Source organism: Triticum urartu, chromosome 2A (assembly GCF_056163025.1).
Source record: "Triticum urartu cultivar PI428250 chromosome 2A, HENAU_Tu73, whole genome shotgun sequence".
Lineage (NCBI taxonomy): Eukaryota > Viridiplantae > Streptophyta > Magnoliopsida > Poales > Poaceae > Triticum > Triticum urartu.
In genome coordinates, this window is record NC_141874.1 from 720,962,628 (window position 1) to 721,034,716 (window position 72,089).

Sequence of the window (72,089 nt, forward strand, 5' to 3'; positions counted from 1 at the left end):
ATTACATCGCGATTACATTGCATACAATAAAACGACAACCATAAGGCTCCTGCCAGTTACCGATAACTCGGTTACAAAACATGATCATCTCATACAATAAAATTCAGCATCATGTCTTGACCATATCACATCACAACATGCCCTGCAAAAACAAGTTAGACGTCTTCTACTTTGTTGTTGCAAGTTTTTACGTGGCTGCTACGGGCTTAAGCAAGAACCAATCTCATCTACGCATCAAAACCACAACGATAGTTTGTCAAATAGACTCTGTTTTAACCTTCACAAGGACCAGGCGTAGCCATACTTGGTTCAACTAAAGTTGGAGAGACAGTCGCCCGCAAGCCACCTATGTGCAAAGCACGTCGGGGGAACCGGTCTCGCGTAAGCGTACGCGTAATGTTGGTCCGGGTCGTCTCGTCCAACAATGCCGCCGAACCAAAGTATGACATGCTGGTAGGCAGTATGACTTATATCGCCCACAACTCACTTGTGTTCTACTCGTGCATATAACATCAACATAAATAACCTAGGCTCGGATACCACTGTTGGGTTTCGTAGTAATTTAAAAAAATTTCCTACGCACACGCAAGATCATGTGATGCATAGCAACGAGGGGAGAGTGTGATCTACATACCTAGTAGATCGACAACGGAAGCGTTTGGTTGATGTAGTCGTACGTCTTCACGATCCGACCGATCAAGCACTGAAACTACGGCACCTCCGAGTTCGAGCACACGTTCAGCTCGATGACGATCCCCGGACTCCGATCCAGCAAAGTGTCGGGGAAGAGTTCCGTCAGCACGACGGCGTGGTGACGATCTTGATGTACCACACCAGCAGGGCTTCGCCTAAACTCCGCTACAATATTATCGAGGACTATGGTGGCTGGGGGCACCGCACACGGCTAAGGAATAGATCACGTGGATCAACTTGTGTGTTTCTGGGGTGCCTCTGCCTCAGTATATAAAGGACTAGAGGGGGGAGGCTGGCCGGCCATAGGAGGCGCGCCAGGAGAGTCCTACTCCCTCTGGGAGTAGGATTCCCCCCCAATCCTAGTTGGAATAGGACTCCTTGGGGGGGAAAGTGAGAGAGGGGGCCGGCCACCTCTCCTAGTCCTAATAGGACTAGGGGAAGGGGGGAGGCGCGCGGCCACCTTGGGCTGCCCCTTTCTCCTTTCCACTAAGGCCCATCAAGGCCCATATGGTTCTCGGGGGGTTTCGGTAACCTCCCGGTACTCCGGTAAAATCCCGATTTCACCCGGAACACTTCCGATGTCCAAATATAGGCTTCCAATATATCAATCTTTATGTCTCGACCATTTCGAGACTCCTCGTCATGTCCGTGATCACATCCGGGACTCCAAACAACCTTCGGTACATCAAAATGCATAAACTCATAATATAACTGTCATCGCAACCTTAAGCGTGCGGACCCTACGGGTTCGAGAACAATGTAGACATGACCGAGACACGTCTCCGGTCAATAACCAATAGCGGGACCTGGATGCCCATATTGGCTCCTACATATTCTACGAAGATCTTTATCGGTCAGACCGCATAACAACATACGTTGTTTCCTTTGTCATCGGTATGTTACTTGCTCGAGATTCGATCGTCGGTATTCCAATACCTAGTTCAATCTTGTTACCGACAAGTCTCTTTACTCGTTCTGTAATACATCATCCCGCAACTAACTCATTTAGTTGCAATGCTTGCAAGGCTTAAGTGATGTGCATTACCGAGAGGGCCTAGAGATACCTCTCCGACAATCGGAGTGACAAATCCTAATCTCGAAATACGCCAACCCAACATCTACCTTTGGAGACACCTGTAATGCTCCTTTATAATCACCCAGTTACGTTGTGACGTTTGGTAGCACCCAAAGTGTTCCTCCGGCAAACGGGAGTTGCATAATCTCATAGTCATAGGAACATGTATAAGTCATGAAGAAAACAATAGCAACATACTAAACGATCGGGTGCTAAGCTAATGGAATGGGTCATGTCAATCAGATCATTCAATTAATGATGTGACCTCGTTAATCAAATAACAACACTTTGTTCATGGTTAGGAAACATAACCATCTTTGATTAACGAGCTAGTCAAGTAGAGGCATACTAGTGACACTAAGTTTGTCTATGTATTCACACATGTATTATGTTTCCAATTAATACAATTCTAGCATGAATAATAAACATTTATCATGATATAAGGAAATAAATAATAACTTTATTATTGCCTCTAGGGCATATTTCCTTCACAAAGAGCATCATGATTTGTGCGTTCGTTTATTGTATTGTTGAACTATTTGTTGTGTTTAATTGCACTATTTATTGTATTGAACGATAAAAACTGTTTGTTTGAGTTGTAATAAGCGAAATTGAACTATTTATTTTTGTTTGTTTTGATCTTTTTGCTTCTGTTTTCGAATGCATATATTATTTGTACGAGTCGCGCGCACTGCATTTTGGCGCGCTGCTGAAGTGGCGCGCGGCGCTGCATTTTAGCGCGGCTGCTGGAGTCGGCGCTGCGCGCCGCGTCAAACTAGACGATGCGCGCACGGCATATCTGTTTTTTGCGCGCGGCGTGACCGGCGCCTGTTGAAGATGCTCTAAGTGTGCTTCCAATCACTGTGAGCTTGAATGCGCTAGCATCACCCCGTCAAGCACTGGCTGCCTCGTCGATCGGTGGTCGAGCATCCTCTTGGACTGCGGCCTAGTCACTTCAGGAACGGCCTCATCATCCACACTTGTGTCGCATGTGGCTGGAAAGTACCGCAAGGCTATTCCTTTATGAGCAATAGTTGTAAAAGTACGGATTTGTTTCACGCTTTTACCCCTCCCTTTCTTTCTTTTCCAGTCATAGAAGCATCTACAGCTCGACTTGTCAAATCTAGCTTCTCAAACGTCCACCGACATCCGCGGGCATTGATTGAGCACCCCTCAAATATTGTGTCGCACATTCATATAGCGCAAATTTTGATTATTAAATTCATGTAATCCATGCACGTCGATTATACGATACAAATTGTTTGAATGTCAAAATTCGAAACAAAGCAAAAAAATCATAGTTCAACAAATCGGACATGGCAAAATAAAACTAATGTCCGAGCGTGACGGATGGCATCGGATCACTGGCTCGGCCCTTCTCCGAGCGGAATGCATCCTGCTCGTCCTACTCCGCCTGCATCCGGGCTGCCTCCTCCGACTGCATCCGAGCCGCAGCTGCCCTCGCCGCCTCGTACTTCCTACGGTCGTTGATCTCCATCTTCTTGTCCACAAGCCACTTCTTCGAATGCTCATCATACAGGGTCTCGTCCGCTAACATGATCCTCGCATCTTCCGCGTCCCGTGCGAGGTGCAACCTCTCCTTCTGAAGCTCTATGTCGCCAAATGTCTTGGCCTTCTCGAGCTCCCATTTGATCGCCGCTTGTTGCTTCTCCAACTCGATCTTCTCCCTCTCAATTTCGAGCTTTTTCTCCGCCCTCTTCCGGTCCCACTCCATCCTTTTCTTTTGCGCATCCAACATGAGCTTGTACCTCTCCTCCTTCTTGTTCTCTCTCACCGAAAAAATGCCCGTCCATGTTGACGACATTTTGGTAGCCACGGCATCACGGGCAGCATGTGCCTTCTCTCACTTGTTTCCCATGACTTGGTGGTTGTCCTTTGGCTCTGTGGCTTTTCCATTCTCCACGACAACGTTGTCCTCTTCATCGTCCAACCCAATTAATTGGTTAGAGCTTGAGCCATCATTCCTCTTCTTGCCAGACTTGAGGTCGGCCACAACTTGGTTCCACTTTGGCTTGCCATTTAATATGACCCAACAATGGCTAAATGCAAATGGGTTCTTCTCCACCTCGTGATACAAAGTGGCCGCCATCGCCGTCTAGTGAATAATATATCTATGAGGACGAGAATGCAAACATAAGAGGCATATGCATTGAACGATAAGATGAGGCAATCGAGCTTACGTGAGTTGCGACTCGCATCCCACTTTGAGGGCGTTTGGTCACTTGTGAGTAGTAGCCGACATACTTGTTCACTTCCCGTTGAATGATCCCCAACGATGTTAGAGAGATACCACATTGCGAGTGGTCACGATAGGATGCGGCTCTACATACTCCTTTTGCTCGTGGTACTCCTTCCAAATCTTCGTCAAATAGGTGTTCCCCTTTTGCTCGGTGCAGCATATTGGATCCATCGTTGTGGCCAACCAAGTTTTGACCAACAACATGTCCTCAAATCTTGAGAATGTCGGCCCTCTTGCTTTCGGCGTCTTGGTCCTCTTCTTCTTCTTCTTCTTTCTCGGATTGGGATCGGATGTTGTCCCAACTTCAAATGTGGTGGTGGCCTCCAATTCATACTCCATTTCGATCGGTCTTCATTGTCATTGATCATGTTCGACAAGAACGCCTCCCACATGATTCAAATTTGCAAGCATTCATCATGAGCAAATGAACTAGTGGTCTATGTTTCGTGGTCTATACTAAAATGTGATCGGACAAGAGTAAAGAAAACGTACTGACTCTTGTTTGGTCATTTCGTCAAACATGTTGAGGGCAGCCCGGGCACTGCCGTAGCCCGTGCTCATCCGCACCTGAACGAGCTGCGACGAGTCACACACGTTGACCACCGGCATCTGCGTGGGCGGAAAGCTCTTCGAAATGGCCCAGCTGGCGCTCAGATCATCCTGTGTCCCAAAGGGGGCAGATAGCGTAATCCGGGTAGGTGCTCGAAGGGAAGGGGTGCGAGGATCCGGGCGCGCCGGAGAAGACAGCTGGTCCACCATGTCCGAACCTCCCTGCGACGCCGCCGCCTCCCTCTCTCGCTGTCGGCGTCGCCGCAACTTGCGGGCAACGTTCTTTGCCTTGCAATTCGCCACCGACAACACCACGCCTCCCACAGACAAGGAGGACCGCGTCTCCATCACGGCGGTGTGGGTCGAGCTGGACGGCATCTCCGGCGGTGGATCGGGACCGGAGATGAGGATTGGGAGCAAGGGTGGAGGCCGGCGAGGGTCCGGGCACAGGAATGATTGGAGGGCGGTGGGAGGAGGAGGAAGGATTTGATGAATTTGATGCAATTTGGGGTGAGGTCGGGCTGTCAGGTTCGACGTGGCGGGCGTGCCCGAGAGCCCCTATATTCATCTCATATTTGGACTGGATACCAGGGATGCTGGTCAGTTCAGACGTTTGAGCACTGTTTGAGAGGCTTGTCTGAATCAAAAAATCGTGACCGGACGGCCTGCCCAGATGTATGAAGCGGGTTTGAGAGGTTCGATTGTAGATGCTCTAAGCCATCCACAACTACAGGTCCGTTAAATCCGTACGTAATTCTTCGTAGCTCTAGGGTTACTCCTTTATGAGTCCATGTCTATTAGTGTCATGTCGTCTTCCATCGCTAGCGAGGAGGCGTGGAAATAAGTAGGCTTGTTGCGAGAGTAATGACCCTCTCTTGTTGTATTTGTCACTTCAACTGACTGGTTCCTATCTAAAGAGAAAAGGCACGCTTTCTCGCGCCTTCCTGAAAAAATGATAACGGAACTATTTGATGGGCCTCCCACACGTTAGTGGTGATACAAATAGCATCGATGGACACACTCACGCTATTTATGGTGGGAAGTATCATTAGTATTATGCATATGATACTTATGTATAATACTACCTTTATAATGCATAGTATCATAAAGTACTATCATAGATGATTTTATTTATGATCATGCATGACACAAAGTAGTGTAACATTTATTATATTACGGTATCTACTTATGTTACTCTAATCTTCTCTTTCTTCTTTAATTCTCTGCCATGTCATCATGTTTGTTATTTCTGAGTGCATGACACCGGCTATGATATCTGCCAATCTCATGGACCAGTGGATGATTGAGCATGCATTGGGGGAAAAAAATTCTAGGTGACCGGGCGACTGCTGATCAACACACCACATCCTCTGCTCGCACCTACTGCCTGCTAGCACCACCAAGCCTAGCGCTCTGCTCTCAAATCAATAGTACACCAATTTTATTTCTTCGTCTGTGGGAGCTAACTATGACCAATAGTTATATACATAGTGTCATATACTTCTTTACATTGTGATTGTTGAGAAGTTTGTTCCTCAAAGTGTGCGAGACGCTTGCGTAGTCTGTGCTTTTCGTACCATGCATATACATAGTGTCATAACTGAACGGCCCCTGCATCGCCTAACCTAGGCGACATGGGCGGCGATCGATCCACCACGCCTTCAACCCCGTCACCGGTTCCTCCCCCCCTTGTCGCTGCCGGAGGCCAGCGCCAGACAAAGTCTGTGCGGTGGCGGCGGCGGCGGGGCCTCTCTCTGTTCTGGCGGCAAGACAGCGGTTGGTGGATCCTTATGCAGATTGGATCAGCCAGAGGCGGAGCCCCGACGGTGGCCGTCGGATCCGTGGATGGCGGCGCGTGCAGCGGCGGGAGCGGAGCCTCGGCAATGGCTATTGGATCTGCGGATGACGGCGGTTGCGGCATGCTATTGCTCGGTCAAAAGACCCGGTGACAACAGCCATAGCAGATGGGTCCAGCCTGGGCGGTTTGCATGTCCAAAACGTGCTCAGATGGATGGATCCAAGCCATGATGTTTGCATGTCCAAAACATGCTCAGATGGATGCAATCCAGGTTACTGGTCACTGCTTCCTTGTGTTTATGTGGACGTGATCCAGCAGCCTGCTCTCGGCTATTACATCTGCCGGTGCCTCGCATAAGGACGTACTTAGCCGCAGAGACGAGCACCAGAACGCGCCAGCCCCTCGCTTGGATCCGGCCTGACCATGCCAGCGTCGGCCGATCCGTCACCGAACTGCGGATTTTGGTGGCCATCATAGGTTCTTCGCAGACCGACGACGGTAATATGCCTTTCGTGCTTCAGTTCGGGCAATGACACCCCGACTAGGTGGGACGGTGGTGGTGTCGATCATTGTGGCGACCACCCCGACATGCGGCAGTAGACTTGTTGTGAAGCGCAGTGATCACCGAAAGGTCTTTCTAAGGGTGCTCTCTCAAGATCCGGTGGTTTACTTCGGCGGGGAGATAAAAACTATGGACGGCGCCTTGACGCAAAGGGATTGGTTGTGTAGCACCTGAGCACATCGCATGCAGCTGCTGGGATCATGGAAAAGTGGTTGTGACAACACATATGATGTCGATAGTGGTGCTGCTTGAGCACCTGGTCTCGAGCTCCGGGGTGAAAGCCTAGGTCTGACCCGAGTTGGTTATACCTGGCAATGGCGATGCTTTTACATCGTTACCTTCTTGAAGGCATTGCTCAGATATGCTCGTTCAGGTTATTTAGGGTCAAAACCTAGATTCTGACCTTGGATGGTTGGATCCAGTGACGGCGGCGCTTGAGCGCCAGTCCCTTCCTGAAGGCGTTGCTGTTGAAGAATCTTGTCGGTCGCTGCGTTCGTTGTGGTGGCGACAACCACACCTCGCGGGGCTGCACGCGGCCGCGCAGCTCGTCTCCGGAGTCACAGCCCCCGCGCCCGCCGCCGGGACTGCGTCCGACCCCGGTTTCGTCCTCCGCTCGCGGAAGCCCCCCCGCGCCTCCCCCGCCACCGCCGCAACCCGTGGTGCTGCCGCCTCCGCCGCCTGCCCCCCTCCCCCGCCGGTGCGGTCCGCGTTGGGCGGTCTTGGTGCCAGGTTGCCGGCGCGGAGTCCGGTGCGAGCACCAATGCGAGTGCGGTGGCCCCCAGTTCTCCGTGCCGGTGGAGCCGCGCGCTCTGGTGGGCGGGGCCGGGCCGGAGCCAGATGGATGCAATCCAGGTTACTGGTCACTGCTTCCTTGTGTTGTATGTGGACGTGATCCAGCAGCCTGCTCTCGGCTATTACATCTGCCGGTGCCTCGCATAAGGACGTACTTAGCCGCAGAGACGAGCACCAGGACGCGCCAGCCCCTCGCTTGGATCCGGCCTGACCATGCCAGCGTCGGCCGATCCGTCACCGAACTGCGGATTTTGGTGGCCATCATAGGTTCTTCGCAGACCGACAACGGTAATATGCCTTTCGTGCTTCAGTTCGGGCAATGACACCCCGACTAGGTGGGACGGTGGTGGTGTCGATCATTGTGGCGACCACCCCGACATGCGGCAGTAGACTTGTTGTGAAGCGCAGTGATCACCGAAAGGTCTTTCTAAGGGTGCTCTCTCAAGATCCGGTGGTTTACTTCGGCGGGGAGATAAAAACTATGGACGGCGCCTTGACGCAAAGGGATTGGTTGTGTAGCACCTGAGCACATCGCATGCAGCTGCTGGGATCGTGGAAAAGTGGTTGTGACAACACATATGATGTCGATAGTGGTGCTGCTTGAGCACCTGGTCTCGAGCTCCGGGGTGAAAGCCTAGGTCTGACCCGAGTTGGTTATACCTGGCAATGGCGATGCTTTTACATCGTTACCTTCTTGAAGGCATTGCTCAGATATGCTCGTTCAGGTTATTTAGGGTCAAAACCTAGATTCTGACCTTGGATGGTTGGATCCAGTGACGGCGGCGCTTGAGCGCCAGTCCCTTCCTGAAGGCGTTGCTGTTGAAGAATATCGTCGGTCGTGTGATGTCATGAGATGGTTGGTGCGGATACAGTCACCGATTTAGTTTGCTGATCACCGATCTGATGATTTGTGTTTTTTATCGCCTATGCATAGCTTTGGTCTTATTTGACTTTGCTATTTATTGGCGTGTTTTTTATATGTGTGCGTTGATGTTGGCTGTGTGCATCTTAGTTATGCAAAGACCGGGTGTGCGCTCATTATATTTGTATTCTCTTGATGCTCCATTTTAAGCCAATAAAATTTACCCTTTGTCAAAAAAAACTTTTTTTTATAAAAAGACAAGCAAATTCTAGGAGGCCCCGAATGCTTGAAGTTGCTTGTCTCTTTATTCCTTCTAAGCGAACCTCTAGAGACTCCAGTACAAGCAGCATCTAGTTTTGCTCACGGCGTGGCATAGACAAGTGTCCTTTTACATTTGAAGAATGGTCCTGTAATAGATGGTTGGTTTTAATATATGGGTTTTGGCATTTTCGCAAGAAAGGGTTTAATTTAAGTCTTGCAGATGCAATTACTCCCAAATACACGTCATATTTATTTCTTTTGTTTGTTTTATCCTATCGAACTCACCTCCATGTATTAGATACATTCATACATGACAAAAGGTACTTACTCAAGCATATACAATCAATAATCACCAACGCCACATACAAACTTATATGGGACACCCACTACGCAGCACCCATGCTACAGGCATCTCATAGCTATTTAAGGAATCTTTATTTATGATAGTTAAGAACAATAATCCTCTAGTGCTGCAGATATAGTCCCGCTGCTTCCATGATGGCTTGTTCCAATTTGTCACAAAACGATGGGCACTCCATGTTTAGTGCTCCTTGACTTCTCTGTCTCAACAAAAATGGTGAGATGAAATGGTTAGGCCCCTGATAGCAAAAGCAACTATTTCTGATACATGTAAGTGTAGATTTTAACACAGAAGCAACACACACAAGGACGTAGATTCATTTAAAATAGTACTCCCTCTGTTCCTAAATATAGGGTGTATAGGTTTTGGCACGGAAATTAAAAAACGCACGCGGAGGGAAAATTTCACAAGTACTGGGCGAGATTTCACTTGACTAATTGACATGAGAAAATAGAGGAGCTTGTCTGATATAAAGAAATGTAATCAAATCCCTAAAAAAATTATCCAAATAAGTGATGCAACGCAATACACCTTATATTTTGGATTTTTTTCTCAAAAATCTATACACCTTATATCAAGGAACGGAGGGAGTAGAATAATTCAAAAATTTTGGTTTTTTTGTGGTGAAAGATGCTTGAGAGCGTGATGTCCGTGCCAAATTCCAGAGCATTTGGACATCTGGGTAGCTCTCAACAAAAAAAGATAAATTTGGGGTCTATAAAAAAATTTACTATTTGTGCACTGCTCGGACCTGATTTTTATTACTCGGATGTCTGAATGCTCTCATACTTGACACGAACATCACGCACTCAAGTATCTTTCACCATAATTTTGTTTAAATTTTATAGTATCTGTTTTGAATTTACTATTTATAGGGTGTAGATGAGCTCGGGAGCCGAATTGGATATTCCCACAAACCAGTCAAATATTTCCTGATTATTTAAATCATGTGTGCGTGAAGAAGTCATGCATGTTTCACATATCAGGACAGTACATTAATAAAAACTCTATTGGCATGTTTTTTTATTTTGAGTTTGAATTGGCTTGCTATTCAGTACTGCACAATAGTTACACCTATTAACATATATTTATTTGCTAAAGGCGATAAAGATATTGTTATTTCTGAGTTGGCCAGTATACATCATCTCGAAAATAGTTAAAGAAAAGGTATCACGGCAGACTGAAAGTACTAGAAAACGAGCATGATACTATACCTCTAGAGAACCTAAAGGGCCTCACGTATCACCTCTACAACATATGGGTGATTTACGGAGTCTCTCAAAAAAGCCTCTCTTCATGACTTATGTTTTGGAAATCTACCAAAATGCATAAAACATGCTCCTAAATTCTAAATTTCATTTTATCTAAAATAAGTCCACATTTCATGGTGTTAATAATTTGGTTTCCAAGTAGTACGTAACTTCTAAAGTGATGCAAAACGTATCTTTACGATTTGGTATGACACTTTTAAGAGAAATAAATAATAACTATGTGTCATGTGTGGTGATCTATGATATGGTTATTCTTTACTTTCAACTTTGTAAAACCCATATACCGATTTTAAAAATTAATAAGGCTTCTTCAATCGTATGTTTGAAAGATGAAAGTGTAAACCCACAATGTATTTGTCAAATATCCCATGCATTTACAATATTGGTTGCACTGTTCTTGAAATAATAAATAAATATGGATTTGGTTTCTGTTTCGAAAGAAAACTGTGTGGGCTTCCTTACGTTGGTCCCTCTGATAAATGAAAATGGGATCAACCTGAAGTTGCACTAGTAGATAAAGGACATAATGTGAGACACATTAGTCCCGGTTCGATTTTGGCCCGGTACTAATGGTACCATTAGTGCCGGTTCAAATGGCTATGCATTAATGCCGGTTCATGTTGAACCTTTAGTATCGGTTCGTGCCATGAACCGGTCCTAAAGGGGTGGTGGCAGGCTGGCGTCAGGTCGGGGCCCCACGATCACCTTTAGTGCCGGTTCGTGGCACCAACCGGTACTAAAGGGCTAACCTTTAGTACCGGTTCATGCCACGAACCGGGACTAAAGGGGTCTGACCTTTAGTCCCGGTTGGAGACACAAACCGGGACTATAGGGCAATTTTCAAACTCTACCCCCTCCCCCTGTGTATCGCCATTTCAGTTTTGAAAATAACAAAAGAAAATGATAAAAAATTCAAAAAATAAAATTCTTCAAGATCTAGTTATATTACTACATCTACTAGTTAGGAAAATTAAAAAACTTAAATTTGGACATGTTTTGCAAAAAGTGTTATGAAAAAGTAAAACGGCCATAACTTTTGCATACGATGTCGGAAAACACGTATAATATATCAAAATGTTCAGCACGAAAATCCGCATCCGATTTTGACAGCCTACAACCTGTTTGCAATTTTTTAGAATACTCAAATTCCAAAAGAAAAAAAAGATATGCTCAAATTTTAGTTTTTTTTGGTTAAATCTGGTCAAACTATGGTCAAACTACTTATTCAAGAAGTATTAATGTTACTACATAATTATTCAAGAATATTAGTGTTACTAAATAATTATTTCAATTTTTTGATTTTTTTTCAAATCTGGTTAAACTATGGTCAAACTGGGGTCAAACTTATTCAAAAAATATTAGTGTTACTACATAATTACTGTTTTTTAGAATAATAGTTTCAAACTCAAACGGTGAAAATGTGTGACCTAATGCTCAAGCTAATCTGCTGAGGGTTAATAGGATTGACATCTTACATTTGTTAGGAAAACAACAAGTGTAGACTTGGAAAGTAGGGGAATAGAACTACGAAGTTAAGCGTGCTCAGACTGGGGGAGTGAGTGGATGGGTGACCGGCCAGAAAGTTAGACAATTTGAAATGAGTGATCCACACTTGATAAGTTAAGATGGGTGATTAGAGACTAAATCATCAAATAATTCAGAAAATTGGAAATAAAAAAAATCAAATTTTTTTCCAAAATTTTTAGAATTTTTTTTCCAAAAAAAACACCTTTAGTACCGGTTGGTAACACCAACTGGTACTAAAGGTCCCCCATACCATGGCGCGAGCTCACGCCACGTGGTGGGCCTTTAGTGCCGGTTGGTGCCTAGCCGGTACTAAAGGGGGGGCCTTTAGTTTCCACTCTTTAGTGCCGGTTGTAGAACCGGCACCAAAGGCCCTTACGAACCGGTGATAAAACTCCGTTTTCTACTAGTGTTGGACAATAAAAATTATCCAACTTTTACTTAGTCTTGGTCGGCAAAAAGCCTAACAGTGGCATCCATAACTATTATTGTAGAAATCCATCATGAATATCTAGACACTGCCAAGACGGTTTTTGTAAAATAAGAAACAATTAAGGTTGTTTTCTACACAAAACCAACTCAAAACTGGGTTGTCCCTTGAGACATAATAGTCTCAATCTAGTCTTTCTGGCACCACTTTGTCAATCCTTGTCGTCGACCCTGTGAAGAGGCCCCTACTGTGGCCGCCACAGTCGCCCTAAGGGAGCGAGGTGGTGCAACCAATTATACCAGGTCTGGTGGGTATGCGGCGGCTCTTTCGAAGAAGATTCTATAATGCATATGCACACTGATTTTGCAACTATGGCTATTAATTTTGCAATGCCTGTGTGCGCTTCTTAAGTGTAGCGAATGTTATTTTGTGCAAACAAGGATACATACACACCTCATTGCTATTGTGCCCTTTTGGTGTACAACACAAATCATTTTATGTAAAGAGTATTTTGTGTGGTGCAACTAAAATGCCACATCGGCGACATGTCTCTATTTTAGTTGCTCTACACACAAAAATCGGACAAAAACGCATTCTCACGCCAGTTCGAGTAAGACTACCTTTGTGTCATCTGCATCATCTGTAAGTTTGCCATTTATTTGAAATGCTTTACATTTAGTAAGTTGTTATTCGGTTAGAAATCTATGTGTTCTGCCTGTATGACTCATTGACCTGTAAGAATTCCCATATCTTATCTCTGAAGCTCAATTCCAATGACAGTGCTGACAGTCACATTGGAACGTGAAATCTGAGTATTATTGAGAAGGCATCAGGGTTAGCACATAACAGATGGTTGAGCATATATAGCTCTACACAGTTGGCGAATCTCCTAGGTAGGCTTAAACAGGCTTGAGCCTGCCCTCCAGCGATGCCAAATTTTTTTAGTACTAGTTTGAAACTTCAAGGCCCAGCCCAGCCACTCAATAGCCCTTTCCAGCCCATCAATTTCCAGAGCAGAGAACCATCTCGTGCAGTTGCTCGCTCGCCTGGATTTACACTGCCCTAGCTCCTAGCCTCCGGCGGTCGCCGGACCCCTCCTTCGCGCTGCCGCCGGTCGCCGGACCTCTCCTTCGCGCCGCCGCCGCCAGCCCACCTCCCCAAATCGGCGCCCGGACTGCTCTCCCCTAATCTGGTCATTTTCCCCTCCCCAAAACGGCGCCAGACTGCATCTCCATCTGACCCGTGCCCTCCCTAGTGTGGCCGTGGATTAGAGGAGGAGGGGGGGGGGGGGGGGGGGGGGGGGGGCTTAGTTCATTGTTGGGCGCCTAGGCCATCCGAGCTGCTGCGCCATCGGGCTGTTGCTCGCTGCTCTACTCGACAGCTCCTGAACCTGAAGGTTGTATTCTGTACTGTAGTCTGTAGTTCTATACTCTGTAGTTATTTGTAGCTAGCTATTTGGTTTCCTATTTGGCTACTAATTCATGCTAATGAACTAATGGTAGCTAGTTGTTAAAAGTGGTTAGTTAAACTGTACAAGTACTAGAAAAGAGAACCAATATGGCTAGCTGTGTATATAAGATTAACCTAGTACTAATCGCTATTCTTGTTTGTAGAAATGAAGAGAAAAAGAACTTTGCACAGCTGGTTTGCAAGCAATTCAAATGCTCCCTTTGTTGTTTCCGAACCCAATGCTCGTCCAGTTGATGTTGTTGTTCAACCAGCCTCTATTGAGAACATAATTCATCCTACTCCAACAAATGAGAGAACTAATCCCTCAACCGATGTCGATGAGAGCACTAATCCCCATGCAAATGAGAGTACCAATCCCCCAACTAATGAGAGCACAAACCAACCACCAAAGCATCATATACTGGAATTCCATCCAAGTCAGATTTTTGGTGATCCGGCTGATCGAATACCAATAGAAGATTATGCCCCTGAAATTCGAAGTGAAGTGAGAAGAGCTTATTTGTTGAAACAAAGAAACAAAGCTACTGGGCATAAATTTGAAGTGGGATTGGATGGTAAAATTTGGAGATCCTTTCAACCACAATGGCTAGATAAGTTTGATTGGTTATATAGTGTGAAAAAGGAGGCTGCCTTTTGTTTCCCTTGTTTTCTTTTCAAGAATCCATCACAAGCGGCTAGATTTGGCAATGATGTATTTACAGTAGATGGTTACAAGCGTTGGAAAACTGCTTTGGGAAATTTTAGGAAACATGTTGGTGGTCCATCTAGTTACCACAACATTGCTGTGGGCTTATGTGTTGATTTCAGCAATCAAAGGGCCAATGTGGCTACCAAAATGCGAGTATACAATAAAGAGGCTGATATAAAATATAAAATCCGCTTGACTGCATCATTGGATTGTGCAAGGTATCTCATAGCTCAAGGGGAAGCTTTTCGTGGACATGATGAATCCTCCAATTCCATCAACAAAGGCAATTTTAGGGAGTTCTTGGACTGGTATAAGGACAAGAATAAGGATGTGAAAGATGCATTTGATAAGGGGCAAGGCAATGCACTTATGATATGTCCAGATATTCAAAAGGACCTTGCTACATGTTGTGCATTGGAGGTAACCAAAGTCATCAAGGAAGAGCTTGGAGATAAGAATTTCTCGATACTTATTGATGAGGCTAGAGATTGCTCAATAAAGGAGCAAATGGCAATAATTTTGAGGTAATGCATATGAATTTCTGTCTTTAACTTGTAGCTTCCCAAACTTGCATAGTCATTGTTCATTTCTGTCTTTTAACTTTTATCTTCCCAAATTTGCAGATTTTTAGATGATCACGGGGAGCTTCAGGAGAGATTTCTTGCTATTAAGCACATCACAGACTGTACATCTGCCGGAATTAAAGAAGCATTGGTCCATGTGTTGGAGTACCACGGCCTGCCTATTAATAGGCTACGTGGATAGGGTTACGACGGGGCTTCAAATATGAGAGGAGAATTCAACGGTTTGCAAAAGCTAATTCGTGATGAGAGTCCATATGCTTTCTTTGTTCACTGCTTTGCCCACCAGTTGCAGTTAGTGGTTGTCACAGTGGCTCAGTGTTGTCCGGTTATTGCTGATTTTTTCAACTACCTTCCCTTGATAGTGACTCAGGTTGGTTCATCTTGCAAAAGGAAGGATGCATTGTTTGCAAAGCATCAAGACAACTTGATAGAAATGATGGAAAATTGTAAGATATCATCTGGAACTGGGTTACATCAAGAAACTAACCTAGCTAGACCAGGAGCTACTCGTTGGGGCTCACATCTTAGAACCTTACTTCGTCTGTACACAATGTGGAATGCAGTGGTGGATGTGCTTGCAATTGTGGTCGACGATGCCCGGGAACACACTTCTCAAGGTGGAGCTTCAGGTTTGATCATACAGATGGAATGCTTCCAGTTTGTGTTCATCATGCTATTCTTAATAAACTTGTTGAGCATCACTAATTTGCTATCACAAGCTTTGCAAAGAAAGAAACAAGATGTTGTTGAAGCCTTGCGTTTGATCTTGGATGTGAAAGAAGCTTTGCAAAATATGAGGGATAATGGGTATGAGTCATTATGCGACCAAGCAAAAAACTTCTGTGAGGAACATGGCATTGAGGTGCCAAACATGGATGATCTTGTTGGAGCTATGGGGCAATCTGTTCGCAGCAAGAATAAGGTGACTCGATATCATTATTTCAAGGTTAGCATATTCAATGTTGCTCTTGATGCAACTCTCACCGAGATGAATCATCGATTAGTGGATTGCATGTCTTGCCTTACTCCAACCAACAACTTCTCAAAGTTTAATGTTGACAAACTTATTCGACTTGCTGAAATTTATGCTGAGGATTTTACACAATCTGAACGGCTGTTGCTAAGAACTCAACTTCCAACATTTCTTACAAATATTAGGAGAAGTGATGAATTCAATGGATGTTCGGATGTTTCTACCCTTGCTCGGTTGATGGTTCAAACAACAAAACATAGAACTTTCCAATTGGTATATCGCCTCATCGAGTTGACATTGATTCTTCCAGTGGCAACTTCCTCGGTCGAGCGAATTTTTTCAGCAATGAAGATCATTAAAACTGATTTACGCAATAAGATATCGGATGATTGGCTCAATGATTTAATGGTGTGCTATTGCGAGAAAAGGATATTTAAAAGTATTCCCGATAATCAAATTATGATAGGATTCCAGAAAATGAAAGATCGCAATGGACATTTGCCTCGTGAGTACAATGTGATTTCTTAGAGGTATATCTCAGTTTTACAAGTGTTAGTAGTCACTTATTGATGCCTTATATTGGTATACCATTATATTGCTAATACTTATGCTAATTTTGACAGATGGCTTCCAGTTGGATAATTGGGCATCTATTTCTATATATTGGTTTCTAGTTGTTCTGCAATACCATTAGTAAGCAACATTACTATCATTGTTGTTGCTTCTCTAGTCTTTTGTATTGGTGTGTGCCCAGCAGTACTCTGGAAAATTCTGAGCTAATTTGGGGTACAAGATTTCATATTTCAAAAAATTCTGGCAAATTTTAACCTTCTTTGGGCAAAAGAATTAGGAGTTAGTGGCTTTTTTTCCCACCCCGTTAACTTTGAGCCCGCCCTCGATTTTCTTCCAAGATTCGCCACTGGCTCTACAGCATGGGCACAATACAGAGTATCTGACATCAAGACTCTTCTCCTCATCGGCGTGATTGGTCGACAAAATAAACGGCAACACATTACCAACAAAACAGATATGTTTATTTATTTGTTTGCTCATTACTACTCTATATATTTTAGCTAGCTAAGGACTTTGTTGCATATGTTGGTCACAGACATTTGAAAAGATATGAACGTATTATGAAGTGCAGCGGCATTATGAGATGAATGTGGATGTGGATGTATATGTGATATGATGAATTTGCAATGGATGTTTACCATGATTTTCTTGTGGATTTGGAATGCAGGGCTAGCTGCAAACATATGTTAATTTTCAGCCCTAAAATGAAAATGCAGGCATTTCTAGGGTAGAAACCGCCTATAATACCATACTATTGGATGCAATTGATCATAGAATACCCCATGCAATTCACAAGTATTGGAGGTGGTTTTTGTCTAGAAACCTCTTGCGGCAGGAAATTATCATAGACGGTTCTAGAACTGCCTCTAATACTAGGAACTAGGAGTACTATTTCCTAGAGGCGAAACTCAAAACCGCTTGAGAGTTGTGTATTAGAGCCGCCTCTAATGTCTGTTTATATGCTTGAGGGCGGCCATTTACTCTGTTCCCCGGCGAGCCACTGCTACCCCATCATCATTTCCTGGGGAAAGGTCCCTTCAAAACCACCATTGTCTCTGGCTGAGAAGTTCCGAGGGGCATTTTGCCACATTGAATGCCCTTTATTTCACATGGACATTATGTGTACGTGGTAGTGGTCTGTGGTCAACCCTCCAAGCATGCAGGTAAGGACGGAGGCGGCGTGGGTAGGACCCTCTGGTAAATCACTTACTGTACGTACGGTAGGTTCCAAATTTCTTCTGAAGAACTGTGAATAACTTGGCAACCTTCAAATAGAACTATGACCTCTGATACATTTTAGTTGCATATAATAGTCTGACAGATAACTAAGGTATAAAACATGGCATACAAGATACAACAAGGCATGCGTGACCATATGAGTTTACAGTTAATATCCAATATTAGAAACATGTGTGTAACTCGTAAATGCTATGTGCGTCGTGCTATGCAAAGGCTGGACGATTATATCACCTTGATGCATCAATTGAATCAAGATGTCTTTTATCAAAAAAGAAATACTGGTAAATGCTATGTGGTGGTATATGATTGTGGTGTGTGTTGTATGCATCCACCTTATGATTAGTATTAACAGAAAAAGATTTACCTGAAGATGGAGGTTATAGAACATTTTGTTCCCAAAGGTGGAGGAAGTCGATGAACTGATGAGCTGAAGTCCTTCGTTCTCCAGTACATTGATACACCTGGAAAGAGGTAGAGCTGTAGCAGCATCCGTATCTCTTGACACGCTGATCTGAACCATGATTTCCTTGTCGTTGAGGCAAGTAGCGGACACAGTTGGAGCTATGCTGCCGCTCACGCTCAGTACCCCTGGTTTGCAGTTGGCACTAGCCAGTTTTTCTTTCTTCTTCTCCAGATTCTCCACCTGTTTCTGCAGCTCGGGGATGTACTTGAGCGCTCGACACACCGTCGTCGGAATGCTCAGTTTCTTCTGCAGAACCACAAGGCAGCAAAGGCACATCAGGAACTCTTGATTCCTCTCATGCTACCTCTCCTGACACTAATATTATAGATATAGCTATAGCTTACAGTGTGGTCGGTGTCGGGGAGGAGGGAACGGAGAGAGAGGTAGAGCTCGTTGAGCTGCTTCCGGCGGTCGCGCTCGTACGCGTTGTGACTGAGCTTCTTGTGGGAACCGGGGCCGCCGGAGCCGGAGCCTGACGATGCCGCGTTTGCCGGCCTCCCGGAGAGCTCGCGGACGATGTCGTCCTCGAGAACGTCGAGGTCCAGGTCGAGGTCAACGTCGAGATTCGGCCACGGCGGTGACGGTGGCAGCTGGCCGGAGAAGATCTGCGCCTCCAGCGGAGAGAAGCTGTTCGCGGACGGGTCCCCGTATAGGTGGTGATCCATCACAGGCAGTTGGGCAGTATTTTTGGAAGGCTGCAGATGGAACGTACTAGCTACCTAGCCTTGGCAATATTCTTTGTAGCGACCAGAAGTAGCGGCCAGTAGTAGTAGTGGAGTTTCTAAAAAAAAAAGCTACTAGTAGTGGAGAAAGATATCCTGAATCCCTAATCCAATTTTTGCTGTGATGATTAAAATTGACTATCAATCATAGGCCCAATGGAGTAGCCAGTTCCAAAGTCATTGGCTTATATTTATAGAGCGAGAGATGATGTAGTTTCGGTACTACAATAGACCTCCCATTATTAAGTATTCTGATTAGAGATGTCATGCAGTACTATTTTAATACTAAACCTAAATTCGAAATCCTCTTAACCAGTATGATTCTTGATCACTTGGAAGAAGAGACGGAATGGGAAAAGGACAGCTACAAAACCTCAGTTTAGCTTTCCCACAAAATCCTCTTATCACTTATAGAAGACGTTTTTTCTCCATCGTACTACTAGTTATCTTTTAGTCACATATTTTATACTCAAATTTTAATGACCACAAATATTGTAGCCATGCAAAATACTAACTGCTACCGATTATGCTAAGAAATAAACCATTGTCTAGCATGTTTTTTCTTGACATCTCTATTTATGACGTGGAGGCTTATGAAAGTGATGTTTTCTTAGGGCACATACAATGGTGTCATCTTAGCAATGCCACCTAGGATGAAGTATGAGTTTGAAGGGAGAGAAACGACAATAAGTTTTATTTCTTTTATTGAAGGGTTTTCTCTTCACACTTTTCTATATTTTTAGGAGTATGCAAAAATTAATTGCTAGAGATAACACTAAGAATTAATTGCTAGAGATAACCACTACTCCTCAGTCTCGGTGCATTAGGCATCTAACAGAAATCAAATAATCCTAAAACGCTAAGGCGCGAAACAGTAGTACTAGTTGAATGCATATTAATTAGACCATATCTATTAATTGGAGGACTAATGCATGCAATTTCTGCAGCACGCTATTGGGATTTGAAGGAATCTCCTAATCAATAGCACGTCTTCAGTTGAGAAAGAAATGATGTGATTGGCTTCCTCTACGATTCAATTTTTGTTCTAGCCCAATCTCTTCACGGCTAGGTTGCGATGCACCTTCTCAGATGCCTAATGCACCTAGACGGAGGGAGTATGATTCTTTTAGGAGTATGCAAACATAACAAGTGAGGGACACATACCTTCCGATGATGCGGAACACATAAAAATGTCTTATTAATTATTGCAGTAGCCCTAAACCACTATATATGATCCAACAATGCAAACAAAGCAAAGGGTTTTACATTATTCTTGATGTAAATCGTTTTGGGTGAGAAGATTTGCTGAACCAACAGTTTCATGTTTCGAGACTGTAGATGTCGATTGTGTTCCACTCAAAATCCATGCCACGTGCAAAGTATCCAATTTTTTTTGTTTTTTTGGAGCATGGTTTTTTTTCACATCACACAAAACATATGAGTTCTTCTTGGAAATTTGCATGCATGTATATATAAGACACAAACATGCACAATGTAAGCAAAACAAATCTTCTTAAATTTGAAGTATTTTTTTATGTTATTGCCTATGTGTTTTGCATTAGTTCGTGTGCTAGGCGGGATTAAAAATATGCTAAGCCGCAATAGCCTACAAAACTAGCTCCTATGTCCACATGAAAAAAGACAGATAGTCAAGGTTCAGCTGAACCATGGGTCAATAAACATTTCTTATGGTTCGTTTTTGATAAACCGGAAGAGTCTGTAGTTTATTGTTCTCCATTCTTGTACAAACTTTTTTGTGTGTACTGGCAAGTAGTTGGTACTAGCCTAGGCGGCCTCTATGGTGGCAACACACACGCTTCAACCAATCTTTATTTTGTTTTATACATATACAATATCAAATAATATTAGATGAATTGGAAATTATTGAAGTAATAACGGTATGGACTAGACCAACAGAAAATATTTTGGGAAGCCAACTGTAGATTCCTTAAACAAAACCCCAAAAGAGTACGAATGGATATTTGTTGGGACCACTTCTAACGTAATAGGACCACTAGATTCTAGCCTTCCCTATATAAAATTCCAGCTTGTGATCAAGAAATCATTCTTTCAATATTTATTTCCTCACTTGTTATGTTAATTTGAATTGCTTGTGCTTTGTTCATGTGGCCACTTTTCAAACACGTAGGCCTACACCTTGTCTCAGCTGGTTTTGTAGGATAGTTATATAAATATGTGTATATCTTGTAGCACCCTTCTTAAAGTCTCAATAGGGAGCTTGAGCCGCATCTCAACTTTCATTCATGTTTCAGAAGAAAATACTAGAAAGATATGATATGTGAACCCCCTCTTACATGATTTCAAACCCTATGATAGAAGACAGTGCCATCTCTCTGTCATTCAACACCTATAATCTAACAATTGCAATAGATTTTATAGCTGAATACAAAATTGGATATGATTCAAATTGAGAGAGTTTATGCGAATTTGTGCTGCTAAATGTGGTGAAGCACGGTGATATCACCTTATCCGACCATTCATTGCCGATGATATCACCGCCATGATTTGTAAATTAATCAAGATAAATGTCCACCATTCATCCCCTATGCACCCATCTCATTCCTTCTCATGTGCTGTATGTGCAAATATTTTTTTCTCGGGTATGTACGTTACGCATTCAATGCATGGTTTATGTGCCAACTTTAGATTTCATGTAGTACAAGCTCATTCTCTCGCGGCACCCTCTCTGTGCCTTCACCAACTTGCCTGGTTATTTAATTTTCTCGATCTTCCCATAAAAAACACATACCCCTTTCCAGGTGTCGGCCTAATATTCGCTTGACTCTACGTCGACATGATTGGCCAGATTCTACTCCCTCCGGTTTAAAAAAATATGATGTTTTAGATATTGATGTAATTAGTTTTTCTCTTTTGCTGGAAGTAGTTCTTTCAGGTACAACTGTGATCATCAATTTCTACTATGGTAGTATAAACCCCGAAAAAATATTTACAAAAAAATTAGGAGACAAATCTAGGGCTATGATTTTAAGGTTTATAGTCTAAGTAGTATTTTTTTTTCATATGGCATTCTTGTAGTCTGAGTATTTAAAATAATATATTTTGAATAAATGAAATATTATTGATTTACATGTTGCGCCAAGGCAATAGAATTTCATCGAGTTCACACCCTGCCTAAACCAACGTTAAGATGACATAGGAATTCACAACTTTAGAAATCAAACTGATGGTATATCCAAAATGCATGCCACGTATATGTGAACCAGACTGCTGAGAGATTATTTTGGTTGGAAAACCAACCTCACTAACAATGGAAATAATACCACGTAGACACTGTCCTAATGTAGTGTTAACTAATGGATACCAGTCATGAGAACAATTACATTTGCAGTCCAACAACACTGCGCCCATCAAAATGTCAATTATTTTCGTCTGCTCCCTCTCTTCTTTATAAATAGAATGGCAAAGAAGCTCAAGGCAGTCGTGGGATCAACAAGTACTTGGAACACGGACGCCAACGAAGATTTAGACTAGATTAACTTTTGCTATGTTAAAAAACTGTCATATTCGCTTTTGTTTAATGAAATATGTCAAAAATTTGTTGAATTCGGCCTGCTTTAAATAAAAAATTACAGTTTGTTCAAGTACATTTGAAATGTGTCTGGACATTTAAGGTACACGGTTGGATGGTCGTCTCATATTTATAAAGTTTGTCTAGCCTGAGTATTTTTGGTCTTCTGCGGGTTTTTTTTCTAGAGATTTCGAGAAAAATGAGGTACAACGACTTCGATGTGCTTTTAGTTTTATCTGAAAATTTCGTTTTCCTTGTGTCCTGAGCTGGTGTAATTTATCCAGTAAGTGGAAAAGGTGTGATGGTCATTCGTGTAAAAAATTAGTGACAACACGCCAAACAACGAAGGATTCCATTTGCACCTGCTATGGAGTATCTTAATCCCTGTGCTATACGTTTTCAAGGTACGGCAGCGTATGGGTGTGCGTGCACGTAGCGCGGGTGTCGGCATGGTGACGCCACGCGCTGTAGACGCGCGGGCACGCGGCCGCTGCGTGCCGGCTCGTGCCGCCGAGCTTTATCGCTCTTGCTGGCGCCTACACCTGCCATGCTTCATCTCTTCCAAAGTGTCTGAATTGAACGTCTTGCTACATCGCAACGAAGGTCTGATGTTAGTGCCCCTGATCTGTGAGAAATTTTGCACTAGTTGCTGGTTGTGGTGTTCCACTGTGTGCTGCTCGACTCGCAAGGCCTCTAACTATGACTAGACGAAAAGCTTGAGCTGATCAATGTTTTTAGCTTGTTATAAGATTAATGAGCTTAATGAGCAAGCAAACGAGTTTCGGGAGTAACTCCTTTAGCTTGTTAATTTCGCCAGCCTACGTAGGGGCTCAACCCACTTTGGCAATTTCCTCACCTCCATCTTCTGCCTATGACTGTTTCTTTTGCTTCTGGTTGTAGCGTGTTGCTACTATTTTTAAAGTTTAGATTATGCAAATGTGCACCAGACTTGTGTATTGCACGCACTATGAACTATTTTGAACGTCCTTGTTTAATTTATGCTTTTGTATATTTGTGATGGGGTGCTTCTATGTTGCTTATTACCTTAACGAGTACTCATGAACACTCATGATCTTAACGAGTTCATACGAACCAAGCTGAACATGAGTTTTGGCCTATTAATATTAATGAGATTAATGATAACGAGCATAATGATAATGAGTTGAACGAGTAGCTCGGTAATCCAGCCCTACTTCTAACGGCCGCGTGGGGAAGAAGCCTTCGAGTTGCGTCTATGGAGAATTATTCAATTGGGATGTCCTCGAATCGGCCATAGAGGCCAAACGAATCAGCAACAGATGCCAAACGAATCGATCATTCATCAAAGTCGAACAGGACATGGGCATGGTGCTATGTGACCTGGCCTGCCTTAAAGGTTTGGAAATGGGTCCTGCTGCACTACTTCTAGTCCACCTGATGCCATGGTCTCTATTTAGATCGTATAAGGCTTAATATTTTTCCTTTGGATCTGTATGCATGTCCTACAGGGTCGGCCCATTGGGCTTCGAAGATCTGCCATCATTGAGAATGTGAAATGGAGGGAGCAACTATTTGCCGCTCGAACCGCTGAATTTGCCGCTCGTTGTGGCAAGGTGTCTCCGTTTAGCAAGGATCATTGGTTGGAGTGCAATTGAGGACCACATATTTGCCGCTCGCTGTGGCAAGGTGCTGCCGTTTACCATAGTAGAGTTCACATATGGGTCTGCCCATTCGCACGACACTATAGCGAGCTAGCTGCTATAGGGACGACTATTTCCAAAAAAAATTTGCTCATTTTTATATTCGGTTCTTGAAAAGAACACCGATTTGTTTTAAAAAAAGTGAACGTGTTTCAAAACGATTTTTCCAACACTTTTTCTGAAACAACAAACATTTTCAAAAACTTTGAGAACATTATTTGAATATTTTATATGCGCATACATTTCTTGATATTCTGAACATCTTTTTTTTCAAATTCCTGATGTTTTTTAAAAGTGAATATGTTAAAATTATGAAAATTTATTAAAACTCTAATTTTTTAACAAGAACCATTTTTATAATGTTTTAACATTATGTTCAAAACACACTTGTATTTGAAAACACAATAATTTTTAGAATTGTGAACATTTTAAATGAACACATTTTTTTGAAAATTTTAAAAAAATTCTAGAAATTCTAGAAAAAATAAAATCTAACTTTCGCAGAAAGCCTTAAGAATATTTGAATTTCTTTAAAAACTAAAATTGAAAAATAAATGAAAAAAATAGTCAAAGAAGAAAACATGAAAAATGAAAACAGAAAGGCCCAAAATCGTAATGAACCATAGAAGAATTATCGAAGGCTCGTAAAACCATAATCAAATACTACCCACACTGCTAAATGGGCTGGCCAACTGAAGTGAGCGCTTGCTTCTCTTCTTCCATCTGAGATGCAGTGAGAGCTATGCATCACCCCTAGATCTTGCCTCTAGGTTTTGGGTGGGTAAGCTTTTCGAGGCCGGCCTAATACGGGTCCGGAGGAAAGGTTTTTAGGAAAGTTTTTGATTGTTTTTTTTCGCGAAAGTTTGTTTTTGTGGTGGTTTTGATCAGTTTTTCGCTCGGTTCATTTTTGCTGTTTTGTTTTTGTGGTGGGTTTTGACCAGTTTTCCGCGTGGTTTTTTTTCCTGTTTGTTTTAGTGATGGTGTACGTGTTCCTTTCCACAATAGTTCATCAACTTTCTCTTTTTATCTTTTCTCTCTTTTTTCAACACGCACAAAATATTTCCGTATACACGTTGATCTTTTCAAATACGTATTGCACATTTAAAAACACAAGCTTTTGAACATGTTTTAAATATGTATTTAAAACATTCAAATACTTGTTCAGACAATTTTTTACATTGTATAATTTTTTTAAATGTCATGAACACACTTTTTGAAAATTATGAATATATTTTATAAGTGTCACGTACATTTTTCTTGAATGGTACAAATAAATATTTTTCAATTACATGAAGAATGTTTTAACACTAAATAATTTTTTTTCAAATTCATGAACATTTTTCTGTAAAGCAGGATCATTTTTATATCTAAATTTTAAAACTTCATTATTTTTTTAAAATATTGCGAATATTTTTAACACTGCATAAACATTTTCTTAAATGTCAGGAACATGTTTTAAAAACACAAGAAAAATAGTTTGATGTATAGCTTTTTTAATGCCATTAATACTATTTAAAATTTGTCGTTGTTTTTTTAACACTGCATAATTTTTTTAAATATGTCACAAACATTTTTTCGAAACATGTGAGTAGTTTGCTGATGTATTTTCTAATGTCAGTATTTTCCCGAAATAAGGAAGAAAACAACATATATTACGCGATAAAATAAAATGAAAAGGAGACCATGAATTCTATCTGTATCCCATGATCTGTGTAGACATGTAACAAAATTAAATGAATTAAGAAATGAAGCAAACCGGCTGGCCTATTACTATTTTTTTTCGTAAGCACATATTTTTCCCTTTCGCAAGTAAAAAAATGTGATGGGCGTGGTAGGAATATGTATTTGGATTCATTCTCATATGGCCTATTTTATCAACAATGATATCAAAAGGGATTGTTAGCAATGTATAGACCCAATAGTAAGGAAACATATTTCTTGTCCAGTTTGTGCATCTTTTTCACTTGTATTTCATATTCAATGCCTAGCCACCACTTTTTGTTCTTTCTCAAACATGGATTTATTTAGTAAGATTCAAATTTTAATTTTTGTTAGTAATTTAAACCCCAAATCTGTTGTGGTGTAAAAGTGGATATTAACTGGCGGGGTGCTGTCATGGTGTAAAATTAGATAGTAATTGGCCAAGAACTTATTTAAACATAGTATCTATGAAGGGATAATATGATAATGGAACGTTCAACCCAATGCGCTTTTCAAACTGTAAAATAGGATAAGTGGTATATCCATACTTGGGGAAGTTTTGGAGGCCGAGGAATAACTTCTCTACAATAGTTTTTTGAGCAAACACTATCCTCTACGGATGATCCACCATCTTGTATTTTTCTCTTTCTCTTTGAATCGGTCAAAGAAATAGAAATAGAGAATGGAGTGAAGAGGTAGGTCGAGTGATAATTTTTATTTTCATGTTGCCTCTTCTCGTTGGTTGCTTATAGACTGCCATGATGGAGCCCATCGTACAGGTGGCTTCAGTGATCACATTGTGGTTGAAGCCTCGGTCTGGTTGGCCATAGTGAAGGAGAAGGCGACGTAGATGACGACATAATCATTGACTATTCTCCCCGCATAGGTGAACGCACCGAGGAAGAAGGGTTCTTAGTTTTTTGGTATTTCTTCTGGATTAGTGTTAACGTGAACACCTAGTGTGGATTTACTGTTTTTATTATTCTGGTTTATTGGGGTGTATTGTTCAGCATTACAATTCAGGTACTCGTACCCTTTTTAGTTGAAGGGACTCATACCCTTTTTTTAGTTGAAGGGACCCGTACCTAATTCGTGAATAACAAACGCCAGAATGGAAGAACCTCCATCCTCGCACCAAAAGCCACTCACAAACCCTAGCCACTTCCATTTCACATATCATCTCCATAGCAACCACCATCTTCACCACCGCATCAATCCATCTCCAAGATAGCCATACTTGCAAGCATGTATCGCATCCCCCAAACATTGTAAGATGTATCGCCAATAAATCTTTCATCTTGATGTGTTCTTCAACGACATCTTATTGCGGTCCGATCGCCATGTGTGAGTAATTCGGTAAGGCAATGAGTTGAGGTATAGATTTGTAACCCAATGTGTTTGTATGAGGGATCGATGGAATGACTTTCAATGAATGTCACCTATGTGTAAATTGCATCGTAGTTGTCTCTTGTCACTCTGACGTTCTTCGACCATGCAGGTACCCATGATCATGGAGTTCAAGCCACGAGGAGGTTAGGAGCAAGGGGGAAATGAAGCGCTATTCTAAACACCAGTGAGAGAAAGGTTTAGTACGGTAATGTGAATCCAATCATTGGGGAGACATGAGTTGTATTCATTAAACATCCAATGCTTTTGTCCTGTTTATCTTGATTACTAATGGTAGCGTAGGGTGGCATTTTGACGAGTGTATATCACATGCTTACTTTTTTCCAGCGCAGACGTGTCATACAATCATGAGCAAAAAAATGCTTGGTATCAAAGAAAGAAAGCCATTATCCATTCGATTTCATGGGCGATACTAGAAATATGCCTTATTTCAAGGGGCCAACGTGCAAGATTCCCTGAATTGAAATGCTTGCTTCTGGAACCACCTCGTGCTTTCTGCCTGTCGCGCGGTCCCCCCTAATTTGTGGGCTCTACCACATGCTCCCTTGCCTAGGGGTCACCGTTTTAGCGACCACTGTGTATATATATAGAGGACTGTCCTTGCCCCCATGTGCCAACCTACACATTCGCTCGCATGTGTCATTAAAAACTCTACCCATTTACCAATTTAGGTGAGGCTCCTTGCCCCTAGTGACTAGAATGAGGTACTAGCGGCCATGTGCGGTGGCGGGATCCTCGCGGATCTCGACATGCCCGCGGTGACACGGAGGGTGACGAAGCTAAAGCTGTGGCCGAGAAGAAGAAGCCCCGGCAAGGCTGTGGCGGGGGCCGGCGCTTTTCAAGGCTTGACGTGCTTGGGGTCGGGCTTGAGATGGAGTACGAAGATGTGGACTTTGAAGAGTTTGAGGTTCGCTCCAGGGACTCCGACTTGGATCTCGGGCGTGGTGGATGGCAAAGGAGGATGACGACGTCGAGGTCGCCGAGATCATGCTATTCACCACCGTCAAGAGGTCCCCCTCCAAAGGTATCGACACCACATCACTAGATCTGGTTTTAATCCGTCTATTAGGATTATACTTTCCATCCTTGTCTATTGTAGTATCACATTTTCTCATTTTTAGGTAGGACATAAAAGTTTGAAATCGCATATGGTTATATTTTAAGAGGGTTAAACATTTTCTTATGTTGTTTAAGCTTTAAATATATGGTTAGATCACAGCCCGAGGTGGAGCTAGGTCCAGAACCCCTGGTTGCGTTCGGGTTGTGACATCCATGCACACATGTGTAGCATACTATGGTGAACTATAGTAGGTCCATCGCCGAGTGTGAACCTCGCTCCCCCTTGGCTGTAGGTAGCACCAAACCAGATAATAAGCTTGTCTGCAAGAGACTTTCCTATTTTCACATGGTTTACACTCTTACATTTCCTGGTTTCATTCGGTTTACGGTTGTATGTTTTCTGATTTCACGCGTACACTCCTTTTCTCTCTCTAGGTACATCGGCGATACAAATTTATGCATCAACCTACCCCGAAAGACTACTCTGAAGTTACATTTTGCCATTTTAAGGTAGGACACAAGGTTGTAATGACGTATTATGTTGAATGTTCTTGGATATTTTTAAAATTTTCTATATATGGTTGACACAATGTTTATGCTATTTGAGTATAAAAAACTCAGTTGTAGATTTTGTATGCAAATTCTCTGGTTTGGCCCAGAGCTGCTGCTTCGTTCATGCATGGGCCAGTCTCATCATCTAAAAAAACAAAGCCATTCTCTGATAATTTCTTCTCGGTGCCAAGTAAGGCACAAAGTCATGAAGCAATCTCGCTATGTTATTTTATAAAAATGTTAAAAATCTCTATATACATGGTTAGATCATGAACACATTATAAAAAAGTTCCAATGCTCATTTACAATTCATGAACTAATCATACAATAATGCTAATGATTTCACATACACGATGGTAACTGAATGGAGCAAGTAGATATGTCTTATTTACATGGATCATAGAGTTACAAAGTCATTTATAAGGGGATATTGGTTGAATATTAAATGAATATAAGGTCGGCGCCATCTTAGTTTAAAAAGAAATGTTAGATGTCCATATACATGGTTAGATCAAGAATGCGATGAAAAAGTTGGATTGCTAACTTATACTCCCTCCATCAACTACAGGAATCAGGAACTTTGCCGTCTGCCATGGCTGAAGGCAAAGGCATGCCTGACGGACGGCAAAGGCCTTTGCCATTAGCCAGTAGATGGCAAAACGTCCGGCTGAACAAGCTACGGCAAAGGGCACTTTGTCGTCTGCTGGCGGACGGCAAAGATGCAAAGGCCTTTGTCGTCTGCTGGCAGACGGCAAAGGGCATGGCTCTTTGCCATCTGCTGGCAGATGGCAAAGAGACCAAATAGGCATTAATTCTGTTTCTTCTTATATCAATTCATTTTCACACACACACACAAACACCAATAGTAGCAAGTTGTATCCATACACATACATAGTTTCATCAATATTACACAGTTTCATCCATAGGTAGCAAGTTTCACAAAGTCAAAACAAAAACTAAAGACAAGCACTCCATATCTGAAATTACAAGAAATGACCTAAAACTAAATATCTATTTTGCTAAAACTATCTTATTACTAAGATCTTGTCTGGATCTTCTTCTTTTCTTCCAACCTGCATAACAAAAACACTAAGAAAGAGAGAATGGGTTAGGAGTAGAAATGTAGCATTTCACTTGGTGAAACGCAATGCTGTAGGAGCCAACACTTGAGATCAAGACAATCTTAGTTAAGCTCCTGTTTTTCAAAGTGATCTTAATTAGAAAGCCAAATAGAGTAAACCAATACCAAAGAGCCAAAGGAGAGAACCATCCAAGGACCCATCAAGAAGCCACCACAATCCGGGTAGTACGATTCCAATAATCCGGGCAGCCTCGCCGGAAGCTCCGCTCCGCGCTGGAAGCCACCCGGCTCCGGCGGCCACCTCTCTCCTCCGTCCTCCACCCCGGAGGCGGCGCCCCACTCCCCCCCTCTCCTGCCGCGCGGATGGCGTCCCGCGTCTCCCTCTCTGCCTCCTCCTCGTCGGAGGCCCCCTCCCCCACCCCCATGCCGCGGCCCCAGATCCGCTCCATCATCGTCCCGCAGGTGGTCGACTCGGCCTTTGGTCCCATCGTCCAGGGAGGCGCCGGGGCTGCTGCTGTTCCTCGTCCTCCGGCGAGGGCGGCGGATCCCCATCGGTGGTAGACCCAGCGGGAGCGTGGCCATGGAGGCCAGAGGCAGCGCTCGCCTCCGGCGTGTCGTGCGCCTGCGGGTCGGCCGCTCAACATCCCGGCGCCCAGGCCGCGCCCAGACTCCAGGCTCCCCGCCTCTCTCTATGGGTGCTGCTATAATTGCGGCCGCGACGACGACCACATCTCGGCGGAATGCAAGAACCCGACGCGCTGCGTTCGTTGTGGTGGCGACAACCACACCTCGCGGGGCTGCACGCGGCCGCGCAGCTCGTCTCCGGAGTCACAGCCCCCGCGCCCGCCGCCGGCACTGCGTCCGGCCCCGGTTTCGTCCTCCGCTTGCGGAAGCCCCCCCGCGCCTCCCCCGCCACCGCCGCAACCCGTGGTGCTGTCGCCTCCGCCGCCTGCCCCCCCTCCCCCGCCGGTGCGGTCCGCGTTGGGCGGTCTTGGTGCCAGGTTGCCGGCGCGGAGTCCGGTGCGAGCACCAATGCGAGTGCGGTGGGCCCCCAGTTCTCCGTGCCGGTGGAGCCGCGCGCTCTGGTGGGCGGGGCCGGGCCGGAGCCGGTGGATTGCGTCTTCTTGGAGGCTGGTGAGGATATTCGGGAGCTGGAGGCTGAGCTTGCCCGGGCGGTGCTGGTTTCCATTGGCGGCAGCCGGCCGGCAGTTGACCCCACGTCGGCGGCCACCGCGATCATCGAGGAGTACAGGCTCAGCCCCCTGGACATCTCCATCAGGGCCTACTACCCCGAGGATTTCCTGGTTCTCTGCAGGGACATGGCTACGCGCAACAGGCTGGTGGCAGGTGGTCGGGCGTCCACGGCGCATTTCTCCCTCGTCCTGCGGCCATGGCTCCGACAAGCCCAGGCCACGGGCGTCTCGATGCCGTTTCTGGTGCCGCTGGCGCTCATGGGTGTGCCAGCGAATGCATGGACTAGGCGCACGGCGGAGGCGGTTCTGTGGGGCTTGGGTCTCGTCGTCAAGGTGGCGGAGCGCACGGCGAGCCGACAGGACATGGCTCGTTTCCGCGTCTAGTTGCGAACGGACGATCCGGCTAGGATTCCTGCTCGGCGGATTCTGGTGGTGGAGGAGCCGGGCCGGCGGTCTTTGCGTCAGGAGGATGGCGCCCCGGATGCTCTCTGGTACCCAGTGGACATCTTCCAGGAGGCGTCGCCGGTGACCCCGCGGCTCGCGCCTCCCGATTCGCCGCCGCCGCCGCCATCGGAGGGCGCCGACTCTGAGGAGGACTCTGGTCGTCCTAGTCGCCGCGCCCGCTCGCGGTCTAGAGGTGGGCGGTGCGCTGGCTCGAGGAGTGGGCAGAATACCGGGGGCGCGTCCCCGCCGGCGCGCTCATCGGCCGTCTCTGCTCCGTCGGCGCGGCAACAGGAGGTTCGGATTAGTCCATTGGAAGGTACGGTGGATCAGAGGGAACAGGTGGGGCCGCGGCCTACGTCCGGTCCGGCTGCCACTGCGGAAAGCGTCTGCGGGCCACTTGCGCAGCGCCACGTGACAGGCGCGCTGGGCAGGTTGGGAGACCGGTCGTCTTCGGGATTGGGCACAGTCCAATCGCCCACGTCGTCTCCTGCCTCCAGAACTGAGGTGGGCCAACTGACAGCTGGGGATAAGACTCCTGTGTGCACCGGTTCCTATGGTCCTTTCCGTCAGAGGTTAGAAGACGTGGTCGCGGCCCATTCGGAGGGCGAAGTGGAGCGGGACTGCCTGGCGCCGGATCCCGTGTCGGGCAGCAATACCAAGGAGGATTCGCCAGGGTTTGTCCGGATTGGGTCCTGGGACCTGCTGCTACAGGACACCCCTGTACTCGTCCCCACATCTGTCCATGACCCCACGCGCCTCCCGCCCGAGGACCAATACAAGGATGGGGAGGATTCGTCCGGCCTGCCTGGCCTATCCAGGGCCACCTCCGCCTTGGGGATTGAGGAGTTTTCTCCTATGGGCAGCAACATGGTAGGGCCCATGGTGGATGCATGCATGGATGTGACTACGTGCATGGTCAGTCTATCGCCAATCTCGCCGCTGGACGTACCTGGTGAGGGCGTTGTGGGGTCTCGCGGGTTGGATGTGCCGCACCAGGAGCAGCTAAACCAGTTTTGCGAGGAGATACGTCGCACGCTCACGCCCCTTCTCGCGCGACCGGCAAGCCGTGCGCCAGCGGGGAACTTGAAGAGGTCACAAAGGAGGAGGACACCAGTTTCTAACCCGAGGAGGAGTGCACGTCTGGCCAGGGGCGTGGGAAAAGGGTCTGCGGCGTCCAAGCAACAGAGAGTGTTGATGAGAAGGCTTTGCTTGGCGAACGAATGCGAGGAGATCATGGATGAGACTCTACTCATGTATGCGGAACTCTTCTCCAAGCAGCTCACTAGCGAGCAGATTGCCGCGATCCTCGCCCTGTTTGGGTGGGACGCGTCCATCTTGTCGATGCAAGAGCAGGAGGAGCCGGTGGAGGCAGGGCATTGACTGCCAACCTTGGTGGTACGTGGGCCTTTGTGATGGCTATACAACCATACAAAATGCTCGTGTGGAATGTGCGGGGCTTGAACTCCCCGGCACGGCGGAACGCTATTCTCCAAGTAGTGGCTATGGCCAACCCGGCTGTCGTTTGCTTCCAGGAAACCAAATTGGAGATTGTAGCCCCGGAACTAGTTAGGCATTGCCTCGGTAATAGAATGGAGAACTTCTTCTACCTTCCAGCGGTGGGCACACAGGGTGGCATCTTGATTGCATGGGACGCCACCGTGGTGGCGGTGTCAAACCCGCACCAAACGAACAACACACTCACGGCACTAGTTAAGCTGATCGAGGGGGGCGAATGGTGGCTAACCGGTGTGTATGGGCCTCAGGGAAGCGAGGCCAAGGTTGAATTCATGCGGGAGCTGGTGGAGACACGTGAGTTGCATGCTGGCCCATGGACGGTGGTAGGGGATTTCAACCTCTTGGTTAACCCCGAGGACAAGAGCAATGATGCGGTAAACAACAGGATGATGGCAAGGTTTCGAACTAAGCTCAACCAACTGGAGCTGCGTGAGATGTACTTGAATGGGAGAAGGTACACATGGTCCAACGAGAGGCAGCGACCCACGCTCGAGAAGATTGACCACGTCTTTACATCTAGCTACTGGGAGGATCTGCACCCCGCATGCTTGCTTACGGCGATGGGATCGGCTGTGTCCGATCATTGCCCCCTGCCGGTGGATTTACACGCGGACTTCACGATGGGTAGGAGGTTCCGCTTTGAGGCCTTCTGGCCAAAGGCGGTGGGATTCTTTGACGTAGTGGACACGGCTTGGCATTCGGTGCCCGGGACGGGAAACCCTTTTGTCGCGTTGGATAATAAACTATGGGCCACCGCCAAGGCCCTTCAACGATGGAGCGATAAGTGGATTGGTAACGCTAAGCTGCAAACCTTGATCGCCCTCGAGGTCATTGCGAGGTTGGATCAAGCCATGGATAACAGAATGCTCTCGGCTGAGGAGCACGGCTTATGCAGAGTGTTGAAGAGGAAGCTGCTCGGTCTGGCTTCATTGCAACGTATGATTGCGAGGCAGCGATCCCGGATGCTGCAACTGAGGGATGGAGAAGCAAACACGACATATTTTCACCGGCAGGCGTGCCATAGACAACGGAAGAATGCCATTTTGTCGTTGCATGAGAACGGCCGCATGCTATCCGGTCAGGACGAGATTGCGGAGGAAGTGGATGCATATTATTCCAGCCTCTTTGCTCAGCACCGGATAGGGATTTTGCGCTGAACATGGATACTTTGGGATTGCCGGTGCATGACCTCTCGCACCTTGAGGCCCCGTTCACACACGAGGAGGTGGAGAAAGTGGTGAAAGGGATGCCACTCGATAAGGCGCCGGGACCGGACGGATTTACGGGGCGCTTTTATGCCTCGTGCTGGAATATTATACGGGACGACATCATGCGGGCAATGGACCATTTTTTCCGTGGAGACATGCGGGGGCTGCCTTCAATCAATAAGGCGATAGTCACACTTCTGCCCAAGAAGATGGGAGCGATGGAGCTTAAGGACTACAGACCGGTGAGCCTCATTCATGGGGCAATCAAGATTTTCGAGAAGGTCCTGGCAACAAGGCTGGCGGCGGAACTACCGCATCTCGTGGGCAACCATCAAAGTGCGTTTGTGAGCGGGAGGTCTCTCCATGACAACTTCATGTTGGTTCAGTGCACGGCTAGGCGCCTGCACGCTCTGCGGGAGCCCACGGTGCTCCTGAAGTTGGACATCGCTAAGGCCTTCGACACCATTCAATGGCCGTTCCTACTGGAAGTGCTGGAGCACATGGGCTTTGGAGGAAGATGGCGAGCTTGGATTTGTGGCATTCTTTCCACGTCGTCCACGCGGATTGCGGTGAATGGGGTGCCCGGTGACACGATCTTCAACTGCTGCGGGCTCCGCCAGGGAGACCCGGTATCCCCAATGCTATTCATCTTGTGCATGGAACCGCTGCATCGGCTGTTCCTCAAGGCCACGGCAGTTGGCATCCTCACCCCCTGGCACGTCGTGGACTGCGGCAGCGGATTTCCATGTTTGCGGATGATGTGACCATCTTCATCAGGCCGGAGCGGAGGGACTTGGTAGCCTGTGATTTGATCCTGCGCGCCTTCGGTCAGGCTGCCGGTCTGCTTGTCAACATGGCAAAAAGCGCAGCACTTCCCATCCGATGCTCTGAGGAGCAGCTGACTCTTGTGTGTGACACGCTTGGGTGCCCTGCCGCTGCCTTCCCATGCAAATACTTGGGCCTCCCGCTCTCCCTCAGGAAGCTCACGGCGGCGCAACTGCAAGGGCTCATGGATCAGTTGGCCATGCGCCTGCCGCACTGGAAGGCGGCGACCCTACCCAAGAGCAGCCGTGCTTTACTGGTACAATCGGTGCTATCTGCCATACCGATCCATTCCATGCTGGCTCTTGGCTTGCCACCGAGGACCATCGCCGCGATGGTTAAGATTTGCCGAGGATTTTTGTGGGCCGGCAAGCCGGATGCAGGCGGAGGCGCCTATGCGGTGGCCTGGAACCGGGTTTGCACGCCTAAGTGGTCCGGTGGGCTTGGCATCCCCGACCTGGCCTGGACGAATGTGGCGCTTCAAACCAGGTGGTTATGGTTAAAGAGAGTGGATCGCGACAGGCCCTGGGCGGAGTTCTCCTTTTCAGTGCCAAAGGAGGCAAAGCAGCTTTTTCAGGCAGCAGCCAGAGTGACTGTGGGGAACGGGCGCGACACGCTATTTTGGGAGGATCGTTGGCTCGACAGCTATCGGATTCAAGAGCTCGCACCGCGCGCATACGGCTCAGTCACGACAAGGATCAGAGGGACACGAACAGTTTTTGAGGCTGTCGCGCACGGCCGGTGGGCCACGAACATAGGGCCTATTGGTGACATGGCCGGGATCGAGGAGTATATGAGCATCTGGCTCAGGATTGGGGAGGTGCAGCTCCAGGAGGAAATTGTGGACTCCTTCTCCTGGTCTTGGGAGAGGAGTGGCGAGTTCTCGGCCCGATCGGCCTACGCGGCTCGATTTGCCGGACGACAGGTGTCCCCCACGGCGGCTTTCACTTGGCGTTCGAAGGCTCCACTCCGATGCCGTTTCTTTGCATGGTTAGCAATCATGAACAGGTGCTGGACGTCGGACAGATTGGTGAGGCGAGGGCTACCACACCAAGACGCCTGCCCATTTTGCGATCAGCACGACGAAACGATCGGCCACCTATTTGTGGAGTGTGTGCTGGCATGGGAGGTTTGGGCCCGCATCTTCTCGGCCTTCAACATGCCAGCGGGTGCGCCGCAGGCAGGAGAGACACTGCAGGACTGGTGCACTAGGCACGGCTCGCCCGGGCGTATTGCGAAAACAATCCGCACCGTATGTCTGCTCACCCTGTGGGAGCTATGGAAGCACAGGAACGCCATAGTGTTCGACGGGGCGAATGTAAGCGTTACACGCCTTATGAACCAAATAGGAAGCGTGAGTAGAGCTTGGATGCAGGCGGGCATTTTGAGAGGAGACCTGGCAGCGGCCTTTATAGGGGCACCGGAGTGGGCACACGGCGAGTAGTCGGTTTAGTGTGTAGGCGGATGGCGATGAAACGCCGGTAAGGATGTACTATAACTGTGGAGGGCTCTTCCCCTTTCTTCTTTAATATATGATACACACACTCGTGCGTATTCGAGAAAAAAAGTAGTAAGTTAAATGCCAACACAAAGACCACTATCAGTACTAGCTCCAGGAATTAAGCCAACTAAAAACTAGTGATTAAAGCCAAGGATTAGACTTCATCACCACAATCAGTTTTGTCCAGTGACAATAGGTACATGTCACTGTGCAAGGCCAAAAACAAAGCTCCAGGAGGAGATATACATCACAACCAGCCGACCAGAACAAGTCCAACACATCCAGCCACCAGCAGCTTAGACGAGATAACTATCAAGGAGAGCTTGACACAATAAGCAGCTGTTGTTAACACCACAATCACCAAAGCCACCTGTGAGGACATCACAAACACACACACACAGCTTAGTCACACCTATCAGGCCAGTATAAATAGGGCAGCCAACCCTAGAGTAGGGTTTGTTAGACATTTGGTGTCCAAAACATCAAACAGGATTGGGCCCAAAACCATATCTGTGAGATAGTGTGAAGCAGCTAGGAGGAGCAGGCTGTCCACAAGAAGCAGGTTTACTAGAATCCACAAGACCAAGCTATAGAAGACCTCAAGGTATACTTGAGGGATTATGTGCTCAGACAGCCTGGAAGTGCCAGGGCTAGTTCATCACAACACAGGGATAGCCACATGTAAATTAAGCCTAAGAGAGGGGGGCTCAGACTAGCATCACTGCCCAAATCAGATGTATTATCTGTCTTATCAGTAGACAACTAGGAAAGTAACGGCCAAAACTAAGTATAGCATTTGTTCATAGGCTATTAGAAAGAGACCAATAGGAATAGCCAAACCAAGTGGTATCTGTTCATACCGGTATTGGAAGTAAAACAACTAAGAACAAGTGTGTATCTGTTCAGTAACTATAGCATAGAAGAAATAGCAGGGTAGCACAACACCACACTTGCACCTGGTATTTTTCTGCAATTAGGGAACTGCACCCACAAGCACATGGGGCTAGTACCATTATAAACTGCAACTACAAGTAATAGCAACACAGAACAGAGCAGTACACGAGCATATATACTTCACAAATACACATAGATGGCCACTGACGAAAACCCTGATACAGCAAGAATCCATCATAGAGAGCTCCAACACAAGTTGATGCTCATATACAGCAGCTAACCACAGCTAAAAGGGCCTCACATCCAACAAGATCAAGAGCTAGAGCTATGCATTAGAGAGAGGAGGGGAGCAAGGAGAAGCTCACCAAGAGGAGTTGTAGCCGAAGCGGGATGCATCCACACCATCACTATGGTGTGACCAGTAGCACAACCAACACCACCACAGCACGCCGGAGCTCGGCAGAGAGTACTACAACGGTGGCGCCAGCGAGAGAACGGGCACAAAGGCGACCACCCAGGGGCACCGCAACACGGAGGCGCCACCTAGGGGCACCACCGCGCCACGGCATATCCAGCACCGACGGAGGATCCTCACGGTGACCGGATCATCATCGGAGCACCATGGCCGAACCACCACCAGCACCGAAATCCTAACGGGGAGAAACCGAAGGGGACGACTGCAGGAGGTGGGGAAAAGCAAATCGATGCGGAGGAATCGATAGAGCTTGTGGAGAGAAAGCAGTAGAGGGCCACGCCGGCGACGTGGTGACCGAAACCCTAGCCGCAGGGGAGGGTCGCGCGTGGTCGCAAGAGGATGCGCGCGTCGGATCTGGTCGGAGGGGATGGAGGAGCGGGGCGAGGGGGTCACGTGGGTGTGCTGGGCGCCGTTGAATCCCGCCGGAATCGGCCGCCGGAGCTGCTCGCGCGAGGGAGAGGGAGAGACGAGCGGGAGAGAGAGAGAGGTGGGGTGGAGAGAGAGGGGCGGAGAGAGAAGGGATAGAGATAGAGGAGGTCGGGCAATGATTGTTTTTACCCGCAAAAAAAAGATAGCCCCCCCTCTTTGCCATCTGCCAGCAGATGGCAACGAATCTTTGCTGTCTGCCAGCAGATGGCAAAGAGGGGGTGGATATTGACATCCGCTGGCACCTCTTTGCCGTCCGCTGGCAGATAGCAAAGATTCTTTGCCATCTGCCAGAAGACAACAAAGAAATGACAGATGGCAAAGACCTTCTTTGCTGTCTGCCAGTTCTTTATCGTGTGCTGTTTGGTAGCTGATGGCAAAGAGCTTCTTGCAGATGGCAAAGAACTAGCAGATGGCAAAATCCCTGATTCCAGTAGTGATCCCACAATATAAGATTGTTTTTTAAGCTATGTTAGCTTGAAAAACGATCTTATATTCCGTGACAGAGGGAGTAATAGATAAATACTGTATAATAATGCTAATGATTGCACATAAAATACATGCTAGTAACTCAATGGAGTAACTTTCTTTTTCTTTGAGAACAATGAAGTAAGTAGCTAGTATGGCTTACTCGCAGGAATCTTAGAGTTACACAGAATCATTTATGAGAAGATATTAGTTAAACATTTGGTTGGATGAACCCGTCTAGTAAACCTGGACGGAGGGTGTACATTAGTAGTAGTACATTCACTGTTCAAGATATCTTCCGATATTCTAATAAATTGGCTGATTTATCACTTACCGTTGCCTGACCGATAAGATAAATCAATTGATAAATCAGCTGATATGGTGATAAATCGGTCGATATGCCGATAAACTTGCCGATTTACCCCTTATCATGGGTCGACCGATAAGTTCCCGATAAGCGATATCCCCAACATTGAGTGCAGTCGTACTAGAAGTGTGTAGTACGATCTTGAGCTAATAAAAGTTGGCTTACCCCCAAAGAAAGAAAGACAAATGTACCACATCCTTCCATTCATTTCGCAGGGGTAATATTATAAATACCAGTTCTCTCGAGGGGCCAGGGCACAAGATTCCCCATAGTGGAAAATAAAAATTTGGTAAAGAAGAAAACAGGAAAAATGAAAGCACAAAGGCCCAAAACTGTAATAAACCATAGACGGATTATAGAAGGCTCGCAAAACCATAATCAAATACTACCCACAGTGCTAAATGGGGCGGCTAACTGAAGTGAGCACTCGCTTCTCTTCTTCTATCCAAAACGCAGTGAGAGCTATGCATCGCCCATAGATCTTGCCTCTAGGTTTTTGGTGTGTAAGCTTTTCTAGGGGAAAGGTTTCCACGGAAGTTATTGATTGTTTTTTTACATGAAAGTTTGTTTTTGTGGTGGTTTTGACCATTTTTTGCTTGGTTCGCTTCTGCCGTTTTGTTTTTATGGTGGGTTTTGACCAGTTTTCTGCATGGTTTTTTCCCTGTTTGTTTCAGTGATGGTTTATGTGTTCCTTTCAACATTTTTTCATCAGCTTTCTCTTTTTATCTTTTCTCTCCTTTTTCAACACACATAAAATATTTTCATGTACACGTCGATTTTTTTCAAATACACATTGCACATTTAAAAACACAAGCTTTTGAACATGTTTTAAATATGTGTTTAAAACATTCAAATACTTGTTCAAACAATTTTTTTACATGGTATAAATTATTTTTAAATGTCATGAACACACATTTTTTAAAATCATGCATATAGCTTTTAAGTGTCATGTACATTTTTCTTCAATGGTACAATTATTTTTTTCAATTACATGAAGATTTTTTAACACCTAATAATTCTTCGAACATGCAGGTACCCATGATCATGGAGTTCGAGCCACGCGGAGGTTAGGAGCAAGGAGGAAATGAGGCGCTAATCTGAACACCAGTGACAGAAAGATGTAGTACGGTAATGTGAATCCAATCCTTGGGGAGACATGAGGTGTATTCATTAAACATCCAGTGCTTTGATTACGAATGGTAGCATAGGGTAGCATTTTGATGAGTGTATATCATGTGCTTACTTTTTTCCAGGGTAGGGGTGTCATGCAATCTTGACCAAGAAAAATGTTGGAAATATGCCCTAGAGGCAATAATAAATTAGTTATTATTATATTTCCTTGTTCATGATAATCGTTTATTATCCATGCTAGAATTGTATTGATAGGAAACTCAGATACATGTGTGGATACATAGACAACACCATGGCCCTAGTAAGCCTCTAGTTGACTAGCTCGTTGATCAATAGATGGTTACGATTTCCTGACCATGGACATTGGATGTCGTTGATAACGGGATCACATCATTGGGAGAATGATGTGATGGACAAGACCCAATTCTAAGCCTAGCACAAAGATCGTGTAGTTTGTATGCTAAAGCTTTTCTAATGTCAAGTATCATTTCCTTAGACCATGAGATTGTGCAACTCCCGGATACCGTAGGAATACTTTGGGTGTGCCAAACGTCACAACGTAACTGAGTGGCTATAAAGGTACACTACAGGTATCTCCGAAAGTGTCTGTTGGGTTGGCACGAATCGAGACTGAGATTTGTCACTCCGTGTAAACGGAGAGGTATCTCTGGGCCCACTCGGTAGGACATCATCATAATGTGCACAATGTGATCAAGGAGTTGATCATGGGATGATGTGTTATGGAACGAGTAAAGAGAGACTTGCCGGTAACGAGATTGAACAAGGTATCGGGATACCGATGATCGAATCTCGGGCAAGTACAATACCGCTAGACAAAGGGAATTGAATACGGGATTGATCGAATCCTCGACATCGTGGTTCATCCGATGAGATCATCGTGGAACATGTGGGAACCAACATGGGTATCCAGATCCCGCTGTTGGTTATTGACCGGAGAACGTCTCGGTCATGTCTGCATGGTTCCCGAACCCGTAGGGTCTACACACTTAAGGTTCGATGATGCTAGGGTTATAAAGGAAGTTTGTATGTGGTTACCGAATGTTGTTTGGAGTCCCGGATGAGATCCCGGACGTCACGAGGAGTTCCGGAATGGTCCGGAGGTAAAGATTTATATATGGGAAGTCCTGTTTTGGTCACCGGAAAAGTTTCGGGTTTTACCGGTAGTGTACCGGGACCACCGGAGGGGTCCGGGGGTCCACCAAGTGGGGCCACCAGCCCCGGAGGGCTGCATGGGCCAAGTGTGGGAGGGGACCAGCCCTAGGTGGGCTGGTGCGCCCCCCCACCAAGGCCCAAGGTGCCTCCAAGAGGGAAGGGGGGCAAACCATAGGGCAGATGGGCCCTAAGGCCCACCCCAGGTGCGCCTCCCCCTCTCCCCCTTGTGGCCGCCACCCAGATGGGATCTGGGGGGCTACCGCCACCCCTAGGGAGGGAACCCTAGGTGGGGGCGCAGCCCCTCCCCTCCCCCTATATATACTTGAGGTTTGGGCTGCCCATACAGATGAGTTCCTCTCCTTCTTGGCGCAGCCCTACCCCTCTCCCTCCTCATCTCTTGCGGTGCTTGGCGAAGCCCTGCTGGAGTACCACGCTCCTCCACCACCACCACGCCGTTGTGCTGCTGCTGGATGGAGTCTTCCTCAACCTCTCCCTCTCTCCTTGCTGGATCAAGGCATGGGAGACGTCACCGGGCTGTACGTGTGTTGAACGCGGAGGTGCCGTCCGTTCGGCACTAGGATCTCCGGTGATTTGGATCACGACGAGTACGACTCCTTCAACCCTGTTCTCTTGAACGCTTCCGCATAGCGATCTACAAGGGTATGTAGATGCACTCTCCTTCCCCTCGTTGCTGGTTTCTCCATAGATAGATCTTGGTGACACGTAGGAAAATTTTGAATTTGTGCTACGTTCCCCAACAGTGGCATCATGAGCCAGGTCTTTGTGTAGATTCTATGCACGAGTAGAACACAAAGTAGTTGTGGGCGTTGATTTTGTTCAATATGCTTACCGTTACTAGTCCAATCTTGATTCGGCGGCATTGTGGGATGAAGCGGCCCGGACTGACCTTACACGTACTCTTACGTGAGACTGGTTCCACCGACTGACATGCACTAGTTGCATAAGGTGGCTAGCGGGTGTTTGTCTCTCCCACTTTATTCGAATCAAATTCGATGAAAAGGGTCCTTATGAAGGGTAAATAGCAATTGGCATATCACGTTGTGGTTTTTGCGTAGGTAAGAAACGTTCTTGCTAGAAACCCATAGCAGCCACGTAAAACATGCAAACAACAATTAGATGACGTCTAACTTGTTTTTGCAGGGTATGCTATGTGATGTGATATGGCCAAGAAGAATGTGATGAATGATATGTGATGTATGAGATTGATCATGTTCTTGTAATAGGAATCACGACTTGCATGTCGATGAGTATGACAACCGGCAGGAGCCATAGGAGTTGTCTTAATTTATTTATGACCTGCGTGTCAACATAAACGTCATGTAATTACTTTACTTTATTGCTAACCGTTAGCTGTAGTAGTAGAAGTAATTGTTGGCGAGACAACTTCATGAAGACACGATGATGGAGATCATGATGATGGAGATCATGGTGTCATGCCGGTGACGATGATGATCATGGAGCCCCAAAGATGGAGATCAAAAGGAGCAATATGATATTGGCCATATCATGTCACTATTTGATTGCATGTGATGTTTATCATGTTTATACATATTATTTGCTTAGAACGACGGTAGTAAATAAGATGATCCCTCATTAAAATTTCAAGAAAGTGTTCCCCCTAACTGTGCACCGTTGCGACAGTTCGTTGTTTCAAAGCACCACGTGATGATCGGGTGTGATAGATTCTAACGTTCACATACAACGGGTGTAAGACAGATTTACACACGCGAAACACTTAGGTTGAGTTGACGAGCCTAGCATGTACAGACATGGCCTCGGAACACAAGAGACCGAAAGGTCGAGCATGAGTCGTATGGTAGATACGATCAACATGAAGATGTTCACCGATGATGACTAGTCCGTCTCACGTGATGATCGGACACGGCCTAGTTGACTCGGATCATGTAATCACTTAGATGACTAGAGGGATGTCTATCTGAGTGGGAGTTCATAAGATGAACTTAATTATCCTGAACGTAGTCAAAAGATCTTCGCAAATTATGTCGTAGCTCGCGCTTTAGTTCTACTGTTTAGATATGTTCCTAGAGAAAATTTAGTTGAAAGTTGGTAGTAGCAATTATGCGGACTAGGTCCGTAAACTGAGGATTGTCCTCATTGCTTCATAGAAGGCTTATGTCCTTAATGCACCGCTCAGTGTGCTGAACCTCGAACGTCGTATGTGGATGTTGCGAACATCTGACATACACATTTTGATAACTACGTGATAGCTCAGTTAAATGGTTTAGAATTGAGGCACCGAAGACGTTTTTGAAACGTCGCGAAACATATGAGATGTTCCGAGGGCTAAAATTGGGATTTCAGGCTCGTGCCCACGTCAAGAGGTATGAGACCTCCGACGATTTTCTTAGACTGCAAACTAAGGAGAAAAGCTCAATTGTTGAGCTTGTGCTCAGATTGTCTGAGTACAACAATCATTTGAATCGAGTGGGAGTTGATCTTCCAGATGAGATATTGATGTTTCTCCGAAGTCATTACCACCAAGCTGCTAGAGCTTCGTGATGAACTATAATGTATCAGGGACATATATGATGATCCTTGAGATATTCGCGATGTTTGACACCACAAAAGTAGAAATCAAGAAGGAGCATCAATTGTTGATGGTTGGTGAAACCACTAGTTTCAAGAAGGGCAAGGGCAAAAAGGGATGCTTCATGAAACGGCAAATCAGCTGCTGCTCTAGTGAAGAAACCCAAGGTTGAACCCAAACCCGAGACTAAGTGCTTATGTAATAAGGGGAACAGCCACTGGAGCAGAATTACCCTAGATACTTGGTAGATGAGAAGGCTGTCGATAGAAGTATATTGGATATACATTATGTTAATGTGTACTTTACTAGTACTCCTAGTAGCACCAGGGTATTAGATACCGGTTCGGTTACTAAGTGTTAGTAACTCGAAACAAAAGCTACGGAATAAACGGAGACTAGCTAAAGGTGAGATGACGATATGTGTTGGAAGTATTTCCAAGGTTGATCAAACATCGTACGCTCCCTCTACCATCGAGATTGGTGTTTGCGTTGAGCATAGACATGATTGGATTATGTCTATCGCAATACGATTATTCATTTAAGGAGAATAATGGTTACTCTGTTTATTTGAATAATACCTTCAATGGTCTTACACCTAAAATGAATGGTTTATTGAATCTCGATCGTAGTGATACACATGTTCATGCCAAAAGATAGTAATGATAGTACCACCTACTTGTGGCACTGCCACGTAAGTCATATCGGTATAAAACGCATGAAGAAGCTCCATGTTGATGGATCTTTGGGCTCACTCGTTTTTGAAAAGTTTGAGGCATGCGAACCATGTCTATTGGTGTATATGCATGAAGAAACTCCATGCAAATGGACCGTTTGGACTCACTTGATTTTGAATCACTTGAGACATGCAAATCATACCACATGGGCAAGATGACTGAAAGCCTCGTTTTTCAGTAAAATGGAACTAGAAAGCAACTTGTTGGAAGTAATACATTTTGATGTGTGCAGTCCAATGAGTGCTGAGGCATGTAGTGGATATCGTTATGTTCTTGCTTCACAGATGATTTGAGTAGATGTTGAGTATATTTACTTGATGAATCATGAGTCTGAATTATTGAAAGGTTCAAGTAATTTCAGGGTGAAGTTGAAAGATCGTCGTGACAAGAGGATAAAATATCTATGATATGATCATAGAGATGAATATCTGAATTACGAGTTTGGCACAGAATTAAGACATTGTGAAAATTGTTTCACAACTAATACAGCCTGGAACACCGTAGTGTGATGGTGTGTCCGAACATCATAACTGCACCCTATTGGATATGATGCATACCATGATGTCTCTTATCGAATTACCACGATAGTTTATGGGTTAGGCATTAGAGACAACCACATTCACTTTAAATAGGGCACCACGTAATTCCGATGAGATGACACCGTATGAACTATGGTTTAGAGAAACCTAAGCTGTCATTTCTTAAAAGTTTGGGGCTGCGACGCTTATGTGAAAAAAGTTTCAGGCTGATAAGCTCGAACCCAAAGCGGATAAATGCATCTTCATAGGACACCCAAAACAGTTGGGTATACCTCCTGTCTCAGATCCAAAAGCAATAAGGGATTGTTTCTAGAATCGGGTCCTTTCTTGAGGAAAAGTTTCTCTCGAAAGAATTGAGTGGGAGGATGGTGGAGACTTGATAAGGTTGTTGAACCGTCTCTTCAACTAGTATGTGGCAGGGCACAGGAAGTGTTCCTGTGGCACCTACACCAATTGAAGTGGAAGCTTATGATAGTGATCATGAAACTTCAGATCAAGTCACTACCAAACCTCGTGGGATGACAAGGATGCGTACTACTTCAGAGTGGTACGTAATCCTGTCTTGGAAGTCATGTTGCTAGACAACAATGAACCTACGAGCCATGGAGAAGCGATGGTGGGCCCGGATTCCGATAAATGGCTCGAGGCCATAAAATCCGAGAGAGGATCCATGTATGAAAACAAAGTGTAGACTTTGGCAGAACGGCTCGATGGTCGTAAGGCTATTGAGTACAGATGGATTTTAAAAGGAAGACGGACAATGATGGTAAGTATCACCATTAAGAAAGCTCGACTTGTCGTTAAGATTTTTTCCGACAAGTTCAAGGAGTTGACTATGATGAGACTTTCTCACTCGTAGCGATGCTAAGAGTCTGTTGGAATTATATTAGCAATTACTGCATTATTTATGAAATCTTGCAGATAGGATGTCAAAACATTGTTTCCTCGATGATTTTCTTGAGGAAAGGTTGTATGTGATACAACCGGAAGGTTTTGTCAATCCTGAAAGATGCTAATAAGTATGCAAAGCTCCAGCAATCCTTCTAAGGACTGGAGTAAGCATCTCGGAGTTGGAATGTATGCTTTGATGAGATGATCAAATATTTTGGGTGTATACAAAGTTTATGAGAAACTTGTATTTCCAAAGAAGTGAGTGGGAGCACTATAGAATTTCTGATGAGTATATGTTGTTGACATATTGTGGATCAGAAATGACGTAGAATTTCTGGAAAGCATATAGGGTCATTTGAAAGGTGTTTTTCAATGGAAAACCTGGATTAAGCTACTTGAACATTAAGCATCAAGATCTATAAGGATAGATCAAAAACGCTTAATGGTACTTTCAAATGAGCACATACCTTGACATGATCTTGAAGGTGTTCAAGATGGATCAGCCAAAGAAGGAGTTCTTGCCTGAGTTGTAAGGTATGAAGTTAAGACTTAAAGCTCGACCACGGCAGAAGAAAGAGGAAGGACGAAGGTCGTCCCCTATGCTTTTGTCATAGGCTCTATACGGTATGCCATGCTAAGTACCGCACCTGATGTGTGCCTTGCCACATGTCTGGCAAGAGGGTACAAAGGTGATCCAGGAGTGGATCACTAGATAGCGGTCAAAAATTGTCCTTGGAGTAATAAGGACATGTTTCTCGATTATGGAGGTGATAAAGAGTTCGGCGTAAAGGGTTACATCGATGCAAGCTTTAACACCTATCCGAATGACTCTGAGTAGCAAACCGGATACGTATAGTGGAGCAACCATTTGGAATAGCTCCAAGTGGAGCGTGGAAGCAGCATTTATAATATGACCTAGAGATTTGCGAAGTACATACGGATCTGAATGTTGCAGACCCGTTGACTAAAACCTCTCTCACAAGCAAAACATGATCAAACCCAGAACTCATTGAGTCTTAATCACATGATGATGTGAACTAGTTTAGTGACACTAGTAAACTCTTTGGATGTTGGTCACATGGCGATGTGACCTGTGAGTGTTAATCACATGACGATGTGAACTAGATTATTGACTCTAGTGCAAGTGGGAGACTGTTGGAAATATGCCCTAGAGGCAATAATAAATTAGTTATTATTATATTTCCTTGTTCATGATAATCATTTATTATCCATGCTAGAATTGTATTGATAGGAAACTCAGATACATGTGTGGATACATAGACAACACCATGTCCCTAGTAAGCCTCTAGTTGACTAGCTCATTGATCAATAGATGGTTACGGTTTCCTGACCATGGACATTGGATGTCGTTGATAACGGGATCACATCATTGGGAGAATGATGTGATGGACAAGACCCAATTCTAAGCCTAGCACAAAGATCGTGTAGTTCGTATGCTAAAGCTTTTCTAATGTCAAGTATCATTTCCTTAGACCATGAGATTGTGCAACTCCCGGATACCGTAGGAATACTTTGGGTGTGCCAAACGTCACAACGTAACTGAGTGGCTATAAAGGTACACTACAGGTATCTCCGAAAGTGTCTGTTGGGTTGGCACGAATCGAGACTGAGATTTGTCACTCCGTGTAAACGGAGAGGTATCTCTGGGCCCACTCGGTAGGACATCATCATAATGTGCACAATGTGATCAAGGAGTTGATCATGGGATGATGTGTTACGGAACGAGTAAAGAGAGACTTGCCGGTAACGAGATTGAACAAGGTATCGGGATACCGACGATCGAATCTCGGGCAAGTACAATACCGCTAGACAAAGGGAATTGAATATGGGATTGATCGAATCCTCAACATCGTGGTTCATCCGATGAGATCATCATGGAACATGTGGGAACCAACATGGGTATCCAGATTCCGCTGTTGGTTATTGACCGGAGAACGTCTCGGTCATGTCTACATGGTTCCCGAACCCGTAGGGTCTACACACTTAAGGTTCGATGATGCTAGGGTTATAAAGGAAGTTTGTATGTGGTTACCGAATATTGTTCGGAGTCTCGGATGAGATCTCGGACGTCACGAGGAGTTCCGGAATGGTCCGGAGGTAAAGATTTATATATGGGAAGTCCTGTTTTGGTCACCGGAAAAGTTTCGGGTTTTACCGGTAGTGTACCGGGACCACCGGAGGGGTCTGGGGGTCCACCAAGTGGGGCCACCAGCCCCGGAGGGCTGCATGGGCCAAGTGTGGGAGGGGACCAGCCCCAGGTGGGCTGGTGCGCCCCCCTACCAAGGCCCAAGGCGCCTCCAAGAGGGAAGGGGGGCAAACCCTAGGGCAGATGGGCCCTAAGGCCCACCCCAGGTGCGCCTCCCCCTCTCCCCCTTGTGGCCGCCACCCAGATGGGATCTGGGGTGCTGCCGCCACCCCTAGGGAGGGAACCCTAGGTGGGGGCGCAGCCCCTCCCCTCCCCCTATATATACTTGAGGTTTGGGCTGCCCATACAGATGAGTTCCTCTCCTTCTTGGCGCAGCCCTACCCCTCTCCCTCCTCATCTCTTGCGGTGCTTGGCGAAGCCCTGCTGGAGTACCATGCTCCTCCACCACCACCACGCTGTTGTGCTGCTGCTGGATGGAGTCTTCCTCAACCTCTCCCTCTCTCCTTGCTGGATCAAGGCATGGGAAACGTCACCGGGCTGTACGTGTGTTGAACGCGGAGGTGCCGTCCGTTCGGCACTAGGATCTCCGGTGATTTGGATCACGACGAGTACGACTCCTTCAACCCTGTTCTCTTGAACGCTTCCGCATAGCGATCTACAAGGGTATGTAGATGCACTCTTCTTCCCCTCGTTGCTGGTTTCTCCATAGATAGATCTTGGTGACACGTAGGAAAATTTTGAATTTGTGCTACGTTCCCCAACAAAAAATGCTTGGTACCAAAGAGAGAAAGTCAATGGTCCATGCATTCAATTTCAAGGGCAATACCTAAAATACCCTTCTTTCAAGGGGCCAACACGCAAGATTCCCTGAATTGAAACACTTGCTTCTGGAACCACCTCATTCCTTCCGCCTGACGCATTGCCCCTCATTAGTGTGTGGGCCCTACCACACGCCCCCTTGCCTAGGGTTCGCCATTTTTGCGACCATCGTGTATATATGGGACTGTCCTCGCCCCCATGTGCCAACCTACACATTCACTCCAATGTGTCTTTAATAACTCTTCCCATTTACCTATTTAGGCGAGGGTCCTTCCCCCTAGTGACTACAATGAGGTACTAGCGACCATGTGAGGTGGCGGTATCTCAACATGCGCACGGTGACACGGAGGGTGACGAAGCTAAAGCTGTGGCTGAGAAGAAGAAGGCTTAACGAGGCACTTGTGGGGGTTGGCGCTTTGCAAGGCTTGACGTGCTTGGGGTCAGGCTTGAGATGGAGTATGAAGATGTGGACTTCGAAGAGTTTGAGGTTGGCTCTAGGGACTCTAACTTGGATCTCGGGTGTGTCGGGATTGCAAAGGAGGACGATGTCGACGAGCTCTTAAAGATCAAAGCCATTCGCCATTGTCAAGAGGTCCCTCTCTAAAGGTATCAATGCCACATCACTAGATCCTGGTTTTAATCTGTCTATTAGGATTATGATTTCTATACTTATCTATTGTAGTATCACATTTTCTCATTTTTAGGTAGGGCATAAAAGTATGAAATCTTGTATGGCTATTTTTTAAGGGTGTTAAATATTTTCTTATGTTGTTAAAGCTTTCAATATATGTTAGATCATAACCCGGGGTGGAGCTAGGTCCAGGCCCCCTGGTTGCATTCGGGGTGTGACGTCCATACACACATGTCTAGCATACTATTGTGAACTATACTAGGTTCGTCGCCAATTGTGAATCTGGCACCCCTTGGCTATAGGTAGCACCAAACAAGATAATAAGCTTGTCTGCAAAGAGGCGTTTCTTATTTTTACATGGTGTACACCCTTACATTTCCTGGTTTCATTCGCTTTATGCTTGTATGTTTTCCGATTTCACGCGTACACTCCTTTTCTCTCTCTAAGTACAATGGTGAAACAAATTTATGAGTTGATCCGCAGAAAACTATGTAGGTTATGCATCAGCCTACCCCGAAAGACCACTCTGAAGTTACATTTTGCCATTTTTATGTAGGACACAAGGTTGTAATGATGTAATATGTTGAATGTTTTGGATATTTTTAAAATTATCTATATATGGTTTACACATTTTTATGCTATTTGAGTACAAAAAACTCATGTGTAGATTTTGTATGCAAATTCTATGGTTTGGCCCGGAGCTACTGCTTTGTTCATGCATGGGCCAGTCCCATCATCTCAAAGAAGCGAAACCACTCTCAAATTATTTCTTCTTGTAGCCAAGTAAGACACAAAATCATGATGCAATGTTGCTATCTTATTATATAAAAGTGTTAAGAATCTCCATATACATGGTTAGATCATGACCACACTATAAAATAAGTGCTTGGTACTAAAGAAAGAAAGTCAATGGTCCATGCATTCCATTTCAAGGGCAATACTAGAAATACCCCTTCTTTCAAGGGGCCAACACGCAAGATTCCCTGAATTGAAACACTTGCTTCTGGAACCACCTTGTTCCTTCTGCCTGTCGTGTAGCCCCTCACTAGTGTGTGGGCCCTATCACACACCCCCTTGTCTAGGGGTCGCTGTTTTTGTGACCATTGTGTATATATGGGACTGTCCTCACCCCCATGTGCCAACCTACACATTCGCTCCCATGCATCATTAAAAACTCTACCCATTTCCCAATTTAGGCGAGGCTCCTTCCCCCTAGTACTACAACGAGGTACTAGCGGCCATGTGTGGTGGCGAGTTCTCAACATGCCCACAGTGACATGGAGGGTGACGAAGCTAAAGCTATGGTTGAGAAGAAGAAGGCCCGGCGAGGCGGTTGCGGGGGTCGGCGCTTTGCAAGACTTGACAGGCTTGGGGTCGGACTTCAGGGAGTATGAAGATCTGGGCTTTGAAGAGTTTCAGGTTGGCTCCAGGGATTCTGACTTAGATTTCGGGCGTCGAGATCAAGCCATTCGCCACCGTCTAAAGGTCCCTCTCCAAAGGTATCTACACCTCTAGGGACTTTGACTTGGATCTCGGGCGTGGTGGGATGGGAAAGGAGGACGATGACAATGAGCTCCTCAAGATCAATCCATTCACCATTGTCAAGAGGTCGCTCTCCAAAGGTATCAATGCCACACCACTATATCTAGTTTTAATCCATCTATTAGGATTATACTTTCCATCCTTGTCTATTGTTGTATCACATTTTCTCATTTTTGGGTAGGGCATAAAAGTTTGAAATCGCATATGGCTATTTTTTAAGGGGGTTAAATATTTTCTTATGTTGTTAAATATTTATATATATGGTTAGATCATAGCCCGGGGTGGAGCTTGGACCAGACCCTGTAGTTGCGTCCGGGGTGTGACGTCCATACACACATGTGTAGCATACTATGGTGAACTATACTAGGTCCATCGCCAAATGTGGACGTGGCTCCCCCTTGGCTATAGGTAGCACCAAACCAGTTAATAAGCTTGTCTGCAAGAGGCGTTTCTTATTTTCACATGGTTTACACTCTTAAATTTCTTGGTTTTATTCGGTTTAATATGTCATGAACACACTTTTTTTGAATGGTACAATTTTTTCAATTACGTGAAGATTCTTTAACACTTACTCATTCTCCAACCATGCAGGTACCCATGATCATGGAGTTCGAGCCACGAGGAGGCTAGGAGCAAAGAAGAAATAAAGCGCTAAACTGAACACCAATGACAGAAAGATGTGGTACGGTACTGTGAATCCAATCCTTGGGGAGACATGAGGTGAATTCATGAAACATCCGTTGCTTTTGTCTTATTTATCTTGATTACAAATGGTAGCATAGGGTAGCATTTTGACGAGTGTATATAATGTGCTTACTTTTTTCCAGGTCAGGGGTGTCGCACAATCTTGAGCAAGAAAAATGCTTGGTACCAAAGAAAGAAATTCAGTGGTCGATGCACTCAATTTCAAGGGCAATACTAGAAATACCCCTTCTTTCAAGGGCCAACACGGAAGATTCCCTGACTTGAAACACTTGCTTCTGGAACCACCTCATTCCTTCCGCCGGTCGCATAGCCCCTCACTAGTGTGTGGGCCCTACCACACGCCCCCTTGCCTAGGGGTCGCCGTTTTTGCGACCACAATGTATATATGGGATTGTCCTCGCCCCCATGTGCCAACCTACACATTCGCTCCCATGTGTCATTAAAAATTCTACGCATTTACCAATTTAGGCGAGGCTCCTTCCCACTAGTGACTAAAACGAGGTACTAGCGGCCATGTGCGGTGGCGGGATCAACATGCCCGCGGTGACACGGAGGGTGATGAAGCTAAAGCCGTGGTCGAGAATAAGAAGGCCCGACGAGGTGCTGACGGGGGTCAGCGCTTTACTAGGCTTGACGTGCTTGGGGTCAGGCTTGAGATGGAGTATGAAGATGTGGACTTCAAAGAGTTTGAGGGTTGCTGCAGGGACTCTAACTTGGATCTTGGGCGTATCGGTATGGCAAAGGAGGACGATGACGATGGGCTATTCAAGATCAAGCCATTCACCATCGTCAGGAGGTCCCTCTCGAAAGCTATTGACGCAACATCACTAGATCTGGATTTAGTCTGTCTATTAGGATTTTACTTTCCATCCTTGTCTATTGTAGTTTCACATTTTCTTATTTTTAGGTAGGGCATAAAAGTATGAAATCGTATATGGCTATTTTTGAGGGTGTTAAATATTTTCTTATGTTGTTAAAGCTTTAAATATATGGTTACATCATAGCATGGGGTGGAGGTAGGACCAGACCCCCTAGTTGCGTCCTGTGTGTGACGTCCATACACACATGTGTAGCATACTATGGTGAACTATACTAGGTCCTTGGCCAAGTGTGAACATGTTTGTCCCTTGGCTATAGGTACCACCAAACCAGTTAATAAGCTTCCCTGCAAGAGGCGTTTCCTATTTTCATATGATTTACACTCTTACATTTCCTGGTTTTATTCGGTTTAAAATGTCATGAACACACTTTTTTTAAATCATGTATATATTTTCTAAGTGTCGCATACATTTTTTTAACGGTACAATTTCTTTTCAATTATGTGGAGACTTTTTAGCACTGAATAATTCTTCGACCATGCTGGTACCCATGATCATGGAGTTCGAGCCACGAGGAGGTTAGCAACAAGGAGTAAATGAAGCGCTAATCTGAACACCAGTGACAGAAAGATTAAGTACGGTAGTGTGAATCCAACCCTACACATTCGCTGCCATGTGTCATTAAAAACTCTACTCATTTACTAATTTCGGCGAGGCTCCTCCCCCCTAGTGACTACAACGAGGTACTAGCGGCCATGTGCGATGGCGGGATCTCAATATGCCCGCGGTGACATGGAGGGTGATGAAGCTAAAGATGTGGCTGAGAGGGAGAAGGCCCGCGAGGCGGTGGCGGGGGTCGGCGCTTTGCAAGGCTTGACGTGCTTGGGGTTGGGCTTGAGATGGAGTATGAAGATGTGGACTTCAAAGAGTTTGAGGTTGGCTCCCGAGACTCTAACTTGGATCTCGGGCGTGTCGGGATGGCAAAGGAGGACGATGACGACGAGATCACCAAGATCAAGCCATTCGCCATTGTCAAGAGGTCCGCCTCTAAAGGTATCGATGCCACATCACTATATCTGGTTTTAATCTGTCTATTAGGATTATACATTCCATCCTTGTCTATTGTAGTATCACATTTTCTCATTTTTAGGAAGGGTATAAAAGTATGAAATCGTATATGGCCATTTTTTAAGGGTGTTAAATATTCTCTTATGTTATTAAAGCTTTAAATATACGGTTAGATCATAACCTGGGGTGGCTCTAGGACCAGCCCCCTGGTTGCGTTCTGGGTGTGACGTCCATACACACACGTGTAGCATACTATGGTGAACTATACTAGGTCCATAGCCAAGTGCGAATCTGGCTCCCCTTGGCTATGGGTAGCACCAAACCAGATAATAAGCTTGTCTCCAAGAGGCGTTTCTTATTTTCACATGGTTTAGACTCTTACATTTTCCTGGTTTCATTCGGTTTACGCTTGTATGTTTTCCGATTTCATGCGTACACTCCTTTTCTCTCTCTAGGTACAGCGGTGGCACTAATTTATGTGTTGATCTATAGATAACTATATAAGTTATGCATCAACCAAGCCCGAAAGACCATTCCGAAGTTACATTTTGCCATTCTTATGTAGGACACAAGGTTGTAACGACGTATATGTTGAATCTTCTTAGATATTTTTAAAATTTTCTATATATGGTTTACACAATTTTTATCCTATTTGAGTATAAAAAACTCATGTGTAGATTTTGTATGCAAACTCTGTGGTTTGGCCCAGAGCTGCTGCTTCGTTCATGCATGGACCAGTCTCATCATCTCAAAAGCAACAAAACCACTCTCAAATTATTTCTTCTCGGTGCCAAGTAAGACACAAAGTTATGAAGCAATGTTGCCATGTTATTATATAAAAGTGTTAACAATCTCTATATACATGGTTAGATCATGAACACATTATAAAAAAAGTGCTTGGTACCAAAGAAAGAAAGTCAATGTTCCATGCTTCAATTTCAAGGGCAATACTAGAAATACCCCTTCTTTCAAGGGGCCACCACGCAAGATTCCCTGAATTGAAACGCTCGCTTCTGGAACCACCTCATTCTTTTTGCCTGTCGCGTAGCCCCTAACTAGTGTGTGGGCCCTACCACATGCCCCCTTGTCTAGGGGTAGCCATTTTTGCGACCACTATGCATATATGGGATTGTCGTCTCACCCATGTGCCAACCTACACATTCGCTTCCATGTGTCATTAAAAACTCTATCCATATACCAATTTAGGCGAGGATCCTTCCCCCTAGTGACTACAACAAGGTACTAGAGGCCATGTGCGGTGGCGGGATCTCAACATGCCACGGTGACATGGAGGGTGACGAAGCTAAAGCTGTGGCTGAGAAGAAGAAGGCCTGGTGAGGCGGTGGCGGGGGTCGGCGCTTCGCAAGGCTTGACGTTCTTGGGGTCGGGCTTGAGACGGAGTATGAAGATCTGGACTTTGAAGAGTTTGAGGTTGGCTGCAGGGATTCTGACTTAGATCTCGGGCGTTGAGATCAAGCTATATTCCACCATCAAGTGGTCCCCTTCCAAAGGCGTCGATGCCTCTAGGCACTCTGACTTGGATCTCGGGCGTGGCTGGATGGGAACGAAGGACGATGACGACGAGCTTGTCAAGATCAAGCCATTCGCCATTGTCAAGAGGTCCCTTTCCAAAGGTATCGATGCCACATCACTAGATCTGGTTTTAATCTGTCTATTAGGATTATACTTTCTATGCTTTTCTATTGTAGTATCACATTTTCTCATTTTTGGGTAGGGCATAAAAGTTTAAAATCGCATATAGCTATTTTTAAGGAGGTTAAATATTTTCTTATGTTGTTAAAGCTTTAAATATATGGTTAGATCATAGCCCGGGGTGGAGCTAGGACCATAACCCCTAGTTGCGTCCGTGGTGTGGCGTCCATACACACATGTGTAGTATACCATGGTGAACTATACTAGGTCCATCGGCAAGTGTGAACCTGCCCCCCCCCCCCCCTTGGCTATTGGTAGCATCAAACCAGTTAATAAGCTTGTCTACAAGAGGTGTTTCCTATTGTCACATGGTTTACACTCTTTCATTTCCTGGTTTTATTCAGTTTAAATTGTCCTGAACACACTTTTTTAAAATCATGAATATATTTTCTATGTGTCATATACATTTTTCTGAATGGTACAATTTTTTCAATTGCGTGAAGATTTTTTAACACTTAGTAATTCTTCGAACATGCAGGTACCCATGATCATGGAGTTCGAGCCACGAGCAGGTTAGGAGCAAGGTGGAAATGAAGCGCTAATCTGAACACCAGTGACAGAAAGATCTAGTGCGGTAGTGTGAATCCAATCCTTGGGGAGACGTGAGGTGTATTCATTAAACATCCAGTGCTTTGAATATGAATGGTAGCATAGGGTAGCATTTTGACGAGTGTATATCATGCGCTTACTTTTTTCCAGGGCACGGGTGTCATACAATCTTGAGCAAGAAAAATGCTTCGTACCAAAGAAAGAAAGTCAATGCTCCATGCATTCAGTTTCAAGGGCAATACTAGAAATACCCTTCTTTAAATTGGCCAACGCGCAAGATCCCCTGAACTGAAACACTTTCTTCTGGAACAACCTCGTTCCTTTCGCCTGACGCGTAGCCCCTCACTAGTGTGTGGGCCCTACGACACACCCCCTTGCCTAGGGGTCGCTGTTTTTGTGACCACCATGTATATATGGGACTGTCCTCGCCCCTATGTGCCAACCTACACATCCGCTCCCATGTGTCTTTAAAAACTCTTCCCATTTACCTATTTAGGCGAGGCTCCTTCCCCCATGTGCCAAACTACGAGGAGATACTAGCAGCCATGTGCGGTGGCGGGATCTCAACATGACCGCGGTGACACGGAGGGTGACGAAGCTAAAGCTGTGGCCGAGAAGAAGAAGGCTCGGCGAGACGCTGGTGGGGGTCGCTGCTTTCCAAGGCTTGATGTTCTTGGGGTCAGGCTTGAGACGGAGTATGAAGATGTGGACTTCGAAGAGTTTGAGGTTGGCTCCAGGGACTTTCGGGTGTGTCGGGATGGCATAGGAGGACGATGTCGAGGAGCTCATCAAGATTAAGCCATTCACCATCGTCAAGAGGTCCCTCTCTAAAGGTATCAACCCACATCACTAGATCCCGATTTTAATCTGTCTATTAGGATTATGCTTTCCATACTTGTCTATTGTAGTATCACATTTTCTCATTTTTTAGGTAGGGCATAAAAGTATGAAATCTTATATGGCTATTTTTGAAGGGTGTTTACTATTTTCTTATGTTGTTAAAGCTTTAAATATATGGTTAGATCATAACCCGGGGTGGAGCTAGGATGAGACCCCCTGGATGCGTTCGGGATGTGACATCCATACACACATGTCTAGCATACTATTGTGAACTATACTAGGTCCATCGTCAAGTGTGCATCTGGCACCCCTTGGCTATAGGTAGCACCAAACCAGATAATAAGCTTGTCTGCAAGAGGCGTTTCTTATTTGCACATGGTGTACACTCTTATATTTCCTGGTTTCATTCGGTTTACGCTTGTATATTTTCCGATTTCACTGATACACTCATTTTCTCTCTCTAGGTGCAATGGTGACACAAATCTATGTGTTGATCTGTAGATAACTATATAGGTTATGCATCAACCTAACCCGAAAGACCACTCTGAAGTTACATTTTGCCATTCTTAGGTAGGACACAAGGTTGTAATGACATAATATGTTGAATGTTCTTGGATATTTTCAAAATTATCTATATATGGTTTACACAATTTTTATGGTATTTGAGTACAAAAAACTCATGTGTAGATTTTGTATGCAAATTCTATGGTTTTCCCCAGAGCTACTGCTTCATTCATGCATGGGTACGATCATCTCAAAAGAAACAAAACCAATCTCAAATTATTTCTTCTTGGTTCCAAGTAAGACAAAAAGTCATGAAGTAATGTTGCCATGTTATTATATAAAGGTGTTAAGAATCTCTATATACATGGTTAGATCATGAGTACACTATAAAAAATGCTTGGTACCAAAGAAAGAAAGTCAATGGTCCATCCATCCCATTTCAAGGGCAATACTAGAAATACCCCTTCTTTCAAGGGGCCAACATGCAAGATTCACTTAATTGAAACGCTTGCTTCTGGAACCACCTCATTCCTTCCGCCTGTCGTGTAGTCCCTCACGAGTGTGTGGGCTCTATCACACGCCACCTTGTCTAAGGGTCGCCGATTTTGCGACCATTTTGTATATATGGGACTGCCCTCGCCCCCCTGTGCCAACCTACACATTCGCTTCCATGTTTCATACTCTACCCGTTTACCAATTTAGGTGAGGCTCCTTCCCCCTAGTGACTACAACGAGGTACTAGCGGCCATGTGTGGTGGCGGGATCTCAACATGCCCGCGGTGACACAGAGGGTGACGAAGCTAAAGCTGTGGGCGAGAAGAAGAAGGCCCGGCGAGGCGCTTGCGGGGGTCGGCTCTTTGAAAGGCTTGACAGGCTTGGGGTCGGACTTGAGATGGAGTACAAAGATGTGGACTTTGAAGAGTTTCAGGTTGACTCCAGGGATTCTGACTTAGATTTTGGGCGTTGAGATCAAGCCATTCACCACCATCTAGAAGTCCTTCTCCAAAGGTATCGACACCTCTAGGGACTCTGACTTGGATCTCGGGTGTGGTGGGATGGGAAAGGAGGACGATGACGATGATCTCGTCAAGATCAAGCCATTCACCATTGTCAAGAGGTTGCTCTCGAAAGGTATCAATGCGACATCACTATATCTGGTTTTAATCCGTCTATAAGGATTATACTTTCCATCCTTGTCTATTGTTGTATCACATTTTCTCATTTTTGGGTAGGGCATAAAAGTTTGAAATAGCATATGTGTGTTGGGGAACATAGTAATTTCAAAATTTTCCTATGCACACGCAAGATCATGGTGATGCATAGCAACGTGAGGGGAGAGTGTTGTCCACGTACCCTCGTAGACCGAAAGCGGAAGCGTTAGGACAACGCGGTTGATGTAGTCGTACGTCTTCACGATCCGACCGATCAAGTACCGAACGCACGGCACCTCCGAGTTTAGCACACGTTCAGCCCGATGATGTCCCTCGATCTCCGATCCAGCCGAGTGTTGAGGGAGAGTTTCGTCAGCACGACGGCGTGGTGACGATGTTGATGTTCTACCGACGCAGGGCTTCGCCTAAGCAACGCTACAGTATTATCGAGGTGAACTATGATGGAGGGGGGCACCGCACACGGCTAAGAGATCAAACAGATCAATTATTGTGTCTCAAGGGGGTGCCTCCCTCCCCGTATATAAAGGAGTGGAGGAGGGGGAGGGGGCCGGCCACCCTAGGCGCGCCCCATGAGGAGTCCTACTCCCACCGGGAGTAGGACTCCCCCCTTCCATGTTGGAGTAGGAGAGGAGAGGGAAGGAGAGAGAGGGGGAAAGGAAAGGGGGGGGGGGCGCCGCCCCCCCTCCTTGTCCAATTCGGACTTGGGGGGAGGAGCGCAAGGCTGCCCCTTGGCCGCCTCTCCTCTTCCACCACTTGGGCCCATGAGGCCCAATAACCTCCAGGGGGGTCCGGTAACCCCCCAGTACTCCGGTATATATCCGATAACCCCCGGAACCATTCCGGTGTTCGAATATAGTCGTCCAATATATCAATCTTCATGTCTCGAACATTTCGAGACTCCTCGTCATGTCCCCGATCTCATCCGGGACTCCGAACTCCTTCGGTACATCAAAACACATAAACTCATAATATAACTGTCATCAAAACATTAAGCGTGCGGACCCTACGGGTTCGAGAACTATGTAGACATGACTGAGACACGTCTCCGGTCAATAACCAATAGCGGAACCTGGATGCTCATATTGGCTCCCACATATTCTACGAAGATCTTTATCGGTTAGACCGCATAACAACATACGTTGTTTCCTTTGTCATCGGTATGTTACTTGCCCGAGATTCGATCGTCGGTATCTCAATACCTAGTTCAATCTCGTTACCGACAAGTCTCTTTACTCGTTCTGTAATACATCATCCCGCAAGTAACTCATTAGTTGCAATGCTTGCAAGGCTTATAGTGATGTGCATTACCGAGTGGGCCTAGAGATACCTCTCCGACAATCAGAGTGACAAATCCTAATCTCGAAATATGCCAACCCAACAAGTACCTTTGGAGACACATGTAGAGCACCTTTATAATCACCCAGTTACGTTGTGACGTTTGGTAGCACACAAAGTGTTCCTCCGGTAAACGGGAGTTGCATAATCTCATAGTCATAGGAACATGTATAAGTCATGAAGAAAGCAATAGCAACATACTAAACGATCAAGTGCTAAGCTAACAGAATGGGTCAAGTCAATCACATCATTCTCCTAATGATGTGATCCCATTAATCAAATGACAACTCATGTCTATGGTTAGGAAACATAACCATCTTTGATCAACGAGCTAGTCAAGTAGAGGCATACTAGTGACACTCTGTTTGTCTATGTATTCACACATGTATTATTGTTGGGGAACGCAGTAATTTCAAAAATTTTCCTACGCCCACGCAAGATCATGGTGATGCATAGCAACGACAGGTGAGAGTGTGATCTATGTACCCTTGTAGATCGCAACGGAAGTGTTGACACAACGTAGAGGAAGTAGTCGTACATCTTCTTCCCGATCCGACCGATCCAAGCACCGTTACTACGGCACCTCCGAGTTCTTGGCACACGTTCAGCTCGATGATGATCCCCGGGCTCCAATCCAGCAAAGCTTCGGGGATGAGTTCCGTCAGCACAACGGCGTGGTGACGATGATGATGTTCTACCGACGCAGGGCTTCGCCTAAGCACTACAACGATATGACCGAGGTGTAATATGGTGGCAGGGGGCACCGCACACGGCTAAGGAACGATCACGAGGATCAACTTGTGTGTCCTAGGGTGCCCCCTGCCTCCGTATATAAAGGAGCCAAGGGGGAGGGGCGGCCGGCCAAGGAGGGCGCGCCAAAGGAGTCCTACTCCCTCTGGGAGTAGGATTCCCCCCGAATCCTAGTTGGAATAGGATTCCTCGAGGGGGGAAAGAGAGAGAGGGGGCCGGCCACCTCTCCTTGTCCTAATAGGACTAGGGGAGGGGGGAGGTGCGTGGCCCACCTTGGGCTGCCCCTTTCTCCTTTCCACTAAAGCCCACTAAGGCCCATATAGCTCCCGGGGGGTTCCGGTAACCTCCCGGTACTCCGGTAAAATCCCGATTTCACCCGGAACACTTCCGATATCCAAACATAGGCTTCCAATATATCAATCTTTATGTCTCGACCATTTCGAGACTCCTCGTCATGTCCATGATCACATCCGGGACTCCGAACAATCTTCGGTACATCAAAATGCATAAACTCATAATAACTGTCATCGTAACGTTAAGCGTGCGGACCCTACGGTTCGAGAACAATGTAGACATGACCGAGACACGTCTCCGGTCAATAACCAATAGCGGGACCTGGATGCCCATATTGGCTCCTACATATTCTACGAAGATCTTTATCGGTCAGACCGCATAACAACATACGTTGTTCCCTTTGTCATCGGTATGTTACTTGCCCGAGATTCGATCGTCGGTATCCAATACCTAGTTAAATCTCGTTACCGGCAAGTCTCTTTACTCGTTCCGTAATACATCATCTTGCAACTAACTCATTGGTTGCAATGCTTGCAAGGCTTATGTGATGTGCATTACCGAGAGGGCCCAGAGATACCTCTCCGACAATCGGAGTGACAAATCCTAATGTCGAAATACGCCAACCCAACATGTACCTTTGGAGACACCTGTAATGCTCCTTTATAATCACCCAGTTACGTTGTGACGTTTGGTTGCACCCAAAGTGTTCCTCCGGCAAACGGGAGTTGCATAATCTCATAGTCATAGGAACATGTATAAGTCATGAAGAAAGCAATAGCAACATACTAAACGATCGGGTGCTAAGCTAATGGAATGAGTCGTGTCAATCAGATCATTCAACTAATGATGTGATCTCATTAATAAAATAATAACTCTTTTGTTCATGGTTAGGAAACATAACCATCTTTGATTAACGAGCTAGTCTAGTAGAGGCATACTAGTGACACTCTGTTTGTCTATGTATTCACACATGTATTATGTTTCCGGTTAATACAATTCTAGCATGAATAATAAACATTTATCATGATTATAAGGAAATAAATAATAACTTTATTATTGCCTCTAGGGCATATTTCCTTCAGTCTCCCACTTGCACTAGAGTCAATAATCTAGATTACACTGTAATGATTCTAACACCCATGGAGCTTTGGTGCTGATCATGTTTTGCTCGTGGAAGAGGCTTAGTCAACGGGTCTGCAACATTCAGGTCCGTATGTATCTTGCAAATCTCTATGTCTCCCACCTGGACTAGATCCCGGATGGAGTTGAAGCGTCTCTTGATGTGTTTGGTTCTCTTGTGAAATCTGGATTCCTTTGCCAAGGCAATTGCACCAGTATTGTCACAAAAGATTTTCATTGGACCTGATGCACTAGGTATGACACCTAGATCGGATATGAACTCCTTCATCCAGACTCCTTCGTTTGCTGCTTCCGAAGCAGCTATGTACTCCGCTTCACAAGTAGATCCCGCTACGACGCTTTGTTTAGAACTGCACCAACTGACAGCTCCACCATTTAATGTAAACACGTATCCGGTTTGCGATTTAGAATCATCCGGATCAGTGTCAAAGCTTGCATCAACGTAACCATTTACGATGAGCTCTTTGTCACCTCCATATACGAGAAACATATACTTAGTCCTTTTCAGGTATTTCAGGATGTTCTTGACCGCCGTCAAGTGATCCACTCCTGGATTACTTTGGTACCTCCCTGCTAAACTTATAGCAAGGCACACATCAGGTCTGGTACACAGCATTGCATATATGATAGAGCCTATGGCTGAAGCATAGGGAACATCTTTCATATTCTCTCTATCTTCTGCAGTGGTCGGGCATTGAGTCTTACTCAACTTCACACCTTGTAACACAGGCAAGAACCCTTTCTTTGCTTGATCCATTTTGAACTTCTTCAAAATTTTGTCAAGGTATGTGTTTTGTGAAAGTCCAATTAAGCGTCTTGATCTATCTCTATAGATCTTAATGCCTAATATGTAAGCAGCTTCACCGAGGTCTTTCATTGAAAAACTTTTATTCAAGTATCCCTTTATGCTATCCAGAAATTCTATATCATTTCCATTTAGCAATATGTCATCCACATATAATATCAGAAATGCTACAGAGCTCCCACTCACTTTCTTGTAAATACAGGCTTCTCCGAAAGTCTGTATAAAACCAAGTGCTTTGATCACACTATCAAAACGTTTATTCCAACTCCGAGAGGCTTGCACCAGTCCATAAATGGATCGCTGGAGCTTGCACACTTTGTTAGCTCCCTTTGGATCGACAAAACCTTCCGGTTGCATCATATACAACTCTTCTTCCAGAAATCCATTCAGGAATGCAGTTTTGACATCCATCTGCCAAATTTCATAATCATAAAATGCGGCAATTGCTAACATGATTCGGACAGACTTAAGCATCGCTACGGGTGAGAAGGTCTCACCGTAGTCAATCCCTTGAACTTGCCGAAAACCTTTTGCGACAAGTTGAGCTTTGTAGACAGTAATATTACCGTCAGCGTCAGTCTTCTTCTTGAAGATCCATTTATTCTCAATTGCTTGCCGATCAGCGGGCAAGTCAACCAAAGTCCATACTTTGTTCTCATACATGGATCCCATCTCAGATTTCATGGCTTCAAGCCATTTTGCGGAATCTGGGCTCACCATCGCTTCTTCATAGTTCGTAGGTTCATCATGATCTAGTAGCATGACTTCCAGAACAGGATTACCGTACCACTCTGGTGCGGATCTTACTCTGGTTGATCTATGAGGTTCAGTAGTATCTTGATCTAAAGTTTCATGATCATCATCATTAGCTTCCTCACTAACTGGTGTAGGTGTCACTGAAACAGTTTTCTGTGACGTACTACTTTCCAATAAGGGAGCAGGTACAGTTACCTCGTCAAGTTCTACTTTCCTCCCACTCACTTCTTTCGAGAGAAACTCCTTCTCTAGAAAGGATCCATTCTTAGCAACGAATGTCTTGCCTTCGGATCTGTGATAGAAGGTGTACCCAACAGTCTCCTTTGGGTATCCTATGAAGACACATTTCTTCGATTTGGGTTCGAGCTTATCAGGTTGAAGCTTTTTCACATAAGCATCGCAGCCCCAAACTTTAAGAAACGACAACTTTGGTTTCTTGCCAAACCATAGTTCATAAGGCGTCGTCTCAACGGATTTTGATGGTGCCCTATTTAACGTGAATGCGGCCGTCTCTAAAGCATAACCCCAAAACGATAGCGGTAAATCTGTAAGAGACATCATAGATCGCACCATATCTAATAAAGTACGATTACGACGTTCGGACACACCATTACGCTGTGGTGTTCCGGGTGGCGTGAGTTGCGAAACTATTCCACAATTTTTCAAATGTACACCAAACTCGTAACTCAAATATTCTCCTCCACGATCAGATCGTAGAAACTTTATTTTCTTGTTACGATGATTTTCAACTTCACTCTGAAATTCTTTGAACTTTTCAAATGTTTCAGACTTATGTTTCATTAAGTAGATATACCCATATCTGCTTAAATCATCTGTGAAGGTGAGAAAATAACGATATCCGCCACGAGCCTCAATATTCATCGGACCACATACGTCTGTATGTATGATTTCCAACAAATCTGTTGCTCTCTCCATAGTACTGGAGAACGGTGTTTTAGTCATCTTGCCCATGAGGCACGGTTCGCAAGTACCAAGTGATTCATAATCAAGTGGTTCCAAAAGTCCATCAGTATGGAGTTTCTTCATGCGCTTTACACCGATATGACCCAAACGGCAGTGCCACAAATAAGTTACACCATCATTATCAACTCTGCATCTTTTGGCTTCAACATTATGAATATGTGTGTTACTACTATCGAGATTCAACAAGAATAGACCACTCTTCAAGGGTGCATGACCATAAAAGATATTACTCATATAAATAGAACAACCATTATTCTCTGATTTAAATGATAACCGTCTCGCATCAAACAAGATCCAGATATAATGTTCATGCTTAACGCTGGCACCAAATAACAATTATTTAGGTCTAATACTAATCCCGAAGGTAGATGTAGAGGTAGCGTGCCGACTGCGATCACATCGACTTTGGAACCGTTTCCCACGCGCATCGTCACCTCGTCCTTAACCAATCTTTGCTTAATCCGTAGTCCCTGTTTCGAGTTGCAAATATTAGCAACAGAACCAGTATCAAATACCCAGGTGCTACTGCGAGCTCTAGTAAGGTACACATCAATAACATGTATATCATATATACCTTTGTTCACCTTGCCATCCTTCTTATCCGCCAAATACTTGGGGCAGTTCTGCTTCCAGTGACCAGTCTGCTTGCAGTAGAAGCACTCGGTTTCAGGCTTAGGTCCAGACTTGGGTTTCTTCTCTTGAGCAGCAACTTGTTTGCCGTTCTTCTTGAAGTTCCCCTTCTTATTCCCTTTGCCCTTTTTCTTGAAACCAGTGGTCTTGTTGACCATCAACACTTGATGCTCCTTCTTGATTTCTACCTCCGCAGCTTTCAGCATTGCGAAGAGCTTGGGAATAGTCTTGTTCATCCCTTGCATATTATAGTTCATCATGAAGCTCTTGTAGCTTGGTGGCAGTGATTGGAGAATTCTGTCAATGACGCAATCATCTGGAAGATTAACTCCCAATTGAATCAAGTGATTATTATACCCAGACATTTTGAGTATATGCTCACTGACAGAACTGTTCTCCTCCATCTTGCAGCTGTAGAACTTATTGGAGACTTCATATCTCTCAATTCGGGCATTTGCTTGAAATATTAACTTCAACTCCTGAAACATCTCATATGCTCCATGACGTTCAAAACGTCGTTGAAGTCCCGATTCTAAGCCGTAAAGCATGGCACACTGAACTATCGAGTAGTCATCAGCTTTGCTCTTCCAGACGTTCATAACATCTAGTGTTGCTCCAGCAGCAGGCCTGGCACCCAGCGGTGCTTCTAGGACGTAATTCTTCTGTGCAGCAATGAGGATAATCCTCAAGTTACGGACCCAGTCCGTGTAATTGCTACCATCATCTTTCAACTTTGCTTTCTCAAGGAACACATTAAAATTCAACGGAACAATAGCACGAGCCATCTATCTACAATCAACATAAACAAGCAAGATACTATCAGGGACTAAGTTCATGATAAATTTAAGTTCAATTAATCATATTACTTAAGAACTCCCACTTAGATAGACATCCCTCTAATCTTCTAAGTGATCACATGATCCAAATCAACTAAACCATAACCGATCATCATGTGAAATGGATTAGTCTTCAATGGTGAACATCATTATGTTGATCATATCTACTATATGATTCACGCTCGACCTTTCGGTCTCCGTGTTCCGAGGCCATATCTGCATATGCTAGGCTCGTCAAGTATAACCCGAGTATTCTGCGTGTGCAAAACTAGCTTGCACCCGTTGTAGATGGATGTAGAGCTTATCACACCCGATCATCACGTGGTGTCTGGGCACGACGAACTTTGGCAACGGTGCATACTCGGGGAGAACACTTCTTGATAATTTAGTGAGAGATCATCTTATAATGCTACCGTCAATCAAAGCAAGATAAGATGCATAAAGGATAAACATCACATGCAATCAATATAAGTGATATGATATGGTCATCATCTTCTTGTGCCTATGATCTCCATCTCCGAAGCACCATCATGATCACCATCGTCACCGGCGCGACACCTTGATCTCCATCGTAGCATCGTTGTCGTCTCACCAATCTTATGCTTCTACGACTATCGCTACCGTTTAGTGATAAAGTAAAGCACTACATCACGATCTCATTGCATACAATAAAGCGACAACCATATGGCTCCTGCCAGTTGCCGATAACTCGGTTACAAAACATGATCATCTCATACAATAATATTTAGCATCATGCCTTGACCATATCACATCACAACATGCCCTGCAAAAACAAGTTAGACGTCCTCTACTTTGTTGTTGCAAGTTTTACGTGGCTGCTACGGGCTTAAGTAAGAACCAATCTCACCCTACGCATCAAAACCACAATGATAGTTTGTCAATTTGACTCCGTTTTAACCTTCGCAAGGACCGGGCGTAGCCACACTCGGTTCAACTAAAGTTGGAGAGACTGTCGCCCGCAAGCCACCTATGTGCAAAGCACGTCGGGAGAACCGGTCTCGCGTAAGCGTACGCGTAATGTCGGTCCGGGTTGTCTTGTCCAACAATACCGCCGAACCAAAGTATGACATGCTGGTAGGCAGTATGACTTATATAGCCCACAACTTACTTGTGTTCTACTCGTGCATATAACATCAAACCATAAAACCTAGGCTCGGATGCCACTGTTGGGGAACGCAGTAATTTCAAAAAAATTCCTACGCACACGTAAGATCATGGTGATGCATAGCAACGCGAGGGGAGAGTGTGATCTACGTACCCTTGTAGATCGCAACGGAAGCGTTGACACAACGTAGAGGAAGTAGTCATACGTCTTCTTCCCGATCCGACCGATCCAAGCACCGTTACTCCGGCACCTCCGAGTTCTTGGCACACGTTTAGCTCGATGACGATCCCCGGGCTCTGATCCAGCAAAGCTTCGGGGATGAGTTCCGTCAGCACAACGGCGTGGTGACGATGATGATGTTCTACCGACGCAGGGCTTTGCCTAAGCACTACAACGATATGACCGAGGTGTAATATGGTGGCAGGGGGCACCACACACGGCTAAGGAACGATCACGAGGATCAACTTGTGTGTCCTAGGGTGCCCCTGCCTCCATATATAAAGGAGCCAAGGCGGAGGGGGCGGCCGACCAAGGAGGGCGCGCCAAAGGAGTCCTACTCCCTCTGGGAGTAGGATTCCCCCCCAATCCTAGTTGGAATAGGATTCCTCGAGGGGGGAAAGAGAGAGAGGGGGCCGGCCACCTCTCCTTGTCCTAATAGGACTAGGGGAGGGGGGAGGCGCGTGGCCCACCTTGGGCTGCCCCTTTCTCCTTTCCACTAAAGCCCACTAAGGCCCATATAGCTCCCGGCGGGTTCCGGTAACCTCCCGGTACTCCGGTAAAATCCCGATTTCATCCGGAACACTTCCGATATCCAAACATAGGCTTCCAATATATCAATCTTTATGTCTCGACCATTTTGAGACTCCTCGTCATGTCCATGATCACATCCGGGACTCCGAACAATCTTCGGTACATCAAAATGCGTAACGTTAAGCGTGCGGACCCTACGGTTCGAGAACAATGTAGACATGACCGAGACACGTCTCCGGTCAATAACCAATAGCAGGACCTGGATGCCCATATTGGCTCCTACATATTCTACGAAGATCTTTATCGGTCAGACCGCATAACAACATACGTTGTTCCCTTTGTCATCGGTATGTTACTTGCCCGAGATTCGATCGTCGGTATCCAATACCTAGTTCAATCTCGTTACCGGCAAGTCTCTTTACTCGTTCCGTAATACATCATCTCGCAACTAACTCATTGGTTGCAATGCTTGCAAGGCTTATGTGATGTGCATTACCGAGAGGGCCCAGAGATACCTCTCCGACAATCGGAGTGACAAATCCTAATCTCGAAATACGCCAACCCAACATGTACCTTTGGAGACACCTGTAATGCTCCTTTATAATCACCCAGTTACGTTGTGACGTTTGGTAGCACCCAAAGTGTTCCTCCGGCAAACGGGAGTTGCATAATCTCATAGTCATAGGAACATGTATAAGTCATGAAGAAAGCAATAGCAACATACTAAACGATCGGGTGCTAAGCTAATGGAATGGGTCATGTCAATCAGATCATTCAACTAATGATGTGATCTCGTTAATCAAATAACAACTCTTTTGTTCATGGTTAGGAAACATAACCATCTTTGATTAACGAGCTAGTCTAGTAGAGGCATACTAGTGACACTCTGTTTGTCTATGTATTCACACATGTATTATGTTTCCGGTTAATACAATTCTAGCATGAATAATAAACATTTAGCATGATATAAGGAAATAAATAATAACTTTATTATTGCCTCTAGGGCATATTTCCTTCAATTATGTTTTCGGTTAATACAATTCTAGCATGAATAATAAACATTTGTCATGAAATAAGGAAATAAATAATAACTTTATTATTGCCTCTAGGGCATATTTCCTTCAGTCTCCCACTTGCACTAGAGTCAATAATCTAGTTCACATCACCATGTGATTTAACACCAATAGTTCACCTCGCCATGTGATTAACACCCATAGTTCACATCGTCATGTGACCAACACCCAAAGGGTTTACTAGAGTCAATAATCTAGTTCACATCGCTATGTGATTAACACCCAAAGAGTACTAAGGTGTGATCATGTTTTGCCTGTGAGAGAAGTTTAGTTAACGGGTCTGCCATATTCAGATCCGTATGTATTTTGCAAATTTCTATGTCAACAATGCTCTGCACGGAGCTACTCTTGCTAATTCCTTCCACTTTGAATGTGTATCCAGATTGAGACTTAGAGTCATCTGGATCAGTGTCAAAATTTGCATCGACGTAACCCTTTACGACGAACCTTTTTTGTCACGTCCATAATCGAGAAACATATCCTTATTCCACTAAGGATAATTTTGACCGCTGTCCAGTGATCTACTCCTAGATCACTATTGTACTCCCTTGCCAAAATCAGTGTAGGGTATACAATAGATCTGGTACACAACATGGCATACTTTATAGAACCTATAGCTGAGGCATAGGGAATTACTTTCATTCTCTTTCTATCTTCTGCCGTGGTTGGGCTTTGAGTCTTACTCAATTTCACACCTTTTAATACAGGCAAGAACTCTTTCTTTGACTGTTCCATTTTGAACTACTTCAAAATCTTGTCAAGGTATGCACTCATTGAAAAAACTTATCAAGCGTCTTGATCTATCTCTATAGATCTTGATGCTCAATATGTAAGCAGCTTCACCGAGGTCTTTCTTTGAAAAACTCCCATCAAACACTCCTTTATGCTTTGCAGAATAATTTTACATTATTTCCGATCAACAATATGTCAGTCACATATACTTATCAGAAATGTTGTAGTGCTCCCACTCACTTTCTTGTAAATACAGGCTTCACCGCAAGTCTGTATAAAACTATATCCTTTGATCAACTTATCAAAGCGTATATTCCAACTCCGAGATGCTTGCACCAGTCCATAGATGGATCGCTGGAGCTTGCACATTTTGTTAACACCTTTAGGATTGAGAAAACCTTCTGGTTGCATCATATACAACTCTTCTTTAAGAAATCCATTAAGGATTGCAGTTTTGTTATCCATTTGCCAGATTTCATAAAATGCGGCAATTGCTAACATGATTCGGACAGACTTTAAGCATCGATATGAGTGAGAAAATCTTATCGTAGTCAACACCTTGAACTTTGTCAAAAACCTTTGTCGACAGGTCTAGCTTTGTAGGTAGTAACACTACTATCAGCGTCCGTCTTCCTCTTGAAGATCCATTTATTTTCTATGGCTTCCCGATCATTGGGCAAGTCAACCAAAGTCCATACTTTGTTCTCATACATGGATCCTATCTCAGATTTCATGGCCTCAAACCATTTTGCGGAATCTGGGCTCATCATCGCTTCCTCATAGTTCGCAAGTTCATCATGGTCTAGTAACATGACTTCGAGAACAGGATTACCGTACCACTCTGGTGCAGATCTCACTCTGGTTTACCTACGAGATTCGGTAGTAACTTGATCTGAAGTGACATGATCATCATCATTAGCTTCCTCACTAATTGGTGTAGTAGTCACAGGAACAGATTTCTGTGATGAACTACTTTCCAATAAGGGAGAAGGTACAATTACCTTATCAAGTTCTACTTTCCTCCCACTCACTTCTTTTGAGAGAAACTCCTTCTCTAGAAAGTATCCATTCTCAGCAACGAATGTCTTGCCTTCGGATCTGTGATAGAAGGTGTACCCAACAGTCTCCTTTGGGTATCCTATGAAGACACATTTCTCCGATTTGGGTTTGAGCTTATCATGATGAAACTTTTTCTTATAAGCATCGCAACCCCAAACTTTAAGAAACGACAACTTTGGTTTCTTGCCAAACCAAAGTTCATATTGTGTCATCTCAACGGACTTAGATGGTGCCCCTTTTTGATGTGAATGCAGTTGTCTCTAATGCATGACCCCAAAACGATAGTGGTAAATCGGTAAGAAACATCATATATTGTACTATATCCAATAAAGTACGGTTACGACATTCGGACACACCATTATGCTGTGGTGTTCCAGGTGGCACGAATTTGTGAAACTATTCCACATTGTTTTAATTGAAGACCAAACTCGTAACTCAAATTTTTGTCTCCGCGATCAGATCGTAGAAACCTTATTTTCTTGTCACGATGATTTTCCACTTCACTTTAAACTTTTCAAATGTTTCAGACTTATGTTTCATCAAGTAGATATACCCATATCTGCTCAAATCATCTGTGAAGGTCAGAAAATAACGATACTTGCCGTGAGCCTTAACACTCATCGGACCGCATACATCAGTATGTATTGTTTCCAATAAGTCAGTTGCTCGCTCCATTGTTCCGGAGAACGGAGTCTTAGTCATCTTTCCCACGAGGCATGATTCGCAAGCATCAAGTGCTTCATAATCAAGTGATTCCAAAAT

At 45.1% G+C, this 72,089-nt stretch overlaps 3 protein-coding genes across 5 annotated transcripts; 2 read left to right on the forward strand and 1 right to left on the reverse strand.

Annotated features, from left to right (window-relative positions):
- Positions 1 to 9,084: 9,084 nt before the first annotated feature.
- LOC125540081 (protein IRON-RELATED TRANSCRIPTION FACTOR 2-like) lies at positions 9,085 to 19,278 on the reverse strand. 2 transcript variants are annotated; one of them, XM_087545156.1, is made up of 3 exons: positions 18,773 to 19,278; positions 18,330 to 18,674; positions 9,085 to 9,407 (listed from the first exon to the last, which is right to left on the reverse strand). In XM_087545156.1, exons 1-3 carry the CDS (start codon positions 19,091 to 19,093, stop codon positions 9,369 to 9,371), a joined length of 705 nt encoding a protein of 234 aa, XP_087401282.1. In that variant the 5' UTR covers positions 19,094 to 19,278; the 3' UTR covers positions 9,085 to 9,368. The 2 variants fall into 2 exon arrangements, with proteins under 2 accessions (XP_087401282.1, XP_048559617.1); XM_048703660.2 differs by having other exon boundaries at positions 9,085 to 9,412; positions 18,773 to 19,274.
- LOC125540080 (uncharacterized) lies at positions 11,779 to 17,613 on the forward strand. Of its 2 annotated transcripts, none has more exons than XM_048703655.2 (3): positions 11,779 to 13,834; positions 14,052 to 15,120; positions 15,220 to 15,500. In XM_048703655.2, the coding sequence occupies exons 2-3, from the start codon at positions 14,054 to 14,056 to the stop codon at positions 15,359 to 15,361; spliced, it is 1,209 nt and encodes a 402-aa protein (XP_048559612.2). In that variant the 5' UTR covers positions 11,779 to 13,834; positions 14,052 to 14,053; the 3' UTR covers positions 15,362 to 15,500. The 2 variants fall into 2 exon arrangements, with proteins under 2 accessions (XP_048559612.2, XP_048559613.2); XM_048703656.2 differs by lacking the exon at positions 11,779 to 13,834 and adding an exon at positions 16,777 to 17,613 and having other exon boundaries at positions 14,843 to 15,120; positions 15,220 to 16,683.
- Positions 19,279 to 33,318: 14,040 nt separating the features above from the next.
- LOC147987144 (uncharacterized) lies at positions 33,319 to 34,488 on the forward strand. The gene has a single exon (XM_087542294.1). It carries the CDS (start codon positions 33,319 to 33,321, stop codon positions 34,486 to 34,488), a length of 1,170 nt encoding a protein of 389 aa, XP_087398420.1.
- Positions 34,489 to 72,089: the final 37,601 nt, after the last annotated feature.

What these genes read in the sequence shown, in the direction of transcription:
- LOC125540081 (XM_048703660.2), bottom strand. Translation starts at nt 19,093, where the DNA reads ATGGATCACCACCTATACGGGGACCCGTCCGCGAACAGCTTCTCTCCG. An exon ending in TCCCCGACACCGACCACACT is followed by an intron (nt 18,675 to 18,772) that starts GTAAGCTATAGC and finishes GTGGTTCTGCAG; the next exon opens with AAGAAACTGAGCATTCCGAC. An exon ending in TCTATAACCTCCATCTTCAG is followed by an intron (nt 9,413 to 18,329) that starts GTAAATCTTTTT and finishes TTGTTGAGACAG; the next exon opens with AGAAGTCAAGGAGCACTAAA.
- LOC125540080 (XM_048703656.2), top strand. Translation starts at nt 15,383, where the DNA reads ATGAGAGGAGAATTCAACGGTTTGCAAAAGCTAATTCGTGATGAGAGT.
- LOC147987144 (XM_087542294.1), top strand. Translation starts at nt 33,319, where the DNA reads ATGGCCAACCCGGCTGTCGTTTGCTTCCAGGAAACCAAATTGGAGATT.